The following is a 72,089-nucleotide window of genomic DNA, read 5'->3' on the forward strand; positions in this document are numbered from 1 at the left end:
TCCAAGGCATTCCTAAGATAATGTCACTGCCTTACAAAGGCATAACCAAGAAATTTCTACGCTCAACATAATCACACCAATTTTAATTTCTAAATCATGAACTTCTTGTGTACCATTGCATCTAGTGCCTAAGAATATAGCTTTTATGCGACAATGAGTTGGAACATTATGTAGATTTAATTCTTTGACCAATTTTGCAGAAATAAAATCATGTGTGCTCCCATCATCATGCAAAACAATCTTTTCTTTACCATGCACAAAACATTTCATCATTAATAATGAATGAGGATTTGGCATACTTAGTAAAGTATCTGAAGTAGTACCAATAATGTCATCGTCTTCCGTAAAATCTGGTATTTCTTCATGATCTTCATCTTCAGTCGCTCCCAAGTAGTTGATGTGAACACTTGGCTTTTTGGATTGACAATTCATAGCTAGCTATCCAAGTTGGTGACACTTGTAGCAAACTATATGCTTGGCTTTGGAAACATTATTGGTAATGGCTAGGAGTTTAGGTATATTGGGATTTGGTTGGAAAGATGGCTTAGGATTTGAATTTTTGTTTGATGGTAAAGCAAGGGGTTATATCCAGGATTTATGGAAAGAAAAAGAAACAAAGTGATTTTGATTGAATCTTCAAAAGTTAGAATTGAATTGCTTTGTACCGAAGTTACAGTTAGTTGGGAATTGTTGTGGTCGCTTCTCTCATTCTCGAATTTTGTCTTTAGCTTTATGGGCCAAAGAAATTGTATCCTCGAGAGTCGTTGGCTTGAACATGTTCACCTCCGCATAGAAGTAACCAAGCAGACTAGACATAAACTTGAGCTTGTGGATCGCCTCAGATACGTCTTCAAGCATTTGAAGTTGCAATAAGGCATTCCAGAAGCGCTCAGTATATTGCAAAATAGGCTCACGATCTCTTTGTTGCAGAAGATCCCACTGTTTGATTGCTTTTTCATGGAATTGAGGTGGAAGAAAATTCTACAAAATTTTCTTTTAAAAAGCCTCCCAAGTAGTAGGATAATCAATACTTTTGCGAATAACAATCCACCATAACGATGCTCTGTCCACTAAATGGTTAGTGACACTTAAGTTTGTCTTTTTCGACATACTATTCTTCATGGAAATAATCATCAAACTGACTTATAAAAGCGAGAACAATTTTTTCATCACACAATCCATTAAAAGTACGAAATTTGACATTTTTTTACTTATCTTGGCTTCTTTCCTGATAGATTGTGCTTCGAGTGTCACATTGATCATATGTCGTATAACATCTTCAGGTTGCGGTCCATCTTGATCGACATTAGATCGTTGAAGAGTAGCAAGTTGAGCTTGCAAAGCTTGACGTGCTCTTCGTTCCTCTTGAAGCTGCATCATAATTAGCTCCAATTTTTGCTTCATTGTCGGTTCCGGTAAATCACCTTTGGCCATAAAATCTTCCATATTTTGATCGGACATCCTGCAAAATTTCAAACAACCTCACACACTCAAAATCTTGTTAGTGGGATGAGCGTAGCTCAAGGTTGGGTTTACAAGGCTTGCTTTTTCTTTTAAATGGCTTTTTATGATCTTTCTTCTTTTGCGAGTACGGTAATTGATGAAGGTCTTCTTCCAAGCAGGAAATAGACTGTGTGTGTCAGTTTGATTGCTGGAAACTGTCTCTATCAAAGTGCAGGTACGAACAGGGGCTTGCTGGAGTTGTAAAATCGGTTCGAGGTTGGTTCAATGTGAACAGCCACTATGGGAAAGATTGAAATTTGGAATTTTAGCCTTAGTAAAGCTTATAAGCTTCAAGCTTTATGGAAAAAAGCTTATCAAATCGAAATTTCAGCAAGCAGGTCAAGAGGATATCGATGTCTGATTCGGTGACGATTAGTACGTCCTTTCGCATTGATTCATCAAATTTAGAAAAGCTTAAGCTTTGTAAAGCTTAAAGCTAATCTTAATGAAGTTTTTACTCTTTGTTAACTCTGAAAAGAAAACGTTTTTCAAAGAAACTTCCCGAATGGTCCTCCGTCGACAAAGAGTGGTTTTTTGCTATCTAATAACACAATAGGGAGTTCTTCACCTTCACAAGGCATGTATTTATAAATTTTATTCATCTCAAAGCTAAAAAATAGCCCAATTTTACAATTAGCATGCTTTAGCTTTTGTGTTTGCTTTTGTCCAAATAAAAAATAAAGCGGTTGGGTAGCCCAAAAGTTGGGTTGTGCCCAAATATAATGTCCCATAATGAAATATTTAAAATGTGTGCCCATGTGTATACAAAATAATAAATTTTTATCAAGCGCTTCAATAAATAAGTGTACCTAAATAAATATTAGCACCACGCCTTTAATAATAAGACGGCGCCCATTAAAAATGATAATTTTTTATAGGTAATTTGAATACACGCTATCGCCTAGTGCTTCCCAACGCCACTGCCGCCTGCTCTACACATCAACTGAAGTATTCACAATTGTTAGAAAATAATAAAATTAAACCACCAAAAGTGAATACCTAGCAGTCTTCAGCTACAAAATAAATAGATAGATTGGACCTCTATCCTAACCTTAATTTAATACGAGTACACTCTAAACTCATAAACGCCCATTAATTTAAATGTGTATTTTGCAGAATTACCCGCTATAGAGTCACCCACATGCACATTAGATTAATATGATGCCTGAAAAGGATAGACATCCCCAACTTCTCGCACAAGGAATCCACCTTGTGTATGAGCCCCGTCAAATAAATATAGTTTTACGGAATCTACCACAAAACCTTACGGAATCCACTATGGAATAAAAAACTCACGGAATCCACCGTGGTCTCACAGAATCCACCGTGGAATATGCCTCATAGCATCACAACTAAATCAAATGTCTTCTCATAATCTATACCATACATCTATGCATAGCCTTTCGCAACTAGCCTAGTATTATTCTTAATATTAGAACCATTTACATTAGGCTTTATTTTACCACTTACAACCAATAACTTTATTGCCCTTAAGAAAACAATGGTACTAGATTCCAAGTCATGTTGGCCTCAAATGCAGCCATCTCCTCATTCATTTCTACATCCCATAATGAACATGACCAACAGCTCCCTTAAAACAAGTGGACTTAATATCCTGAACTATCTTTGCTATATAAGTATAATGGTGAGCTGCATAGCCCTCAAACTAAAGCTTCTCATAGAATATCTTACCCTTTTAGACATGCATATCATTGGATCACTCAATGAATTATTTATATTACCATATGTTATTTGTACATTTGGTATCATGACTGAAGGAACACCAAGCTTATCATCCAAGCTCTCTGAGCCACTAGAGTCTCCATCAAGGACTATATGACTAGTAGATATATTATTATCATTTGACACTTTCTTCTTTCCTTTGTCATTATCTACAACACTAGTAGATATACCTGAAGATATGGAGTTACTCCTTAGTCTCCCAAACCAAGGATTGATTGTAGATCTATTACCAAATTATATATGTGGTCCACTAAGGGTTCGTCATTCTTACTTTTCTATCTGCACATGACTATCATGATCATCAAAATAATCCAATATATCCCTACTAGATATATACATTTACTCATCTTATAAAAAATAACATCCCTACTTACCCTAAACTCGCCACTATCAGGGTTATAACAATGATACCCTTTTTGCTTAGTAGAGTATTTAATGAGAATATATTTTTCAGCCTTGGGGTCCAATTTCTTCTTTAACTCATTAGGTACATGAATATATGCAAGATAATCAAATGCTTTCGAGTAGGATACATCATGTTTATTGTCTATAAAATTTTCTTCAAGAGCCATACCATGAACCTCAATCGTAGGAGACCTGCTTATCATATAGACAAAGACAACAGTATGAACAACCTCAGATAAAAAATGCTTGGGTATATTTTTGTCAGCCATCAATGTCTTTGTAACTTTTGCAATATGTCTATTTTTTCTTTCTACAACCCCATTTTGTTGTGGAACATACATACATATAAATTATCTCTTTATCCCATGAGACCTCAAAAAGTCAATGAACTTATCAAAGGAATATTCTTCCCCTCTATCTAATCTCAACCACTTAACTTTCAAGCCTGAATATGTTTTAACAATAGCCTTAAAAGTTTTAAAGTATTTCGACATTTTATCATTTCCTTTATGGAATATACCCAAAGTTTCTTAGAGCAATCATCGATGAATGTAACATAATATATACTGTCACCAAGAGACACATTCTAGATATCCCCATAAATATCTGTAATACACTATATCAGGTATATTCTTGCTTACATATTTGTCATGTAAAAATGATTGTCTTGCTTATTTTCCAATTGGGCATGCTTCACAAACTTTATGTAATTTTACAAATGTAAACCACTTAACTTTCAAGCTTGTTTTTATTTCAACCACAACCTTGAAAGTTTTGAAATGCTCAACCACAACCTTGAAAGTTTTGAAATGCTCAAACACTTTTCCTTTATAAAATATACCCCTTACAATGAAACTTTTTTCAATATGTAAAATCAGATGATATTAATCATCACCTATCTCTTCATAACCTAGACTTTGTAAAATTTTCTCTCTTCAAATCATTCAATATTGTTAGTCATGTGATTAGAATTAATATGTTATACATTATCACATGTCTTCTTTCTTATAACAGTAATCATCATATATTGCATAGCAATCAAACACTCATTTTTGTCATTATTCTGTCTTGAGAATGATACATAACTTTCTTATTACAACTTGCCATTGCGAATGTCATCCTTCTTATCAAAAGAATGGGCTTGAATTTGACCTATTCTTCCACAGTAATAGCAAGTAATACTAGAAATACTAGAACCTCTATTCTGTCGTTCACCTCTTCTTTTAGAGCTCTCTCTACCTCTAGAATTATGACAACCCCTTAAAATCTACATATCACCAAATCATTGATTTAACTTATTTTGTTGATTACTACCAGTATGTTCCATACTATGGCCTCTTGAAGAGGATCTATCATATCCCCTTCCTGAACTTAAGTAAAACACTTAGACTTGTTCACTACTTCATTAAGATGATACACCTTACATGTTAATCTCTCTAGTGATCATGAGAGAGACCAACTCATTAAAATCTAAAAATGGTCTTTATACATACACAAAATTAATAAAATATTTTCAAGTATTCTCATTAAGATCACCTAAATAGATAAGACCAAATTACCATCATTAAGCATTGCATCAAGCTACTAAGACATCTGGAATGTTTCTCACCTTCAAAATATTCTCATTTACATAGGTCTTCTCTTTCTTTAAAGTATTTAACTATTGCTTGAGTCAAAACTTCTATGTCTTTGTATTTATTGAAAACACAGTCTTGAAGGTTATCTAAGTTGTATATGAACTTTCTACATTTTTTCTATACCCTAGTTTAGTGTTATCAATGATTGTAAATAACCAATGCATTATCATTTTATCTTTTACATTCTATTTTTTCCACACCTTTAATTATTTTGTAGTCGCAAGATTACTTAGCTCTAGTTTCTTTTCTTCACCTGAAACAAACTCATAGAGATCTTTTCTAATAATGAAGTTTATCACACAAAACTTCCATGATAGATAATTGTTTTTGTCCATCTTTTTGATTATAGGATTTTCAATATTCTCAATCATTATCACACAACCAAGTACTAAATAACAAGCAAAACTTCTATCATCCTTCATAAAATATGCACAATAATAAACCAAACATCCTTTTTCATTAATTACTCAATAATGCATACTCTCTATAATATGTTTGTAGATAAACTGTGTTTGCTTCTTGACAAACACCTTAAAACTTATATATTTGAAATCCGTAATTTACGCAACAAAGAACCACCAACACAATCGAAATTATTATACGCCCTAAAATCATTGTCTATAATCCTACTGAGCTAAAATGAAGCCTTAAATGACCTCAAATGGCAAAAAATATAACGAATGAGCCCTTGTCTAAATAATCTACATTGTTATACTTGCACATCAAGTCTCATAGCAATCTGAGATTTTTGCTCTATCTTGGTTCTAGTGTCTTCAAAGCATTATCCAAGGAAAACAAACCAAAAAAGAAGGGAGAGATTTTGCCGATTACATGCTTGGTTGAATCCTTGCTCTTCTCCCTTCACTTCAATATTCAAAACAAACCGCTCAATGACACACCTCTAATACCATGTCACGAATTGTGTAACGAGCAAACTTGACTAAGCTGCTATGCTAAACGCACACCATACGTATGAGAGGAAGCTCACTCAAGAATACAAGAAGAGAAATGGAGACCAAAACATTTTCTTACTGGGTTTTTCTTCATTCTTTCTCTCACAATACGTACATGAAGTATAAATAAGATACAATATAAAGAAAAGTGGCGCGCTAAGTCAAACAATGCCTAACTAACTATACTAATCGATTGATGCTATAACTATGTTAGTTTTAGGTAGGTGTAATAAACCAAATATAATAAGTAATAAGTTAGTGATCATGTGAGGATCATAATAACCATCGACGTGCTAAGTGTAGACGTACAAACCCATCTTTCTGAGCGATCCATCATCAATGTCCGCACGTTTTAAGCTTGCCATCTCAATACAACTATCACATGTCTGCTAGGTCATACAAAGTGCGACTAATGGATGATACTCCATCAAGCTAGCAAATTAGTGAAGTGAAAATCTTAAAGTAAGGGTTAAATCCTTTAACACAAAACCTAGTAGTGAAGTGGACAGATCGAAATGAGACTTAATCCTTGAAGACTCCAAGCTATTACTAACTAGACTATAAACAAGCTTTGATTTACAAGTGTGTACAGGTTATTACATAGATGCTAATGGTTGGCTTTGATTTGAGTGTAGGTTGAGTTAGATGGATATGTGAGTTTAAACCCTAGGCTGTGCTTCTCTAGCACCATGATATAAACTTGATTTATGTCTATGATCTCCAACTCCGTCTTTCATGTGTGCCTTGACACTTCAACTATCAAATGTAAGGAGAAATTTCAAGTGTGAAGTGAAGCCAATGGAGGTTCCACTCACCATATAAGACGGGTCAAAGGGCTTGAGATCAATCAAGAGCCCCACGAGGGCTAGTAAAGGTCCTTTTAAAAGGGACAAAAAGGATCCTTTTAAAGGGAATTATGAAAGATTTGCATTGTTTTGAAACAATCCCTCGTGACGTCACACGTGCACTTGCATTACATTGCAGCAACGCTGGTTCTGTAAAGGGCAAGCATTACAAGGGTGGAATTATGACAAACTCGATTGAAGACACATGTTGTTGTTGCCCAATGTGGTGAGTACTGAGAGGCACAAGAAGTAAGGGCCGCATAAGCACAAAAACTTTGTAAGAGAGCTGCCAACCGGGATTAAATCCACGACAGACCCTGGTTAGATCTGTTCAAACGAACGGTAAGACCATTCCGCTCATCCTTGGAGAAGGAACGAGTGTTAGGATAGTTTGTATTTGTCAGACGCTAGGCTTTTGTGCAGTGGGTAAGATCATACCTCTAAAATGCTTTCTTCTCACATTTGCTTGGCCGATTGGTGATCATCTTGCTAGTTTGTCTTCCCTTTTCTTTATCCCGTATGCATAAAGAGAGCGCTCTAACATCTTCCTGCTGTCCACCTTTTTTGTATTGATTGCAGCACACCGGAAGGTTATGCCTTTGTCTTCATACTTATGTCAACCATGGATGGTGTCTTTGTAGATTCTCAAGTTCGGAGCACATTATGGGTATCAGGACACCACATACTCTTGGTTACTGTTTGTGGTGATTACAGTACATTACAAGGCTATGACTATGCCCTTACAGTTGAGTCAACTCTGGTGTCTTTGTAGTTTCTGTAGTATGGACCAATCACATACTTTTGGTTATATGAGCTGGCCATACGGACCATATATGCAGGGTTCCTGAGGCATGTTTGCTATGAAACGACATGCCCACCCCCCACCCGTAGGAGTACTGATTATTGGTAGACAGCAGTAGATCATTGCTATACTGGGCAAAGTGATGATACAATGCCTGGAGCAGTGGGACATTGTGCAAGTGGGCAATTGTCACTATTAGTTCCCCACCAGGTCAGCTGGATGTTGGAAAGCTGCAGAGTAAAGTACAATGCCACAGCCATAAACGCAAGGCCCGCATCGAGGGCAGCGGAGAGGATGTAATTGTAGCGCTGCCACCACAGTTTATGGTACTTGAACACGAAGTAGTTGAAGATTGTGCCCACAACCACCCAGGAAGTGAAGTTCACAGCGGTGGCAGGAAGCATGAAGGCACTTGCCCCAAGTAGCACTGGCATGTTGATGAGAGGAATCCACCACACTTTAGGGAATGCCTTGTGAAATGCCCACACAATCACTGGCCCAATGGCACCCCCCAGGAAGAACCAGTTTAGTGCAGAGTACACCCCCTCATTCCCAAATATCTTCCGTGGTCCCACAAGCCCCCATATGACAGAAGCATCAAAGAATACTGCATCGCCCGGGCATGTCCAAGGGCTGCTCTTTGGTAGGGCGTCTGTGTTGCATATATTCTCAATTGAGTTTAGAAGCCACCAAGCAACCCCCATGTTCACTATCCCAGCAACAATTGTGCCAATGACCTGCATCGTAATATAGAGTCTAGACACTTAAAACCTCTCTCTTTATAAAGAACATCCAACTAATTGACTCTTTCACATCTCTCTTTATAAACAACATCCAACTAATTGATACTTTCACATCTCTCTTTGTCAAAAACATCCTACTAATTGGACCCAGATCAGTGACACTTTTACAAAACCCACATGCATGGATGAGTGCATGAGTGCACATGCAAAAAGAGTTAGACCTTACATCCATGTAGACATGTGCGTTGTTGCACAGGATGAATATGCAGAATCTGCAAAGCATTTCAGGAAATGAACAGGATGGAGTTTGACATAGATTCAACCGAGCAATCACAGTTCTCACCTACCTGTTCTTCACTATAAATCGAATTGTATAGCTGTGAACCCCATAGCCAATGATCGATTCACTCAGCTTCAGTATTAATGCAGAGTAGACATTTAAAACAAAAGTAGTCATGAACACGATGCATGTGCTCGGGAGTAGCTGCAAACATGCGGGGCAAGCTGCTTTGCTTGAGAAAGCCAGTTCCTCACTCTAGATCAATTGTGCTGAATGGGCGGCATGCAGAGAACATTGTAATCATTTTAAGAGGTGCAAAGACTTTACTAACGAATTGACAGCGTGACGCCTGACTTTTTAAAACATATATTGATCAAGAGATTAAAAGTACAAAAGCAGTGCATCATAAGATGCAGCATGGCTTCATGCCACAGAGCTTAGCTTCTTGCAATTGAGTTTAAAGATCCACTGTTTTCACCTGACTCAGAGAGACCTAAGGACTGTGTTTAGTCAGCAATAAACAGGCCTATACGTTCAGGAGGGGTCTTCCTGGCAAGTTGCAACCCCACCAAAAATAACACCATTCCTACTAGACCATATGAATTTGAGAGTTATAGCACAACCTTATCACTTTCCAACTAGATTCATCCAAGGCATCCTAATCACCACAAAAGGCCACGGCCATGCCAAAATCATCCCTCAAGCTAGCGTCCTTAAGCGGCATGATGGCCATCCTCTTAGCCACCTGCGTGAGTTCAGCCTGAATGATGGCACTGACTTCCATACCCGCTGTAGGCGTCTTTTCCACATGACCATCTTGGCCAACACGAAGTCTTCTTGCCACTTCATCCAGGTATTCATGGCGACTATGGACGAGGGCCACTCCCTCGCTTACACAGCCAACGGGTCTTACCACCTAGGGCTTCCAAGGATTGGAGCACCGAAGTGGCTGCCAAGAGACGATGGAGGTGGGCTAATTTCATCTAATTTCAAGCAAAACTCCTTCCAACCAGACTTTCTTGCAGGAATCCAATGTCTTGCCATGACCTCATACCGCGCATATGAAGTGCCCCAGCCGTCTTGCTTTCTTTGTCCAAGAGCACCACAAAGGGGGTCGTATGCATGAGGATTAAGCCAAAGTCTCCGGCTCAAGGAGCCGTCTCCCAATCTACTCTCAATGGCCACCCACTTCGAGTCTGCATGAGTGCACGACAGAAGAAAACACAAACACAAAGAGTTCTAGGGAAGAGGGGCTGATATGAATGTAGAATATAGATGGAGAAACCTGCACTGATTTGAATATGCAATGCTGAAAATGATGTGGACTGATTAGTCTGTGGATATGGCCGGAAGCGTCAGTGAGGCCACCGGATTGGGTTGACGACGGACCAAGAAAGCCATAAAGGGACGTCCCTTACCTTCCTTCTTTGAATCCATCAAGCTGAATGAACTCTATATACTCTATCAATTAGACTTCACATTGGATGGCTATAAATCAAAGTTTGTAAGCCTCGAGAAGTACACCCCACCAATGATTTTCACACAATAATTCACAAGGTCGTGCCAAGGGATAAACCCTCAGCTTGACACATGTCTTGAGGCAATAAGGCACATAACATTGGAACATGCTCGCATTCGATCTAAACCTTGAGTGTGGAAAATTTCAAAAAATTCACGCCCTGGTGTACCCAATACCTACGGAAGGAACCATGTCCCTTGTGAAGGCCAAACAAAGAACAACGAGGCTAATGGACGAACCTTTATGGTGTGGCTGTCTAACAGCAAAGAAGCCTCCAAGTAAGATAGTCAAAACCGTGAAGCTTATCATCAATAGAGCAATAGAGAAGTGCCATTAGAGAGGATAGGGGGGAGAAGATGAGGCAAAGAAGAGATGCACAAAGGGAGAGAGAGAGCACAACCAAAACACATCACAAACGGTACTTATCAAGAGTTGACACACAATGTAGAAGACAATTCATCACAAAATGACTATTGCAAACAAAGAAATCAAAATAAATAAGAGAAACAAAGGGAAAATGCAACCAGAAAAGGATCAAATAGTGAGATTGCGACCTAGAAATATTGTTGCCTAGCTTACAGAGGGTTAGAAACCTGCAAACACAAATGTTGATGAATCAAAATGCAGGCAAAGACAAGTAGTATTAAATGTAATCTTATAGCCTAGAAACTGGTTGCCTCGGCAAAACATAGGGTGCTACAGTAAAAATGCAGGATTGTAGGGCAAGAAACTGGTCACAGTAGCTCAGGAAGATCAGTTACAACAATAATGGAAGAACGCAGCAAGCTTGCAACAACAGAAGATAGTACCACATGACTTAACACAAATGTTTGATACCATGTCACATAGGGTTCACACATGAAGTACTTTGGGATCAAAAAGGTAACTATGGTACTACCTTTATCTACGTGGCAGGCTTACTGAAGTGAAACCATGGGACTCCCGATAACCATGGGGAGATCTTGTGTTTCACTGTTCTTGGTTTAACTGGTGACGTGTTGGTTTAACAAGGACACACATCACAAGAAGATTTCTCGTACTCCTTTATGTTGAAACTCCAATAACTCTATGGTTGCTTCATGTGCACCAAACCTGAAAATAGTGCACCATATTTTCACTCAAAGTGAAACTGCTTCACCTTGCCCAGTACCTCATGTGCAGAGGGTAACAATAGGGTGCAACAATGGAAGCGTGTGAATTTGTTGTAACCTCATCGTATCTGGAAGAAATGTGCCCAACCACCGGGAATGCATAGACTTGCTCATGAACTAATGATCTTTACTATATTAAGCTGGGGTGGGGATGGGTGCCATGTTTGGTAGCCCCCCACAAAATCCAGCATTTGGTGCCCGTTGACCCCACCCACTTGCATCCTCGTCCACCCATCGGCCTGCTGACCCATTGGAGGGGGGTGTGGTATGGGTGTTTTTTGACGCCTTGAAAGTCGGGGCGGAAGGGAAGGGGGGATAGGTTGACACTCCTCACCTCCTTTGTGTTTAAAAAGAGAGCAAATGATGATGCCCACTAGCAGACGCTCTTGTGTCCCACATGCATAGTGAGGAGAGTGGAGAAAGGTCAGAGACTATAAAATGATGTACTTGGCTCATTTTTCAATACAATGTCATAGTACTTTTGTCCTTCAATCAAGTGTCCGTGTCATTGTCCTACACACAATATTGTTTTTATGAGCCCAAGTCTCAATCTTGGAACTTAATTCATTTGTGTGACAGTTGGTCATCTGTGTTTATGTCTACATGAGTCCTGTCTACATCTTCCATCCTCCATAGCTCATGCCATGCTCTAGATCTTGGACTCATAAAAACAATCCTGTGTGTAGGACAATGACACAGACACTTGATTGAATGACAAAAGTACTATGACATTGCATTGAAAAGTGAACCAAGTATATCATTATATAGTCTTTAACCTTTCTCCACTCTTCTCGCTATGCATGTGGGATACAAGAGCCTCTCTACTGGTGGGCATCATCATTTGCTTTCTTTTTCAACACCCCCCCTTAAATCATGAGTTTCTACACCTACTGGCATTTGCCCCCCCTACATATAGACATGGACCGAGAGACTTCCTCTTAAGCAACCTAAAGAACCAAGGTCCAAAGAGTGGAAAAAGATTAATAATAAGCTCTAGGTATTATTGCATGGGGATTTTCTGACGATGTATTGCACCATATCTATGGCATCAGAGATGCTAAAAAGGCTTGGGATGAGCTTGACAGGATCTTTGGAAGTCAAGCCAAAAACTCTAAGGTCAAGTTGTTAATGCAGTTTTATAAGCTTGACATAAAAGACAACACTTCGATGACTATACATATTAACAAATTCAAAAGTCTAAAAACTCAACTTGCCACTCTGAAGAAAACAATAGATAAAGATGAAGCCATTCCTGTACTCCTTGCTGATGTAAACCACGACCCTTATGAAAATCTTGTCTCTACTCTCCGCAATGTACCTAATTTGTCACAGAAAGATATTGAGCACTCTCTTCTTGATGAAGAGAATAAACAGAAGAACAAGAATGCAAAAGATGGTGTCCCATCATCTAGGGAACACCACTTATACACCAAAGGAGCTGCTGGACCTAAAGTAAGAGGTCAAGGATTCATCAACAACAACAACAAGGATCAGACTATATGTCACTATTGTGGTAAGACTGGCCATGTAGCCAGTGAATGTTTTCATAAGAAAAGAGCCCGACAAGTGCAAGATGATCACCACCAAAATTAGTTCATGAATGAAAGAGAAGAAGAAGAAGATGCTTCTGCTATCTACAACAACAACTCTGACAAATTGTTTTGATAAAAAGTTCTTTGTATTTTCGCATTGTGGATGTTATCTTATAAAAACCTACCAAAAATGTAAGGTTTCAAGCTTAATCTAACTAGGCTGCCTAAGAGCAAGTCTCCCAAGCCATGTCTACATGTAAGGGGGGCAAATGCCAACAGGTGTAGGAACTCATCATTTGAAGGGGGGTATTGAAAAAGAGAGCAAATGATGATGCCACTAGCAGAGGTTCTTGTATCCTACATGCATAGTGAGGAGAGTGGAGAAAGGTCAGAGACTGTATAATGATGTACTTAGTTCACTTTTCAATGCAATGTCATAGTACTTTTATCCTTCAATCAAGTGTCTATGTCATTGTCCTACACACAAGATTGTTTTTATGAGTCCAAGTCTCAATCTTGGAACCTAATTCACTTGTGTGATAATTGGTCTTGTCTATGTCTATGTCTACATCTTCCATCCTCCATAGCTTATGCCATGCTCTAGATCCACGTCTTTTGACACTTCGCCTTTGCTCACAACTAGCTTACTTGCATGTCATGTTACATCGGGCTCAACCTATCCCCCCTTCCCTTCCGCCCGGACTTTCAAGGTGTCAAAAAACACCCAAACCACACCCCCACCCAATGGGACTTTCAAAGCACGTATATACACACAACAAATTTGTATGATATGAATACACTCTCTCACTCACTCACACACACACACACGCGCACACACACACACACTCTCTCTCTTTGTGAAAGTGGTTATGTACAAGTATATAAAACATGTAAAAATGGTATTTTCAAAATGCCTTATGTTGAACCCACGTGATATATACATATATTTATGACAGACCTCCTCAGGCTTAGGACACAAGCAATGTTGCAAAGCACTAGGAGAAATGTGTTGACCAATAGTCACAACGGTGTGTCGAGAGGAAACTAGATGCAAAACACCTAGTATCTACTAATAAAAGGTTAAGTTTATAATTTGATTTTTGGAAGCCACTCTAAAGGAAGAACCAATCAATACACTGGTATCAAGCCCGAGAAGAGCTTGGTTCGGGCCATAGAGTACCTTCTACATGCAATATACACGTTTCTACTTTCTAGGCACACCAAAAGCCTAGAGGCTGATCTACATTACTATTCAATACAATGGCATCAACATCTACTTAATAAATAGGCCAATGATAGTGGGCTACAAGAGCTAAGATAGCTTGAATAGTAAACATGTGGGCCATCAGAGCAAAAGTCTCTAAGTAATCCAAGCTTGCCCTTTATGCAAAGTGCTTGGCAACAAGCCTGGCATTGTGCTTGTTTAAGGTGCCATCAACCAAGTATTTGGTCTTATAGAACCACTTCACACCGATCACTTTCCTCTTGCTTGGATAGAAAACTAACTTCCAAGTCTCACTACCCTTGATGGACTCGAGCTCCTCCTACATAGCATGGTGCCAAACATCCATGCCAAAGCCTCATTAAAGGTACTAGCCTCTAGGATCTCTATCCTCTAAGATATATGACATAAGGGCATAGTTCACATAAAGTGAACAACCTTGTTTTGCTTGTATCTTGGTTGATCTTCATGGGCCCACCAATGTCTCAAGAAACGAAGTGACTCTTGAATCCTACATAAGCTATTTGGACCACTATGGAATAAGAATGGGATGATCATGTGAGAAAGAAGACCTAGGGGCCTTTTGAAGTTGTATAGCACCTGTCTAGGAAAGAAACTCCCCCTCACTAAGGCTAAGGTTGCTTCCCCTCTTGGGTCAAAAAGACTCCCCCTTGACATCTCAAGACACATGAGGGGATGGAAATGGAGTAGGAATACTTGAAGGAGGAGCCAACAAGGATGGGGGTGGCATAAGGAGGAGGAAGAAAAAGAGGTGATAGGGAAGTAGAGGCAAAGGAGGAGGGAGTGGAGTCGAAGAAGATCCAATTGAAGAAAAAGCACCATAGGTGAGAGAGTTGAAGGTCACAACCTCATCAAATACAACATCATGACAACATCATGACTCACCACAATCTTACATTTCTTGGGTTCATAAAACCTATATCCTTTGGTCACTTGACTATGACCAATGAATACTTTTTTGACTTGGTACCGAGCTTGCCCTTGTGTTTCTTGTCCATATCAACATAGACATCACATGATGCATCCAAAATATGAAAATGGAAGATAGAAGGCTTCTTACCAAAAAAAGCTTGGCATGGAGTCATTTCTTCAAAGCCAATGTTGGAGACCTATTACAGATATGATTGCGATAGAGATCACTTCCCCTCAAAGGATGTGAAGAAGTCCTTGTTGATATTCTAGCATTGAACAGACCATGTCCGATTTGCTCACTCCACAACACTATTCTTGGACGGCGTGTTCAAATGGGAATACTCCATGTTGAACTCATGCTCCGTATAAAACAGGTCAAATACCTTGGAATAAAAATCTCCTCCATGGTTGACTCAAACCCCTCAAACCTATTAAAATTAAAAATCAACTTTTCGACAAACACCTTCCATTTGTAGAAGTTGAAAAAGACCTCGGACTTGTATTGTAAGAAATAGGGCCACATATATCTAGAAAAGTCGTCAATAACAAGCATTACCAAATAGACCTTCTCGAAAGAAAGGTTATTCTCATAGGCCGCGACTTAAGCCAATATGAAGCAACTTGAGCAGTGTGGAAGCCCACCTTGTGCCTTCCTTGGGAAAAGATTGTTGATGTTGTTTGCCTCTCAAACAACTAGGGCATATAGGTGCTCATAATAGGCATGCCAAAGTAACCTAAGAGCCAATGAACACTACATAGCAAGGGTTGTGAGCTTATGGAGTCCGCCCTCCTATGTACCCATCCAAAGCATAGTATTAGTGGGGATACATCTTTAACAATAACAATATATGCAATAGAATCACTAGATACATCTAACAACATCCTATGTGAAGACCACATGGATCCCTAGATGTGTTAATAGACAATAGATTAAAACACAAATTAGGAATATAAAGAGCTTGGATAGAAGAGTCTCTTCTTCTCCTTTCTCATCGTTGGACTCACACAATTAAGACATATCATTAAGACAATTTGAGGTTTGTAGAATTGGCTCACATAGTTTATCTTGTTATATTCAAATATGCAGATTGTCTTATAAGTACATAGCTTCTTTGAAATTCTATCATCTACAATGGTTTAGGGCTCTAAAGAGTATCCTCCACTCCATCTTGGCTTAAATTATTAAAAATGTCGAGATCTATATGTAGCTCTCCTCCTACAGAAAGCCCCAAATTTTCCTACTCATCTGTATAAGCAAGCTACCCTTGTTCATCCTTGTCCTAGTGAAGAGTTAGGTCATCAGTAGACTCTTGCTCAAGTTCTTAGAGAGCTGCCACCTCTTCATTTGCATCAAAGTATTGAACTTTGGAAGTGAATAAGCTTGTGCAAAAGACACCATACTTGGAAGATGAAATATGAGTCATGCACATCATAGCCATAACTTTGAATAATGTCTTCCTACTAAGGGATGCAAGCTCATCTCCTACTTCCTCTATTTTGTTAATATGATCTTTTATGGAAGGAATATTATCAAAAAATTAACCTTTAGAGTTTCTTCTCAAGGGTTATGTGGTGTGAAATGGACTTGACTTGATACAAGGAAGATAACTTGGAATAGACCTTTGTTGTAGGGTGGTTTTTGAATTGATCCTCCATTGGATGAGGAACAAAAATAGTATCAAAAGCCCATAGATCGAAGGTATGTCACAACTCTATAGAAACAGAATTTGTATCCTTTTTCATTAATTTATCTATATAATGATTTATTAAATTTATTTCCTTTGCACTAATTAGATATAAAGAAAAGTGCATTGGAGCTGGCCACTGATGAGTGGTCACAGGTTATGGTGGACCCACATGGTGGGTTAGAGAAAAGATAGTTCACACTTCCACCTATATGACCCGATTGGGCGCCTGTGATTAGAACTCACGCATATCAGGGTTAGACTCGCACACAGAAAGGATTGATGCCTTGAAGTGTAGGCTAGATCCACCAGAACAGACAGTTACAATCAACAAGATGGCATGATCATGAAATGCTTGTATAATGTGCATGTGTGGGCTGAAAGCTTGAAATGCACATTTCTTTGCATAGGAAAGTCACATGAAGATTCGGATACCATTTTTGTGATGTACACGGAAAAAGCTTTCATATGATACGCATATTGGGGGGGTCCCTAAATTCTAGGAGATCCCTAAATTTTAGGAGGTCCATAAATTTTAGGAGCCTCGAATTAGCCTAAAAATGCTAGTCCTAAAAAAATAGGGATGTCATTCTAAAAATAGTAAGTTCTGTACTCTGACTGTGCTTACTAAATTTGGTTGTTTCTATTCTTAACAGTGTTCAACCCAAAAAGGAAGGCCATAAAGAAGAGACAAGTGTCAAGACACTTGTCACACAAGTTTCCAAGTGTCCCACCACTTGTCACATCTCATGACATGTGGCTGGACACTTGTCTTGTGCTACTCCACTTTCCCCTTTTGTACTAGCTCTCCCCTCTCCTATAAATAAGAGCTCGTTTTTCTTCATTGAGCATCATTTTTCTTTGCTGTAAACTCATGTATAGCACCCACAGATAGCCAGAAACTGGCCCCATCCATCCCCATCATCATCCCCCACTTCTCCATTATCAAATTCCTCCATATTCCCTCTTCTATCACTGCTGTTTACAGGACAACAAGCCTGTAAATTCATCACAACACCTCCTTCTCGAGCTCTTTCTTCCATTTTAGCTACAAGAAGCGAGCCCTATCCATGTACTGCTGATCAACGATGGAGAAAGGCTGATTTTCCCTTTTTCTTCTTTCATACTGTAAAGAAATCAATTCTTATCATTGCATAATAGATAATGCATGTGTGTTTGTACATCTTTGCATGATCTTGTGAGAGTGAGAATTACTTCTTCTCACTCTCAGGTTTATTGTAACTGAGCTCTTCCCTAAGGGACTTGGGTTGAGCAGAAATACATTCCTTCGAGGGGGGTTGCCCATCTTCAACCCTCAATCTTGTCTCCATTACTTTTACATTTTTATGGCTGTAATTTTGTGAGTAATTTTCATTTTCAGCTTTAAGTGTTCATTCTCTTTTCTATTAAATCTCGAAAACAAGCAAATATCATAATTGTTAAGCATACTACGTTGTTCGGGGCGTTTATAGTGGTATCAGAGCTTTGGCTCGGTCCTCACCCCCAACACTGGTAGTGCTTACAACTATAAGTTTGTTTGTTTTCAGCCCTTGCATTGAGTGCGTGAGCATATTTTTTTTTTCTTTAGTCTCAATGGATCAATCGAGTGCTATCCTTCAAGCCATTCAAAGTCTTAGAGAGGAGAATCAGCAAATTCGTGAGCAACTTCTCAAACTAGAAAAAGTTGAGAATCCCAAAGAATTCAAGGAAAGAAGCCCATCTACTTCAAGGAGACAAAGCCATACCAATGAAAGGAGCCGATCAAGAAGTCCAACTACTTCTAAGAGGTAGTCCCATTCTACTTCAAGACAAAGAAAGAGATCGCGTCGAAGCTCATCCTCTTCTTCAAAGTCATCTGGCGCCTATTCTAATGGATCCTCTTCTAGTAATGAAGAGTCACACCCTTCTCGTGGAAGACCTCATCATCGTCAAAGGCGTCGACATTCTTCACCCTCGTCTCCATCTTCATCCCCATCAAGCACTTCATCATCTTCAACCTCAATATCCGAGCATGGACGAAGGCATAAGAAGAAGAAGAAGACTAAGTCACTATCTCAACTTGAAAAGAAGATCAATCTCAGGGAACTCATTGACCATGCTGAGACATGGGAAATGGAGCACAATGGCAACAAATCATTCCAAAAGAATGATAAGAAGAGAGTAGCTGATGATGAGGAGTATTCAGCCCCAAATGAAGGACAAAAACAGTGGCAAAAGCAGCCATCAAATCAAAAGAAGATGAAGCCCTATGCTCCTCCTAATGCTCCTCCTAATGCTCCTCAATTTCGCTCCAACCTATACCCACAAGCAAAGCAATTTTCCGAAGAAGAAAAGCAACACTTCATGAAAGAAGGAAAGTGCTTTAAATGTGGACAAACAGGCCACATAGCGAAGCAATGTCCAAACAAGGGACAAAGCAAGGTTTCTGACAACAAGCCTAAGTCGCCAGTGAAAATCAATGCTATCAGTGATGTAGTTGCAAATACAACTCACACTCCAGAGACGCGCAAATTATTAAAAGCTTGGGGACAGTTGCAAGGTAAGCAAGCACTATTCTTGATAGATCTTGGGGTGAATGAAAATATTATTTCCTTGCAATTAGCTAAAGAGCTTGGATTAAAGAATGAAGAGATGGACACTCTGGTAGAAGTTCGCCAAGCTTTAAATGTTGATGAAGGTGACACAATGAAGACTGTGATACCCTACATTGGCAAGCTCAAGTTTCAAATTCAAGGCTACAGTGACGAAGATACCTTCTGTATCGGAGACCTTGATGGTTGCGATGTGATTCTTGGCATGCCCTGGAATCATAGAATAGATTCAACCATCTTCTCGCAGAAAAAGAAGGTAGAACTCACCAACAAAGGCAAGAAGTACAAGATCCAAGCTGGAGTTTCTGGAGACACCATACCTATGGTAAGCCATATGCAAGTCTCTACAGCAATTAAGGATTGTGTTCAATGTTGTCTGCTTTATGTCACTGATGTAAAAGATAATATGAATGCTGAAAACCAAAAGCAACTTCAGCTCTTGGAAAAGTATAAAGATTGTTTTTTGGAAGATCTTTCTTATCAGCTTCCCCCAGAAAGGCCAGAAGACCATCATATTGATATTATTCCGGGTAGTTCTCCTCCTAATATAGCGCCATACCGTGTGAGCCGTCCTCAACAAGAAGAAATCAAAAAGCAAGTCGAAGACCTACTCAACCGTGGGCTAATTAGGCCAAGTAGCTCACCATTTTGTTCACCGGTTCTTCTTGTTCAAAAGAAAGATGGCACATTCAGGATGTGCATTGATTATCGAGCCCTCAACAAAATCACCGTGAAGAATCGGTTTCATATTCCCAGAATTGACGACATTTTGGATCGTCTAGGAGGCTCAAAGGTTTTCAGCCGCATTGATTTAAAGAGTGGTTATCATCAAATTAGGGTAATACCACAAGATGTACACAAAACTGCTTTCCGCACTTTATACGGTCTTTATGAATTCTTGGTGGTTCCTTTCGGATTAACCAATGCACCAGCCACCTTTAATCGAATGATGGAGCACATCTTTAGAGAGCATCGACAATATGTCGGTACTTTCTTTGATGATATTCTTGTCTTTAGCAAGAATGAAGAGGAGCATCATCAACACTTGGAAATTGTTCTACAATTACTACAACAAAATCAACTCTTGGTAAATGGTAAAAAGAGTGAATTTTTCATGCATAAAATAAATTACCTTGGGCATGTCATCTCTTTTGAAGGGATTCAGATGGATCCTGAAAAGATCAGGATAATCCAAGAATGGCCTCATCTTCGTGATATACATGAGGTGCGATCGTTTCTTGGCTTATGTTCTTATTACCGCCACTTCATCAAGCATTTTGCACATATGGCTTCTCCACTTCATGACCTTACAAAGAAGAAGATCTCTTTCCAATGGAAGGAAAAAGAGAAGGCGGCCTTCACAAGGCTGAAAACAGCTCTTACTTCTGGACCTGTTCTTATCATTCCAGATCTGGTAAAACCATTTGTGGTGGAAGCAGATGCTTGCGGTGATTGTATTGGTGCAGTGGTAAATCAAGAAGGCCATGCCGTAGCCTTTGAAAGCCGCCGTCTAAATGATGTGGAGAAAAGGTATGACATTTATGAAAAGGAGCTCTTAGCAGTGGTTCATGCTTTAAAGATATGGAAACATTATCTTTTAGGCAATGAATTCCTTATTAAAACTGATCATCAAAGCTTGAAGTATTTCAAGACTCAAAAGCATTTGCAGGAGAAACATGCAAGATGGGAAAATTTCTTGTCTATGTTTCATTTTCAAATTATGTACACTCCAGGGAAACAAAATGTAGTTGCTAATGCACTTTCTAGAGTGCCTCGCATTGCAACTATTACAGTGGCTCATCATGAAGATTTTCAAACGATGAAGAATACTTATGATGAAGATACTGATTTTGCAGCAATTTGGTCAAATTTACAGCAAGGAGGTTCTCATCCAGATTATTCCATCAAAGATGGTTACCTTCTCATGAACAATCGCCTTTGTGTCACTCTTCCTGTTCGACAAAAGGTGCTTAAAGAAAGTCATGAACCCCCTTATGCAGGGCATAGAGGGAGGGCAGCCACTCTAAGTGCAATTGAGCGCTACTTTTATTGGCCAACATTACGAAAAGATACACATAACTTCATTGAGGCTTGTCTGGTATGCCAAAAATCCAAATATGATAGGCAGAAGATTCCAGGATTGTTGCAACCTCTTCCAGTGCCCAAAGATCCATGGGAATCTATCACAATGGATTTCATCTCAGGTATTCCAAGAACACCTCAAGGTCATGATATGATTTGGGTCATAATTGATAGATTCAGCAAACAATCACATTTTATTCCATGTCATAAAACATTGAAATCCGCACAAGCTGCAAGACTTTTCATTCAACATATCTTCAGATTACATGGTATGCCTTCTGAGATCATTTCAGATAGAGACTCCAAATTCACAAGTAACTTTTGGCGTGCTTTATTTGAGAATTTGGGAACCACTTTAAAGTTCTCCTCAGCTTTTCATCCTCAAACTGATGGCCAAACAGAGGTGATGAATCTCACTCTTTTGGATATGTTGAAAGCTTATGTTAGTGAACATAAGTCACAATGGGAGAAATATCTTCCATTATTGGAGTTTGCTTACAACAATACAGTGCACTCATCCACAGGGAAAGCTCCAAATGAAATAGTACAGGGTAAAGTGATTCCTCCTCCAATTATTTGCACTAAAGATAAGATTTTTGCTGCTGATGAGTTTGCTTCAGATTTAAAAACAACAATGGACCAAGTTCGAGCCACTATCAAAGTTGCGCAAGAGCGACAAAAGAAGCAAGCAGATAAACGAAGAAGACCTTTGGCTTTTGAAAAAGGTCAATATGTCTTGCTAAAGTTTGATAAAAGCAGGCTCAAACAAGGTTCTGGTCAAAATTCATCTTTTCCAAAGCTCTCCAGTAGATACTTTGGACCCTTCAAAGTGATTGAGAAAATAAATGAAGTTTCTTATCGACTTGAGCTTCCTACTCATTGGAAAATACACAATGCTTTTCATGTAAGTTTGCTAAAACCTTACATAGGACCAGAACCAAAGGAACCCATTACTGAAGATCCCCCAGAAGTTGAAGAAACAGAGCAACTCTTGGAACCTGAAAAGATTTTGTTTCTCAAGGATCGAACCACGAGAAGTGGCCTTGTGACACGAAAATTCTTGCTAAAATTCAAGAATCTACCCACCACAGATGCACAGTGGGTAGATGAAAAATTCATGAAGGATTACCCAAATATTCTACAACAATATCAAGAAGATTTTCAGCTGAGGACAGCTGAATAAAAGCCAGAGGGCTGTCACAACTCTATAGAAACAGAATTTGTATCCTTTTTCATTAATTTATCTATATAATGATTTATTAAATTTATTTCCTTTGCACTAATTAGATATAAAGAAAAGTGCATTGGAGCTGGCCACTGATGAGTGGTCACAGGTTATGGTGGACCCACATGGTGGGTTAGAGAAAAGATAGTTCACACTTCCACCTATATGACCCGATTGGGCGCCTGTGATTAGAACTCACGCATATCAGGGTTAGACTCGCACACAGAAAGGATTGATGCCTTGAAGTGTAGGCTAGATCCACCAGAACAGACAGTTACAATCAACAAGATGGCATGATCATGAAATGCTTGTATAATGTGCATGTGTGGGCTGAAAGCTTGAAATGCACATTTCTTTGCATAGGAAAGTCACATGAAGATTCGGATACCATTTTTGTGATGTACACGAAAAAAGCTTTCATATGATACGCATATTGGGGGGGTCCCTAAATTCTAGGAGATCCCTAAATTTTAGGAGGTCCATAAATTTTAGGAGCCTCGAATTAGCCTAAAAATGCTAGTCCTAAAAAATAGGGATGTCATTCTAAAAATAGTAAGTTCTGTACTCTGACTGTGCTTACTAAATTTGGTTGTTTCTATTCTTGACAGTGTTCAACCCAAAAAGGAAGGCCATAAAGAAGAGACAAGTGTCAAGACACTTGTCACACAAGTTTCCAAGTGTCCCACCACTTGTCACATCTCATGACATGTGGCTGGACACTTGTCTTGTGCTACTCCACTTTCCCCTTTTGTACTAGCTCTCCCCTCTCCTATAAATAAGAGCTCGTTTTTCTTCATTGAGCATCATTTTTCTTTGCTGTAAACTCATGTACAGCACCCACAGATAGCCAGAAACTGGCCCCATCCATCCCCATCATCATCCCCCACTTCTCCATTATCAAATTCCTCCATATTCCCTCTTCTATCACTGTTGTTTACAGGACAGCAAGCCTGTAAATTCATCACAACACCTCCTTCTCGAGCTCTTTCTTCCATTTTAGCTATAAGAAGCGAGCCCTATCCATGTACTGCTGATCAACGATGGAGAAAGGCTGATTTTCCCTTTTTCTTCTTTCATACTGTAAAGAAATCAATTCTTATCATTGCACAATAGATAATGCATGTGTGTTTGTACATCTTTGCATGATCTTGTGAGAGTGAGAATTACTTCTTCTCACTCTCAGGTTTATTGTAACTGAGCTCTTCCCTAAGGGACTTGGGTTGAGCAGAAATACATTCCTTCGAGGGGGATTGCCCATCTTCAACCCTCAATCTTATCTCCATTACTTTTACATTTTTATGGCTGTAATTTTGTGAGTAATTTTCATTTTCAGCTTTAAGTGTTCATTCTCTTTTCTATTAAATCTCGAAAACAAGCAAATATCATAATTGTTAAGCATACTACGTTGTTCGGGGCGTTTATAAGGTATCTGAGAATGCACTCCACTTTGCAAGACCAAAGGAAGTAAGACGGTGTGGGAAGAATAGACACATGCACAAATGGTGCCACAATGGCTATATGGGGTTCTTTAATAGGAGCCAATGTAGAAACAAAGAGAGAAGGTGGAGGTGAATAAACCCAGTCCAATCTTCTCAACCTGTTTTTGTTGTGGAGCTTTCAAAGAATCTAACAAACACACAAGGAATCTATTGTTTTTGTTGTGGAGCTACCTGAATGGAGGAGCATTCAATCAATGTAGATGGTCCACCTGAAGGGAGGGGGGGGGGGGGGGTGGAGGGAGTGTTTATGAAAAACTAAGGTTTAATGTAAAGTAAATTGTAAAAATTTCAAAAAGAAAACTTTTAAAAATTAAAGAATATTTAAAACCTTGAACATTTGAAAACTTTTAGTTATAAAAATACATCTAATTTCATTTAAAAATCCCTTCAAAATTTTGAGTTAAAGGTTTTTATATTTGCTATCAAAAATGTTTTTTGTGAACATTGAGGGGGGGGGAAGAGTTGTACCCTTTAAGGTTCAAAGATGGGTTTAACTTGTTAAATAAAAAATATGCAAAAACATACACAAACACACACACACACACATACATACATGTGTGTGTGTGTGTGTGATTTTCTCCATCGGTGGTGGCTGATGTTTTTTATACACACACACATAGATACATATATGTGTGTGTAGGTCCTTGCGCATGTCGAGACTTTGCTAGACCCTACCATTTTCCAAGTGGTGCTAGATCACAAAAGGGCCATCTGAGGAGAGATCATAATTTTTAGAGGGAAGAGACCGCCATTATGAGAGAGAAAAAGGAGAGTGAATAAAAATTTGCCACCTCATGTTAACTCTAATTGATCATCCATTTAGCACCCAATTTAGGCATACCATGTCGACTCACTTTTACCCCTAAATTTGCAAAGTTTGAGTCAAGAGGACCTAGCCACATATTCTTAATCTCTACTTCCACAACTAACGCAAGTAAATGTTACTTGGGTCTGGCATGGCTCTCAAACTTTAAAATTTGGAAAGTATTCCACAACCATTCTACCCCCATATGTGTGTGTGGGAATATATATATATACATATATATATATATATATATATATATGTATATATATATATGTATATATATATATATATACATGTATATATATATATGTATATATATATATATACATGTATATATATATATGTATATATATATATACATGTATATATATATATGTATATATATATATATATACATATATATATATATATACATATATATATACATATATATATACATATATATATATACATATATATATATATATATATGTATATATATATATATATATATATATATATATATATATATATATATATATATGTATATATATGTATATATAAAGAGAGAGAGAGAGAGAGAGGACTTATGAGTGGGATACATGGGGCTTTGTACATAAGTGCTGGTAGCAATGTGGCGAATGCAAGATCCCTCAAGACTCAAAGATCTATTAGGAAACCCAAAAATTTTGTGAGCACATGAATCTACTAAACATGTGGAATAATTGTGTAATAATAAACAATCATTGTTGGATCCTAGATGTCCATTGATTATAAAAAGGTGTGCCAATCAACAAAACCAAGCCTAATTTTTGACGGCATCATGATGTACTACATGATAGGTAATCCTTAGTCCACTATATATGTATCTCACTACATCAATCTTGGGGCAGGGAGATCAAGAGAGAGTAATGGACATCAAGAGGGAGCTAAAGAGGAAGACAAAAAATATGCGTGTTCTAGCAAGGAAAAAGAGGGATAGGGAAAGAAGAGACAAGAGAAGAAATAAATGAAAGAGAGAGGGAGATAATAGGGTAAGGGGTCGATTAAATGATAGCCCGCTATTTTGTGTGTGACAACAGCTGTGACAAACGTGCATGAGTTTAAGCATGTCTTATTGGAAGGAGCATTTGACAACTAGCAAAAGTTTCCAATGGATTAATTATCAACATAGTGTTCTCAAACTTACGTATTGTGTCTAACAAATTAACAAGCGTTTTTTTGCTAAATTATTTATCCTTCATATCATCATACTACCTATATCATAGCATAGGGACGTGGGAATTTGTTTCTTTTGGCAAGATCAATCCCTTGTAAACATGGCTTTACCAACAATGGCACAAATTTTTCTTTGTGTGGTGTTTCTGATGAGGGGGCCAATATTTGTCACTAAATTGGCCCCTGTACCCTAAAGAGAGAGAGAGAGAGAGAGAGAGAGAGAGAGAGAGAGAGAGAGGGAACAACCCCCTCCTAACATTGAAATATCCTCCTTTTTTTAAATTTCCCTTCAACGGTTACAATGTCAAAGAACCAAATGGTAAGGTCTCTTAGTAAAACCATTCATGACTCCATTGGGACTACATTGCTAAAGAACCAAATTTTCAAGCACATCAAAATATGCAATAAATCGTTGAGCTCTACTTATGAGGATCAAGCTCCTATGTCTTTATGCCCAACTGAAGAAGAGATACAAACTATGCAAGCAACTAGTGTTCAAGTCAATTGACATCAAGTTAGATCATCCAAGTTCTTCTAAATATAGGCATATAAGTATTTCCGATTCATGTCATGTAGTAAATGAACTTAGAACTTATATCCCAAGTCTAAATGAGTAGATGATATGAAGTATAGATGTCTTAATGTCCAAATTTCCAAATAATTAGAGAAACATAAACATAACCCTTGGGTCAATACCCTAGAATCTTATAAATGATAAAGAATAATATAATTACTTTTAATAAGGAAACACAACTTGGCAAACAAACATAAGGACAATACCTTAGATTCTCACAAAGGAAAAAGAATAATATGTGTACTTTTAATCAAATAATTAATTTTAAAGAAAACTCAAGAGAAGTATCATTGGCAAACAAATTTCTACACTAATAGGACTTAACTGAGGGCAAAGATAGACATAGTCTTTCAAAAAGAAACTTAAAGAAGGTTAAAAAATTAGGACTATCTTGGTCATGAAGTAGCTCATCACTAGAGGATGCTTTTGAAAGATCACTTATATTATGTAAACAAATTGTTTCTAAAAGGGTTGATTACTACATCATGGAAATTACTATTTTTTATTTTGTGCTCGTGAAATTAAGGAATTTACCTTATTGCCACGTGAGAAAATTGAATATTTAAACAAAGGATGATATCTAGATCTACCCCAAGACTAAATGTCATTTACTGTGAGTAAAGGTAAAGCTCGTCATGGTAAAGGCACAGTTAGGCTACCAAGGGTGGTATCTTAAGCCAAGAGCTAAGAAGTGAAAATAATAGCCTAATATGATGCTACTAGATCCTAGAGGTGTATTCAAAAGCCTAGAGGGTCTCTTACATGATGCAACCACACATGTTTTTAACACAATTGAGCAAGCACTACTACCTCTAAAAAGAGGTAGGAACAACCATAATAACCTATTGTTGGCTATACAAAGTCTAGCGGAGCTAGATAAAGATCTTGTTATAAAGGAAGTAAACCCAATAAAAGAAATTGTTCTTCTTCAATGTTTAATTGATTGGTCCATATGCTATGACTTAAGGATGTAACTAGTCTTGTGTAAATTACATGACATAAAAACATGGTAGAGTAAACTACATACATAATTGAATCATGTGGATACATCATATGGAAAGCGGGTGAATTTGGTCTCAAAGGTTGCATTCAATAGATTGATGGATTTGATAAGTTTGATAGCATTCCAATATTCTAGCAACTATTAGATTTTGAGAGGATTTGAGCATTATAACCTTAAACATCTCATTTTAGGGGAAACGAAGTGATGAATACGCTTGACAAGTTTAGGTAGAAATACACCAATCTCCTTAAATGAAGTGTACAATTGGTTGGCTCAATATTGTACCACCAACCCTAAGGTTACAGTGTTCGTAGGGTTTAGATGTCCTTAGGATGACATTGAGAAGTTTAGGAAACCTCATGCTCAATCTAAGGGTTGAGAACTTGATCTTTGGCTGTTGTAATCTAGACTTGAAGATCATTCAAGCAGCTAGGTTTGTACATTGTATGGGGTCCAAATAGTGCCACTTATTGTTCGAACAACTATGCGAGTACCTTAGAGCCCCATCGTGCTAGCATCTACAAGGCCAACAAGGGAATAGGTGAGGGTTATCCCACCCCCATAAACATAGTGGTTGCACCATAGGTGCTATCATTTGCATGTGATATCCTAACTTTAATTTCAATCTTCCCGACTTCTCACAAAAAGGACTTGAAAAACCTTAAAAATTTTAAATAGAGAAGATCTCGAGCAAAAAGACCTGAGGATCATAACCCGACATTTTCTTAGATTGACAAGGACTATAGCCACTTATCACGGAAGTTATCGCGTGAATGAGAGTTATGAGCCATATTAATCATTAGTGTCAGTGTCTATAGTATGAATGGTCCAAAAATACTAGATTTTTGGACAAAAGTAGCATATTTTTAATATATTGGATATTATTTATTGTAAATATCTTAAAAAGCTATGGAAACTTCTAGAACAAGGTATCATGTAAAAAAAACAAGTAGCTTTTTCAGGCAATTTTGAAAAATTAATGCAAAAAGAAGGATTGGCGGAATCGTACGCGTTGCGATCGCAATTTACAGGTAGCAAATAGCACTCCGAACAGAGAGAAATGATCTGGAAGAAGTATTACCAAGGAATAGCTCAAACAGCACGTTACATTGTGTGTCTAGTAACTGTCAAGAAACGCTAGTGAGAAAGCTACTCATTGGCATATCAAGTTAAAAAGCCACATAAAATTTGCAACACACACTCTAGTGATCAATCAAATCCTTTCGAGAACCTTGACCCCACTAGTGCTCGATTAGCACCCCTATGGATGCGAGTAGGGAAAGGCTAGATTGAAGATAGCCTTGCTCCCCCCTAGATTACTAAGTGTGACTCCAAGGTTAGTAGAGAGAGTGGCATTTGACTCTCCTCACAAACCCTAGGTGTGACTGGGCTCTTACAATATCAATTAGGTGGTTAGCTACTTGTGATCATTCTTTAATTAAAAAGTATTGGCTGTTGACTTGTAATCAACTATAGCCTATGTAAAAAGTAATAACCCTTACATGATATCACACCATGATGTGACAAGAGCAAGAAAAGCTTTAAATATCCATGGATCCATGGTCCTAGATTTGGTTGGAGTAATGCAATGTCTTGGGATGTGCAATCTCCCAATGAATATTATGAATGATATAGCAACAAGGTAATAATGGTTTTAGTCACAATATTGATCTAATCTTCATAGTCACGTTACATGGCCATACTAGGCATAGTGATGTCCACTTCAACATGCATCTTACTACTATATTATTTTGGTTGTAGGTTCGGAAAGCCCCGAGTCTCCAAAGGGCTTCATAAACCTATCCCCTTACCAAACCTCCCCTTTTTAATGTTTATACATATATATATCTCACATGGATTAAACTATTTAACTTAATTTTTTCTCTCTTTTTTCTTTTTTTCTTAGTAATTAAATATTTTTAAAATATTTTTAAAAATATTTTTAAATAAACGTTTTTAAATGATTTTTTAAATTTAATATTTTTTAAACATAGTTTTTCACATACTTTGAGAGAGAGAGAGAGAGAGAGAGAGAGAGAGAGAGAAGGGAAGAGAAAAGGAAAAGAAAAGAGAAGAGAGAATTATAGAGAGAGAAAGAGAGAAAAGATAAAATTTAAAAGAGAGAATTAAAAATAGGAAGAGGAGAGAGATAAAGAGAAAAAAAAAGAGAAGAGAGAGAGAAGAAGAAAAGGGGAGATAGAGAAAAACAAAGACAAAACGTAGGAGAGAGAAAGAGAAGAAAAAGAGAGAATATAAACATGGAGAGAATTAGAGAGAGAGAGAAGATAAAATTTTAAAAAAAGAGTAAATAAAAAAAGAGAGAAAAAAAATGAAGAGAATAAGAGAGAGAGAGAGAGAGAAGAATAATAATAATAATAATAACAAGAAAAAAGAGGGAGAGAAGGAAAAGAGAGGAGATAGATAGAGAAGATAAGCGATGGATGAGAGAGAGAGAGAGAGAAGATAAGCGAGAGAAAATGAGAGAGAGTTTTATGTTTACTGAGAGAGAACAAGGAAATCAAAGAATATGAACTAAAATAAAAGACAAAGAGAGAGGGAAGAAGGGGAGGGAGAGAAGAAGAGTAAGAAAAAAAGAGAGAGAGGAGGGGGCAACATAGAGAAAAAAAAAATTTTAAAAAAAGAAAAAGAGAATTTAAATCTTTTTAAAAATCTTCTCTCCCTTTTTATTAAATATTTTTTAAAGATTTTTAATTTAAAATTTTTTAACATAGTTTTTTACATACTTTAAGAAAAAAAGAATGGAGAGAGAAGAAGAGGAGAGAGAGAGAGAGAGAGAGAGAATAAAAAAAGAAAAAAAGATAGGAGAGACAAAGAAGGAAAAAATAAGAGAGAGGAGGAAGAAGAAAAGGGAAGAGAAAAAAAAGAGAAGAAAAAAGAAGAAGAAGAAAGAATATGAACACAAAGAGAACTATAGAGAGAGAAAATATTAAATTTAAAAGAAAAAGAGAGAATAAAAAAGGAAAAAAGAAGAGAGAAAAAGAGAAGGATAAGAGGAGAGAGGGGGGAGAAAAAAAAGAGGGCAAATAGAGAAGAAAATGAGAGAGAGAGAGAGAGAGAAGAAGAGAGAGAATATGTATATTATCATTTAGTATTTTATAAATATAACATCCATTACGAAAAAAAGAATATGTATACACAAAGAGAGGAAATATAAAATTTAAAAGAGAAAAGAAAAGAATTTAAAGAGAATGAAGAGAGAGAGAGAGAATGAGAATATAGAAAAAAAAGAAAAAAGAGAGGGAGAGAAAAAGAAAGAATATAGAGAGAAGGGGAAGAGAGAGAGAAGAAAAGTGGAAAGAGAGAGGGGAGAGAAAAAGAAGAGAATATAGAGAGAAGGGGAAGAGAGAGAGAAAGAAGAGAAAATTTTGTGTTTGATGAGAGAGATAGAGGGGGGAGGGAGAACAAGGAGATAAGAGAAAATAAACTATAGTAAAAGGTAGAGAGAGGGGAGGGAAGGGAGAGAGAGGAGAAGAAGAAGAAGAAGAAGAGAGAGGGGAAACATAGAGAGAATTATAGGGAGGAAAGATAAAATTTAAAAGAAAGAAAATTAAAAAAAGAGGAGAGAGAGAGGGAAGGAAAAGAGAGGGGAGAGGAAGGAGAAAAAAACGGGAGAGAGAGAGAGAGGAAGAAGAAAAAAGAGAAAATATGAACAAAGAGAGAATTATAAACAAAGGAAATATAAAATTTAAAAGAGAACGAAAAGAACTTTTTTTTAGGGAGAATGAAGAGAGAAAAAGAGAAGGAGAAGAAGAAAAAAAGAGAGAAGGAAAAGAGAGGAGTGGGGAGAAGAAAAGGTTAACCCCTGCGCAAGAGCCTTTAGTAGTGGTTGCTATTAAACATGCTAGTATTTCACGGGGGGAGAGAGAGAAGAAAAGCACGGAGAATAATTTTACATTAGAAGGGAGAGAGAGAGAGAGACTATTGGAGCACTCGTCAATTGAGCACCCTTCCTTTTGGTACTCGTGGATTGAGCTGAGCACCCTTCCTTTTGGTGTGTCTCCTCCCCTGTTTTGGTTGCAAAGCTTTGAAGCAGCAATATCTTGTGTAGCAAAAACTGGTAAGCTTCACTAATCCCTCGCTAACTGGACAATCTATTATCTCATACAAAGCTCTGCCGCAGCATCTTGTGCAGCAATAACTGGTGAGTTTCACTAATCCCTCAGCAGCTTGTGCAGCAATAACTGGTAAGCTTCATTAATCCCTCGCTAAGGAAGAGCTCACGTGCACGGAACACTAGTTATTATAATACTATGCAAGACTCGGCAATCGCATGTAAAGCTCTGCGGCAGTATCTTGTGCAGCAATAACTGGTAAGCTTCACTAATCCCTCGCTTAGGAGGAGCTTTTGCTCTTGTTTACAAGTGAAATCCAAGCGAAAGGGTCTATTTTGCCTTCCTTTGTTTGTTTTCTTGCGGGGGGGGGGGGGGGGGTGTGCGGGTATGTGGATGGTCTTGCATCTCAGTCACAAATGACAGATATGTAAGCCTCGGGGCAGGTGACAGCCGTATCATTATGTGGTAGCAGCTTCCTGAGATTGATCTTTGCAATAAGACTAGTCATTCTCTGTCTGCAAACAGCATCCTGATGCTTCAAAGCTGGTCAATGATATCAGCGGTGAGACTTCCTTTTAACCCATAATTGCTTACATGATGTAGCACTCCATGTAAGGCTTCAAAGTCTCTGCCATATATGCAAATTTCAACCTTGCTCTTGATTTCTGGGCTGTAGACCAAACCATGCATTGTGGCTATCAGGGAAGCAGACAAGGAGCCCAGCCAAACGGTAAGATGCGCACTCATGACGTGGTTTATTAAGTGTTCTAGGGCTTCAGTCATGTATTATAGGTCAGGTTGAAATTGAATTTGCTTATGCCTTTGCAAGACCATGATATAAGGGCTGTAAGGGATATTAAAGCTTGACTAAAGCTTTAAGCTAGCCACTAGGCCATTAAGCATGTTTCTCTGGAACACCTCGTCCTAGCTTCCTTTGTTTTTGGCCATTGCTTTCCTAATTCCTTGTTACTTGCAAGTCTAATGGTGGCATGATATCCTAATCATAGTCCCTAGGTTTTAAGAACTCCATTCCCATGCAAAATCTCAAGTCTAGTAAGAAAGATTCATGACAGACACCATCAATTCACATTCCCTTGCAGGCCGTGCAGGGAGATACGCTGGTTAGAATAAAACCTGAACCATGAACATCGATCGTGGAGGAATTTTCATGTAGTGCCCAAGTTTGAAGTCCGACAGAAAAGCAATTGCTTGGCTCATACTCATGTAACCATACACCTTAAAGCAAACATTTGCAAGTGGCCTTCCAGGTAAAATGTAGCCCATAATGTATTCAGTAATAACATTCAAGCCTGGAGTCTGCAAAGACACAGTCACCATTGTTCGATCAATCCATGTGCTTGAAATCTAGTGCACAAGTTTGAAGATAGAAAACAAAAGCAATGTAGTCTGTGGTAGATGTACCTGATTTGTTGTTGCAGAGATGATGCCTATTGGCAGAGTAAATCCTGCTGCAAGTGCACATGCTAGTAGTAAACCCCACCATGGCAGCTGAACTTGCTCTTTGAAGGCCTCACAAACCACCAGAGACAGCCCAACCGAGCCAAAGAGCAGTATGCCCCACCACCATTGGGGTATATCGTCATAGTTCTTCATCAGCCTTGTGTGAACGTCCATTGGAGCTTTCATTGCAGCTACACTGCGTTGCCATATTTCCCTGTCAAAAACCAAGGCTATTATGTATGATGTGAAGTGTGTCACACTGTCAACAATGTATCAAAACTCCAGAAATCAGATTTAAAAAATCAGGATACCTACTGGATGAATGCTAAAAGAGCTTACAGAATTTAGCACACAGGTACATACTTGCTATAGAAGCATAGAACATGTGTGAGAGTTGCTGCGATCGTTGCAAAAGAAAGTCCATATACCAAAGCAAACACAAGGCTCAAATGGATTTGCCCTTGCTGCTCATATGCTGTAACATTCAAAGTAAAGTCTGGTTTTAAAATTTTGTGAATGTCATAGATGCTTCCATTGGCTGTAAACAAACGTGACGAAAATATAGGAAATGTCTTTGCATTGTACATATCACTCCAGTATGCTGCTGGAAGTATCACATAGATAAAGAGGAAAAATCCAACACCAATATTGAGTATTGCAAAGAATGGAGAGACCAATGGGCTGAGAAGGAATGATGAGATGCCCGCCCAGTCAAAACTGAAAGCACCCACACCAAGCCCTTTGAGGCCTGAGCCGATCTGTTGAGCTGTGATCGAGTGTGGAAACACCCAGCACAACCAAGAAAAGCATGTGAGGGTGCTGAACATATAGCCTGGCACTGCATAGTATGCAAAGCTTGCAATCATGAATATCAAGAAGAACCGGCCTCTCGGAAGGCCCTTGGATGTATCCTTCTCATGCATTGTTCTGCAGTAAATTCCATTAAACCGAGTCATTTAAATCAATCTTTAAGTTTTTGGAGAATCTATCTTTAGATTTAACTCTCACATATTGTACTATGGAAAATATTTGTGTCATGTCAGGGTCTTAGACTTGTTCTCATATTTTAAATCAACCTTTAAGTTTTTGGCGAATCTATCTTTAGATTTAACTCTCACATACTGTACTATGGAAAAGATTTGTGTCATGACAGGGTCTTAGACTTGTTCTCATATTTAGGTATGTTGCAGGTCAGTTACATGTGGTTATTACCACCTATGACTAAGAATTATAGTTGTTTACTGATATAGTCCAAAAACAACATTGCAAGTAATGCATGAAATTACCTGAATAATGAAACCTGAACAAGTGTACTTGGCCACCACATCTGAGCTGGGTTGACCAGATAGCTCCTGAAAAGGCCTGCCCATCCGTATCCCAACACCTGAAATTCGACAATTGTTTAGACAGGCAATAGGCTCAATACAGTAATATCTATAATATAGATCGGTTTGAACATTGTAACATGTCGAGTACACATCAAGGTTAGCTGGTGTTTACCAAGACATGAAAACTTTATCAGAAGACAAACATCTAAAGTGTTTCAGCATAATAGTGCCAGTCAAATAAGCAATTATTGCACTTAGATGAAATTCTTGAAAAGACAAACATCTATATAGCGATTTCTTCATAATTGTGCTAATAAAATAAGCAAATTGCATGGAAGCTGCATAATTTCCACAATTAATTATATTACTTATATCCAATGTGATCACCGATATGGGCCTGCACAGGTTGTAGAACAAGTGGGTACTTTCCATGCCAGAGGGCAAAGAGAGTGAATGCTACCTGTGTAGTCAAGATGATGAGCAAGCCTGTCCAGAAGGAGATGCTTCTCCCGTAGAAGGCCTTGACTATGTTGATAATGCCCACTGCATATGCATTGCCGTTACCAAAAGCACTGCCGGCATTGGCAAAGATAGTGATGAGGACATGCTCCTTGACATTGAAGGGCCCAGGGTTGAGGGAGAACTCCTGTCTAAGGAAGGGTATCTTGAAGGCTTGGGTTGGCAAGGCATAGGCCATGAACTGTCCAATTGGCAGAGCAGTGATCTGCACAGTGATGAGGGTGATGATGAGGGGCTCTGTGCGGTAGGAGAAGAACTGGTTGAGGAAAGAGAGAAGCACACACGAGAGCAAGCCGATGGTCCACATTCTGAAGGTCCATACTGGAAGAGAGGGGTCATCAGTGGTGGCTACTGTGAGGGCAACTTGCTCAATGGGAGACTGATCATCATTGGCATGATGATCAAGTGGTCTCTGAGTTGGAATGGTGGTATTTGTGGTGCCACCGTCAGCATGACAAAGTGCACTGCTCTGATCAGTGGCGGCATGTCCATCAGGAGCATCAAGTGCTTTCATTTGATCAGTGGTGGCATGTTCAGCATGTGAGCTCGGATTGCTGCTCATGGTGGGGGGTAATTGGGACTAAAACACACACACACACACACACACACACACTCTCTCTCTCTCTCTCTCTCTCTCAGATACAGACACTCTCCTTGTCTCTACACTCACTGATCACTCACAATTACATACAGAAACGCACTCTACCTCTCTCTACACGCGCACACACACACTCACCCACTCACACTTACATACAGACACACACACTCTCCCTCTCTCTACACGCACACATGCTCGCTCGGTCACTCACGGGGAAACACGCTCTCTCTTTTTAAAGACTCACAGACGGCGCACGGGTGGGGATGCAAAACCAAAAGTCTCTCTACCGAAGCGCTTTCTTCCAATAAAGCAAGCAGGCAGATGGAGGATTTGGCCGGCACAACGGGCTCCACTGGCAAGCGAATGACAAGATTATTGGTTAGCTTTCTGTCTTTTCTTGTGTTATGAGAACGTTGCAAACGAAGAACCACAGCTTGCTCTGTAGTACTGCTGAGTACTGGTGCGACTTCTTAATTGCCATCTCTCTTCGATTGTATCGACTTACTATTTCCTCCAATTACTGATGGGAGAAACATCTCTTGTCTTCCTTATGAGGACCTAAGGAGAGAAGCATTTCTTGTCTTTGTTATGAGAACACTCCAAATGGAACACCACTACAAGTCCAAATTTGTTCGGTGGCACTTATTACTAAGTGAGAGTTCTAAAGGATCTTAATTCTTGTATTACCATCTTATCTTTTGATTTATGGATTTAAAATTTGTTCAATTATAATGACTTTTAAGAGATGTTTATATTCTAAGGGATAGCTATACATTCAACATCACACCCTGTAAATTGTCTTGTCACTTTTGAGACCTTGCATTGTGGTAGAAAAGATTGATTTTAAAACAGAGTGAGTGAGTGAGTGAGTGAGAGTGAGAGAGAGAGTGTGTGTGTGTGTGTGAGCTCACACCTATGTGTGTGCATGTGTGTTACAATTGGAAGTGGAGCCTTCCAAACTTTTTGGAAGTCCATCCCTTCACACCGCATGATGTCATGAACCACATTCACACCAAGTGTAAGGTTAACATTAGGGAAAATGTTGGCATTACTTACAAGTCTTTTGTGGTTCAAAAATGGTATGTGTGTCTACATGAGGGTCTATCCATGTTTCCAATCAACATTCTCACTTTTGCCTTGATCACTCAATTTTCATTATTCGGTCTCTGATCCCTTCTAAACGAATTATTATGCTAGGTAGAATCGACAATGAAATGGTGATAAAGTTTGTTGAAGGGCATTCCTAGATCTTGATGCTTATTTCATTTGATCAAAAAATAGTCCTAGTCATTAACTACTATGATTCACCTTTCCCACCTTTTTCAATCTCTATGCAAGAAAAAAGTTGAGATTCCAATGGATAGCACATGATAAAGGTGTCTTCCTAAAACTAAAATTCTTGAAGCATCAAAAGTAAAGAATCTCTCACATGTTCCGATCTACTCTTTTATAACTCTCTATATGACAAAGTTGAGTGCTTTGTACAAACAAATAAGAGTCGAGGAAAGTTGTCCCTTAGAAATAGTTAAATATCCTCCTTTTTAATGTGTTTCAAGCCTTAATGTCAATTTTTTTCCTCTTTCTCCTAGGAGATAATAACGATTATTTCACACAAATCACTAGCCTATGGCTTGAGATCCTTGTGTTTTTTTCATTTTTGCTAGTGGCTTTACACATGATGTTAGTAATAATTGCATTTACATTTTTTAATGATGTAAGGGTTTAATGCATACTTAGTAGATTCAAATTAAGCTCGCAATAATTAAACAGGAAATGCCTTTATAAGTCATACAATATGTGATATTGACAACTTGTTATTTAGGTGGTTTGAAATAATGACTATACTTGACTTTAGAACTCATGTCTACAACTTGTGTCCATAGCCCATGTCCATAGCATGTCCATAGCCCAAGCATGTTGAATGAGTTTGTGGTACAATGATTATTTTGTTTCAAACAATATAAATTCTATATAAACTTCATTGTAGACCAAAAACCTATGTTTGGACCACCAATGTGCCCCACACCTTGCCTAGCTATCTATTGTTTAATGCATTAAAGTTGTGTGTTAAAGAGAAAAGAGCTTGTAAATTGAGACAAACAATCTCTACTAGCGTTGCAGCCAATTCATAGCAATTTCCATGCTGTAACTCTATGATCCATTTCTTCTCTTTCTCTCTTCTATTCTCCCTTTATGATTATAATTTGTTTCTACTCTCTCTCTCTCCCCCCCCAATTCTCTGTCCAAATTTTCTTCTCTTAGCTTTTTGTTTTAATGTATTTTTTCTCATCTCCTTGCTCTCTCTCTCTCTCATTTTTCTTATCCCTTGATTTTTTTAAATTTTGCTCCCTTTTCATATTTTTCTCTCTCTCTCTCTCTCTCTCTCAAGTCTTTTCCTCTTGCTATCTCTCTTCTCATCTCTCTCTTTTATTCATTTCTCTGTCACTCTCTCTATTTCAATTCTTCTCACTTCTCTTTCGCCTCCTCTCTCTCTCTCTCTTCTTTTTTCTTGCTCTCTCTTCCCTCATTTTTCTCTCTCTTCTTTTGCCTCCCCTCTCTCACTCTCTTTTTTCTTTGCCTTTCTCTCCTCTCTTTCCCCTTTCTCTCCCCCCTCTTTTTTTCTTCTCTCTCCCCTACTTTTTTCTTCTCTCTCTCTCTCTCTCTCTCTCTCTCTCTCTCTCTCTTTACTTGCCTCCCAAATCTCACACTCTCTCTTTAAATTTTTTTCACTTTTTTCTATTCTCATCCCTCTCTCTCAATCTTTTTTCTCCCTCCCTCTCTCCTCTTTTTTCTCTCTCCTCTTTCCCCCCCTCTCTCTTCACTTTTTTCTTTTCTTCTTGTCTTTCTCTCCACCCTCTTTTTTCTTTTATTATTATTATTATTATTCTCTCTCTCTCTCTCTCTCTCTCTCTCTCTCTCTCCCTCCCTTATTATTATTATTATTATTCTTTTTTTCTCTCCGCTTTCTTTTTTATTTTCTCTCTCCTCCTTTCCCTCCCCCTCTCTATCCTCTTTTTTCTATCTTTTTCTCCTCCCTTTCCCTTTCTCTCTCCCTCTTTTTACTTTTTTCTCTCTCCTACATTTTCCTTCTCTTTTCTATTTTTCTCTCTCTATTTTTTCCTTGCCCTCCAAATCTCTCTCTAAATTATTATTATTTTTTTCTCATATTTTTCCCTCTCCCTATTTTTACTTTTCTCTCTTATATTTTCCTTCTCTTTGCTATTTCTCTCTCTCCCCCCAAAATTTTATCTATTTTTCTTCTCTCTCTCATATTTTTTTTCTCCCTCTCTCTCTCTTCCTTCTTTTGTCTCTACTCTTCCTCCCCTTCTCTCTCTCCAAAAATTTTCTCTCTTTTGTCTCTCCTATTCCCCCCCTCTCTCTCTCTTCCCTCTTTTGTCTCTACTCTTACCCCCTCTCTCTCTTCCCTTTCTTTTATTTTCTTCTTCTTCTCTCTCTCTCTCTCTTTCTCCCCCTTATTCTTCTCTCCTCTCTCCCCTTGCTTTTTTAATTTTTTGTTCCCTCCCCCTCTCTCTCTCTTCTCTTTTTTCTTTGTCTTTCTCTCCTCTCCTCCCCTTCCCTTTCTCTCCCCCCTCTTTTGACTCTTTTTCTTTTCTTTCTCCTATATTTTCCTTCTCTCATTGCTATTTCTCTCTCTCCAAATTTGTATCATTTTTTCTCTCCTTATCCCCTCTCTCTATCTTTTTTCTCCCTTTCTCTTCCCTCTTTTCTCTCTCCTCTTTTTCCCTCCCTCTCTCCTTTTTTTCTTTTCTTTGTCTCTCTCTCCCCCTCTTTTTTCTTCTCTCTCCTCTCCTTTTCTTTTCTTTTCTTCTTCTTCTTCTTCTCTCTCTCTCTCTCTCTCTCATATTTTTCTCCCTCTCTTTCCTCTTTTTTCTCTCCCCTTTTCTTCTCTCCCCCTCTCTCCATGCTTTTTTATTTTCTCTCTCCCCTTTCTTAATTGTTTTTCCCTCTTCTCTCTTTTCCTTCTCCCCCTCTTTTGTCTCTCCCTCAAAGTATACATACATACATACATACATACATATACATATACATATATATATATACATACATATATATATATATATATATAAAGTCAAAAACTATGCCAAAAAATTATCTAAATTTAAAAAATACTTTTTTATTTCCTACCTTTTTCCCTCTCTCCCTCTTTCTTCTTTTTTTTCTTCTTATCACATGTGTTCAATGTCTATTTATTAATATATTTATTTGTGAGTTTTTAAAATAAAATAAATATTTTTAATTAAATTTATAAGTAACTCATTTATATGGGACCCTTTTATAAGTAAAAAAAGTGTAAAAATAGTATTTTAAAAATCCTTTATGTTGAACCCATGTGGTATATACATATATTTATGACTTACCTACCTGGGCTCTCTCTCCCCTTTTCTTCTCTCCCCTCTCTCATTGCTTCTCTCTCTCTCTCTCTTCCAACTTTTATCTTTCCTCTCTCTATAATTCTCTTTGTGTGAGTGTTCATATTTTCTCTTCTTCTTTTTCTTCTCTCTCTCTCTCTCTCTCTCTCTCTCTCTCTCTCTCTCTCTTAAATTTTAACCTTCCTCTCTCTATAATTCTCTCTTTCTCTATGCATATTCTCTCTCTTCTCATTCTTATTTTCTTTCTCCCTCATCTCTCTCAAAAAATTAAAAATATTCAATTAAAAGAGGAAAGAAAAGATAAAAGGAGCAAAGTTTACATTTAAAACTTTAATTTAATTGCACTTTAGAAACTAAGTTCTTACAAATGGGTATGAGAATGATTATAGTTGCTTTCTCTAATCATAAACAATGAAAGAATGGTCATATAAGTGTTGATCTATTGGTAGAAGGCACAACATAACTCTCTCACTATATTAAAAGTGAAAGAGTTCAAAAATTCTAAGTGAGGATTCATATGATTCATCTATCTACTAAAGTGCAATTCTCAATGGGACTCATGACCCTCCTCTTGGTTTTCTCTCATAAATGATTGCTTTAGTCCTTTATGTGTCACAAGGGTTTTATTGATTACCATATATAAGTTTGGACATGGCATTAACAGTGTCCTAATTGCTAAAGCATGTGGTTCCACACTGTATCTTTTCTTTTATTTATTCTATAAATTATTTAGAGCTTTACCTTATAGATTTTGAACTAATTAAAAGGCTCCCTAGCCTATTGGCATTAGGAAAAGAAGTTTGTTATTCAAGAAATATATTTTCTATCTTTTATGTGTGTGTGTGTAATACAAGTGCATGCAAGCACTCTCTCCTTCTCTCTTTCTCTTTTTTAATTGAACTTAGAACATGATCATTGAAAGGGGAAAGGTCAAGGTGGATTCACAACGAAAGAAAAAAAGAAAAAGGGAGTCATCCAATGTGTGTATTTTCCATTCAAAGGGAAAATTTTTCTTTTAGCCAAGAAAACTTTGGATATTGAAAAATGTGTTACTTTACACATGAAATTTTTGATCCAACAAAAATTGTGTACAAATTTTTCTATTTGGTTTCCTTTAAAGAATAAGAAGTATATTTCTATACACTTCTATTACTTGTCTGAACACCCATGGTATATCTACATCTAGATTTCTAAAACTTCCACCACCATAATATGAACCTAGAGTCTTTGAAAAGTTGTATGTGGTACTCTAATTTCTTTTTTTCATTAGATATATGAAGTGACAAGATATTTTAATGGTTGAACATGTGCATGCAATGTGTGTATACTCTAAAAACATTCACAAATGCACATACAATTAAAAATAGTTGAATTTTTTAATTGCACATATATGTGTATATATACTCTAAAAACATCCACAAATGTACATATAATTTAAAAAAAGTTGAATTTTTTAATTGCACATGTAGGATAATATAATAATTTTAATAGTTGGACATGCTCATGCAATGCTCTAAAGCCACACACCAATTGCACATACACTGTAAAAACACATGAACAATACATGTACACATGCATATGTACATGTGCACACATATATGCAAATCCACACACACGTGTATGCATATATAAACACATGTATCCATGCTCATATACACTTAAACTTATGAGTGAGAAAAAACATAGAGAGAAAGAGAGAGGACACATGGCCACAAGAACACCCAAATAGGTACATATACATATTAAAAATTCATATATATATATATATATATATATATATATATATATATATTATATATATATATATATACATACATACATACATACACATATTATAGGAAAAACAAGAAGAGATAAAAAGGTAAAAATGTGTGTGTGTATCATTCATATGAGAGAGAGAGAGAGAGAGAGAGAGAGAGAGAGAGAGAGAGAGAGAGAGAGAGAGAGAGAGAGAGAGAGAGAGAGAGAGAGAGAGAGAGAGTAGATGAGAAAAAATGGATGCATGCTTATAAAATATGCACTTACAAACATGTACGCACCCACATATACAGATATATACGTCCACACAAAAGTATGTGCATGTACATATATAGACACATCCACACACACACACACATGTACACACCCACATATACAGATATATACGTCCACACAAAAGTATGTGCATGTACACACACACACACACACACACACACACACACACACACACACACACACACACACACACACACACACACACACACACACACACACACACACACACACACACACACACACACACATGTATATATACATACAATATATACATAGATAACGTGTATATACACATGCATATGCAACATGCATATGTATGAGATAAAGAAAAATGGCAAATAGAAGGAGAAAAAAAAGGAGAGAAAATAAAAATGATGAGAGTGTGAGAGAGGACACATATTTATGAGACCACACAAATAGACACACATGTATTAAACATACTTATACATGTGTATACACATACACAAACACCAAAAACATGGGCTGGAGTAGTAGCACATACTCCCCCAAATGGAGACATGCATATACTTCATGTAGAGGGTGGTGACGCATTGGTAGATGATGTGGATGTACATGACTATAACGAAAGAGAAAAGCGGGCCCAAAACTTGGTTATTTGGGGATTGCCCGAAACAGATGATGAGATTGCACTGTCTCTTACTACGAAAGTCATGGAGTTTTTTGGTAAGCATTTTGCCATGGCAGATGTACTTGTCTTTGGTGCTCGACATATGGGCAAGAAGAAAGACGATGGGAAGGCAAGAGCCATTGTATGCACTCTATTGGATGCATGTAAGAGAACTATACTTTTAGATAGTAGTCGAGTATACCTCAAGGGAATAGATTTTTATGTAAATGAGGATCGCACCCCCATGCAACAGGAGGAACATCGAAAGGAATACAATAAGTGAAATAAATCTAGTGATAACACCTCAAAGGATGCATAGGGATGTGTGACCCATGGGAGTTGCGTGCTTGTGAAGGTGTTGTTTTGGAATTGTAGACAGTTTCCATGGCATAAAGGTGAAAGCATTAATGCTATGGTTGGTGATGTTGACATTGTGTTCCTCACTGAGACATGGGAGTAGGAGACATGTAGCATTCCGGATATCCCAGGGTACATAATTCATAGCGCATATTAGCCACATGTAGGAAAAAGAGGGCAAGAAGGAGTTGTATGCATACACAAATATCATTTGGAAGGAATGATTGATGTACGTAAAGTAGACCAACATAAGCGGCACATATGGATTATGCCAAAGCACACTACACCGATGTACATTGCAGGATGCTACATTCCACATAAGGAGTCCCCCTTCTATGCACAACATGAAGTGGATTCGCATAAACCTTTTGAAGATTTGAGTATGGATGCATGCACATATATGCAACAAGAACATGTGATGATCTTAGGTGACTTAAATGCGCATATTGGACGTATGCAATTTCTGCCCATAGCGCATGATGAGCTAGACAAGGAAGAGGTTGTGGATGTAGATGCATGTTGGTGTAGACAGTTTGAGGATACGGACATTAATGCTCATGGGCGTGCTTTGATGGATATGGTTAATGGTTTGCACTTGCTGATATTGAATGGTATGAATTGTTTCCTCAATATTTAAGGATACACGTACTACTCAACTAGTGGAGGTTCCAGTGTGGTAGACTATGCAATGGTACACATGAATGATTTATGCATGATCAGAGAGTTCTGGTTAGGTGAAAAGCATCAAGAATCGGATCATATAGCTTTGGGATTGACACTTGATATTTTCCACCATGTAGGACATGTAGGGGACATAGTAGGTACTGGTGCATTCCATATTGATGTAGACAAGAAACAAGCATATGTGGGTTACCTAGATAGTCTTATGAGCATTCTTACTAGGAGCACATGGGCTGATCTGAGAGATGCAAGATTAAATATGGCTATAGAGGTTTTTGGGAAACCAAAGAGCAATCACAAACATGTGAAAGGATTGCCGTGCAAGAAATGGTTTGATGATGAATGTAAGCCTATATGTAGAAAGTTGAAAATCCTCCCTAAGGGACAAGAACGAAATGAGGCGGAAAAATGATATAATGCTCTCATGAGTAAAAAGTGATGACGATATGTAGTGGCCAAAGAAAGTGAGGATGCTAGGGAGTTTGAGAAATTTCCAAGGCAAGCATGGAGAAAATCGCAAACCAAACGATCAAATGTTATGGGGGATTTTACAAATGCTGGCATGCTATCATATGTTACAGAACTTTACACGCATAAAGGGATACAACCCATCAAATGTGATGTACATACGCAGCCATTTAGTGATTTGCTCACTTTAGAAACATTGGAGGTAGCCCTCAACAAGATGGCTAATGGAAAAACATGTGATACTTTGCAGTTGAAAGCGAAGATGTTGAAATGGACAACAAAGGAGATGAGACTATTTATGTTGCATGTGATACATCATGCTTTTGCATATCGTTTTCCCCAAGAATGGCAGGAGAATTGGATACGACCGTTGTATAAGGGAGGAGATTGCAATTTGCTGACAAACTACCACACGATTATGGTGAGTTCAACCATGGCAAAGCTATTCAGCACTATCTTGGAAATGCAATTGAGTAAATGGACAGAAAGTAATAACAAACAAGCTTATAGACAAGCAGGTTTTCGCCTTGGTCATAACACCATAGCCATTTGGTTACTTTACGTGTGCTTATGGATGAGAGTCGGCTTGAGGGAGCAACCTTGTATTGTTGTTTTTTGGATTTTAAGAAGGCTTTTGACACTGTACCAAGGGTTGGCTTATGGCAACAAATGTAAGAATTAGGGGTCCCAAATGATCTATACATGGGAATTTACAAGATATATCAATGAGTGGTGTGCCACCTCAAAGGTCGCAATGGGCTGTCACAAGTATTTGAGAGTAATATGGGAGTCAAAAAAGGTTGTCCACTCTCCCCTACATTATTTGTTTATGCATGGATAAGCTAGAGGAAATACTTCTCATGGCTATGAACGAAGAGGAAGTCAAAAGCCTGCATATTGGTATGTTTGCCATCTTGCTCCTGCTTTATGCAGATGATGTGGTCTTCTTTACATATACTAGGGAACGTATGTAGCAATTCATGGGGATTCTTGAACAGTTTTGTCAAGATAGTGGTTTGATAGTGAATGTATACAAAACAAAGCTAATGGTTATGCGCACTGAGCAATCAAAGACCCCACCAAAATTATATTACGCAGGACAGTCTATCGAGGTAGTATCTACTTTCAAATACTTGGGGATTGAGATACCTGCAGACCACAAATGGCATACATGTGTGGAGCGCCCGATTAGCGGTAGGAAAAAGCAAGTATTATCACTTTGAAAATGACTGCAACTGTATAGATATTAAATGTTGAAAAATACATTGTATGATTTTTGATGCATATGTTCTACATACGGTATTATATGGAGTGGAAGTGTGGGGGGTAAGCATCTCCTAATCTGCATGATGGAACGACATTGAGAAGCTGCAAAAATATTTTATTTGTAGACATTTGGGCATCAAAAGCACCACACCATATGTGCTTATGCTTTTGGAAACTGGCCATCGGCCAATTGAGGTGCATGCTATGATCCGATACTAAGATATGCCACCCGAGTACGTCAAATGGATGACAATAGGCTTCCCAAACGGGCATGGGATGCTAGCACACGCCTATAGAAAACATGGAAAAGTAAAGTGCTTTCAACAGGATAGGTGTTGGATATGCAAAAATAGTTTAAAAGCTGGGGAGTGGATAGATATCTAGATATGGCATTCGAAGACATATGCATGGACACATTTCAATCAGACCTCTTACGAGCATATCAAGCAAAACATCAAAGCAAGGGAGTAAATGACAAACTTGCTTATTACAGTATGCATATCTATCCTTCATGTTGGGAATCCTACATGTAGGCAGAGGCACACACGTAGCCATACATAGCCAACCCGCTCTCAGTGGTATTTAGACGGAGTATTGCATGACTTCAAACTCGATCACACACTTAATTGATCGAGACAGGTGCATGGAGTGGACAGGCAAGAGAGATGAGGTTATGCAGCTGTGTGGACTACATAGTGTAGAATTAGAGGAGCACGTGATTATGACATGCCCAGCATATGCGCACATATGGGCTGACTTTGATATCCCTTTACAGGGGCCACTTCACCAGTTTCTAACCACTACTCCTATATCGAAGTTAGGGTCTCTCATCACCCGCATGTTACACTTTCGGGAGAACCACGTTGCATAGATCGTTCTTTCACTGTAGCTACTCTTTCCTACCATGGGGGAGGAGAATCATTGTATATCTGGAAATGTCCTATGGGTCATAATTTGGCCTGTTGTGGACAATAATAAACTACTCTACTCTCTCTACTCTCTCTCTCTCTCTCTCTCTCTCTCTCTCTCTCGCACACCAAGGAAACATATAATTGTTATAATAAAATTTTATCATGTAAATTATAAGTTGCCTATGATATATATATATATATATATATATATATATATATATATATAATAAATATTAGTACTTAATTATTATGTATAATTATCATTAATTTATTATTTATAATTACAATATGCATATTATAACAACAACAATAACAATACATATGATATAATTGTATATTAATTCAATAATATATGTATTAGTTATATTCAGTAATATGTTAACATAATTGATTATACATTAATCATTAAATATTAATGTATTAATTAAATGTTCGTAAGATATGTGTAACATATATGCATATAATAATTTATATATATATATATAAATATTATGCATTATATAATGCTAGTATATATCTATAATCTAAAATAATAATTTTTGTATTATTATTTTAACTAATTATTATGTACAATTATCTTTCATGTATTACATGAATGTTTGTATAATAATTAATATGCATAGTATAATGATAATATAATTGATTAGGTATTAATTATTAATTATTAATATATCAATTAACTATTGATAAAATATATATACTTATAATAAAATGAATATATTATACATATAATTAAATATATATGGTATAAATGATTAATTTTGTGAGAGGAAAAGATAGAGAGAGAAGAGAAGGAGAAGAAGAAGTCATTCTCAATATAGTTTATAGGTTGTCAATTTTATGTAATGTTGATAGTATGCATACCATGATTGTTATGTAATGACAACCTGGGACCGTAGGTATAGACAATAGGACTTGATAGGATATGAAGGATCCCACAACCCGAGACCGTAGGTATGGTTACAATATACTAGAATTACAAGATCTCCCTTAACAGGGATGATAAGATACAATACAATACAAGATAATCAATGGGCTCAATATGATTAGGATCTCTAGCTTGCCCCCTAGGGGATCTTTGTTCAAGGGCTCCATGATTTGGTATTCTTGCTAGTAAGAAAATGCTTAATGATCAGGCATTATTTTTGTAATGCGATTGATTTATTAAATCACACCATGACTTGGTATTATTGCCAAGAGGAAATTGCATACATATGAAAAGATAAACTCTTCATTAAAGAATGTGATGTCATCCTTGCCGCACCCCAACCCCCACCCCCGGCCCCAAAACAAATTATCAACTTTTTGCTTTGTGTTCCATTAGGGCATTAAGCCTCACAGCAATGTTAGATCACATATTATAGATTTTATAGTAAATGTGATTTTCAATATGTGGTATTAATAGGGATAGATGAATAAGTGGGTTGGTCACCAACCTTCGCAATTTGAGTGAGTGAGGAGCCTCCATGTGAAATTGTGATGGTGGATGGGTTCAAGATTTTCCAATAGGATTGATTGGTACTCTCATGATGGGATATGAATTCTCATGAGAGGCTTATGTAAAAATATGGAAAAACCACAGTAAATTGAGAGATTTATAATTGTATGTGTTGCAAAAAGGTGTATTGAGATAATAGTAAGTAAAATACAAATTGAAGATTTAAAAGGGTGAGTAGTTGGTCACAAAACTTCATAGTTCTAAGTGAGTGAAGAAGAGTTTCATGTGAAATCGTTATGTTAAGGTTGGTTTTGAGATTGCATAACACGATTGGTTCTCATGACAAAATATGCATTCTCACATTCTCACTTGATTGGTATACTATGCCAAAAGCAATGGATGTCCACAAATGCATGCACAAATCTAGGCACAACTATAAGAACTAGATTGTAAATCAATAGCCTAAAAGGAGGATGTCCACACATGCATGTACAAATGTAGGTACCACTACAAGCATTAGACTATAAAACAATAGCCTAATGATATGTTAAGACCCAAAAATCTTTCACCTTGAGATCCAAGCTTTGTTCTTCCTCTTCTTACATAATATTTGCATGCTTAGAGATTAAAGCTTTGTTCTTAGATCCATTTGCATATTCAACATTCTTATGTAGAATGTGCTCAAACAATGGGAACATGAATTATTGACGCTTATTGGATTCATACACATATGGTGCAAGAGAGGTAGGGTAGACTTGGAAACTATAAAAAAAAAGAGCACATCAAGTTGAAGGTAATTGCTCTCGAGAAGAGGGTTCAAGAAGTTATGAGGAAATTTGGAGAGTTGGCAAAGTAGGGAAATATTTAGACCTCCAATTCCAAAAAATAATAAGAAAATGCAAACAATTAGTTATTACTAATTTTGGGTCATTGAATGTAACGTGCCCGCTGGTCCAGGCATGTATTTAGTGGTCCATCGAGAGATAAGTCTAAGCAATGCCATCCGGCACTCCATGGAATGTCACGGGGTTTGTCACCTAGGGTTTCTCAAGTTCACCGCCTTGCAACAGAATGTTTGCGACCGCGAACCACTAGGATCGACCTTAAATCTAGGTTCCTAGTGGTCAAGATCTCCTCATAGCATTCTAGTGTCCTGGACATCCTACTTTATGGAGAGATACCCAAGCCGAAGTAGATCCATGTCGCACTTAGTTCAAAGAGAATGGAAAACGAGAGGGATGTGCCGCTCAACCTCTCTGCGTGTAGGGCATAGTCCCATTCCGGTCCCCTAAAAGGGCATGAATCAGGGTTCTAACCTAACAATACCTAAAGGTCGAACGTCGGCAAAACCTTGTGAGAAGCTTCCTAGTTCTCTGGGACCACCTTGCCGTAGGATGAACCCGTCGGGGTTACCACCCACCTGCTTCCCTTGATAGCTTTAGTTTTCTAATTAGGTCACATCACATTTATGTGTGACATTCAAAATCAGCTTCCCTAATTAGGTCTTTTTAGGGAACGAGGTTCGTTTACGTAATTTATGGCATAGACATGAATACAGAGGAAATAGTCTTTTTGACAAGCAAGTTCCTTAACTTATCTTCAAGTTAATCTTTGTCTCCTAACCATACATGAGAAATTATATATTCCCTTCTGCCCAGTAGAAGTACCCGTTCCAAATCACATGGAACCATAATTTCAATCCTTTATCTAGAATAAGATCTTCCAATGTCACAGATGTTGGGCTCATGGCAGTCTTCAACTCTGTTCCAGATGTGGGCAAGGGGTGTCGGGAGCTCCACTTGACCCCAAGCAGCCTAAGAGTGAAACACAATTTACGTGGTTGGCCTTTTCACCACTCGATCTTCCATCCGCGGTGAAAAATATCATTTCCTTAATTGATTCATATGAGAATCAAGCACAAACAAGGCATTTTGCCCAATATCATTTTTCAAGAAAACATTTCTTTATTTCCATGGCAACTTGTCATCACAGACCCTTGCCATGCATTTATCATCAATCAAAAGCCCTTGGAATAATCATCCAAACCATAATCCAACAATCAGTTGATACAAAAGCATTTAGGACATTGTTTGGTCAACCAACAAAAGCAATGGTATTCTTTTCCAAACACTGCAAGAATAATTGCCATAAACTTTCCATCAAATATTTGTTGTGCCCCTTGAGATCAAAGAGTGATACTAAGCATAATTTTAACTTGTCTTTATCTTCCTTTCCCTTAAAGAATGCGAGACAATTTGTAACGATGCAAGACTATCTTCCAATGTGAAATAACCCTTGAATAATTGTGCATGTTGTAATCAACTCATGGTTTGGCATCACAAGATAAGTCCTTAATCGTTATTTTATGTGAACCTTTCGTAGGATTGGATGCAAGATCATTTCATGCACCATTGATGTATGTTTCATATAATCTTTCCCCATGCATGTACTGACTATGCACATCTGCGAACCTTAAACAATATTGTCCTAGGTAAAAACTAGTTGAAGACTTATCGATGCTTGATACTTTAGAATCTTATATGCTACTTATGCTATGCATATATTTTAACGCATAGCAACATGAAGCAATCTACTCCTCTTGATGCATGTGCTTCGCAAACTCCCTATTTCAAATACTTGAGATGAAATTTATCCCTTTTAACGTCCTATTCTTGTGTGACATAGTACGGTTTAATGCATCTCGAGCGAAAATCAAAGCAAGCAATCCTTTAATTTGGAAATACATTACTTATGATTGGTATTGTAGTTGGATTGGCAGTGATGCCCTTGCCCGAATCTCCATTGCTCGTTGAGGGATTGCCATCTGCACGCGAAAATTTCTGCTTGGCGGCCATCCCTGGTCTTCTTATCTTTTAGACGCACTTCGCACAAGACTTCTGCGTCTTGTGCTTGATTAGCAAGGGCCAATTGGGGAGAGAATTGAGCTTGCAGGTGGAGGATAATCTCTTGGGAAAAGGTATAGATTTGCGGGGAAAGGGGAAAGAAAGAATGCATATGGACACACTCTAGTCGGTGCACTCAAAGGTGGAGTGTTGCTTGTAGTTACACTCTTGTTTCCAATCGTTTCCAATGACCATAGCCATGGCTCTCTCTTTGACAATCTTGGTAGCCTAATAATAGCCCTTTGAAAGGGGCTTGAAACTCCGCAAGAGAAGAGCTTCAACTAGGAAGAAGGGCTCATACATGGAAGAGGTGCTTCATGCAGATGAAAGGAGAATGAAGAGAGGTGGTAGGCCTTTGGTCACAATGATCCCCTTCTCCTTCTTGCCTTCACATATTTTTAACTCTCTCTCTCTCCCTTTTTGCAGTAGCATCTCCCTCTCTTTCTCACTTTCTCTATCACCCTCTTTCTCTCTCTCTCTCTCTCTTTCTCTCTCTCCCTCTCCCTCTCTCTTTCTCTCTCTCTATCTCTGCCCATACCGGGGCATCAAGGTCTTCCCCTCTGTCTTCTTATGATTAGGGAGAGGGGGGTGGAGAGGTGGGTATTATTCCACCTCCACCTAGTAGGCGGCCAGGAATGCCCTGTTGCCATGCACTCGACCGGGGGGAAGAAGGAGATAGAGGGGGGGGGGAGAGGTAGCACATGTGTGCTCCTTCTCCCTATCAACTTCATCAGCATCGTCATCTCTGCCTTCGACGTCATATCCACGAGTCGTCGTGATCTGCGTCATCTCCATCGTCATCTTCTTTCCCATGTCGTCATCATCAATCACACCATCTTCTTCCTCTTTTCCCCTTGCCACCTGTTGGCGACGATAGGGGGAGACATGATTTAAAAATTTCATTTTTTCTTTAATTAAAAAGGGGAGGGGAAAGAGGATGATATTACATCCTCTTTTCCTTAGAGAACTCGAGATGTCCTCATCTGGAAGAAACTGGGGAAGAAAAACATTAATGGGGCTTAGGGTCTGGGGGTGGTTCCTACGCGGTCGAGGAGGGATATTACATCTTCTTTCCCTTAGAGAACTCGAGATGTCCTCATCTGGAAGAAACTAGGGAAGAAAAACATTAATGGGGCTTAGGGTCAGGGATTAGGACCCACCATGCGTCTGCTGCGCTACTCTTAATGACTTAAGTAGTGCAACTCATATTATTGCAATTAATCGTAGGTACAAGAGTAGGACTTATTCCCAACATAAGTTGTATTACATGTCGATAGAATTTCTAGGATTTCTAATCATTTTGAAAAGGTGTAGTGGTATCTAGGTCTTTGTCTTCATCAGATTCCTCTATATATCCATAGACCGCGCTTTTGTAGATTCGTTTTCTTAGAGGCTTAAGGTCTTCTGGACTTAGGTCAGGGAAATCTGCTTGGACGTGTCCTAGCTCATTGTAGTAGAAGCATTGATGGTAGGGACGTATCCTGTGGATGTGCCCTATTTCTTCGCATGTGTGGCATATCTTACCCTGATCTCGGGAATCATCTTTGTCACAATTACCCAGCTTAAGTTCTTGCATGATTGGCTTTGCTTGAAGTAATGCATCTTGCAAGTACATTGGATGCATTGATTCAAGACGGTGCTTTAGAAGAGTGTTCACGCCATGACAAAACTTGAATACTTGCTGCATAATATCCATAGGTGGTGCGTATTTTAGTAGGGTTACAAACTTTGAGTAGTAGGCTTCCAAGGTTAATTCGAGTTGCCTTAGCTTGAAGAATTCATTCATCCTCAAAGTTTGGTAGGTTGGCGCAAGGTATCGTTTGGGTACAACATCTTTCACCTGAGCCCAAGTGATAGCAGCTTTAGAAACACCTCAGTCTTTGCACCATTGCTTCCACCATATTCAAGTTTGGCCAACTAGCTTAAGTTTGGCTATCATTGCTTGATTGGTAGAGGCAGTTCCCGAAGCAGAGAAATAATCATCCATTGACTCAATCCATATCTCCGCCTTTGCTGCAACGTTTATCCCTTCTCCATCAAACTCGGGTGCCTTAATTTGCTTAAGAAGGAATTTCTTCTCTTGCATGTGAGCATTCATGGGTGCAAAAGGTGCGTGATACCCAAGCCATACCACTTCAACTATATTGTTTAGGATATGTCTATGAACCATACATTAATCAATCATAGCAGTACAAAGTTTTGCTTTGATACACCAACTATAACGTGCCCACTGTCCAGGCACATTTTTAGCGGCCCATCCAGAGATGAGTCTAAGCGATGTTACCTGGCACTCCCATGGAATGTCATAGGGCTTGTCGCCTAGGGTTTCTCGAGTCTACCTTGCAATAGAACATTCGTGGCTGAACCCACTAGGATCCACATGAAATCTAGGTTCCTAGTGGTCAAGATCTCCTGATAGCATTCTAGTGTCCTGGGCATCCTACTTTACGGAGAGATACTGTTACTGTGTTCCCGTAGCACAAAGGAGCGGAAAATGGAAAAAAATGGAAATAGCAAAAAAGGCGCAGGATAAAAGCAAAAAAAGGCACCTTGACCGGGAGCCAGTTCGTGAAAAATTCAAATGTTCGAGCACGACCCTTAGAAAGCTTCGGTGTCGGCCCGAGGCAACAAAAGAATTAAAATGCGAAAGCGCCTCCGAATCTTTGTAAAAGAGTGCCAGGCTCGCTCCTGTGCAAAGTGTACACATTAGTTGGGAATAGGATAAATTAGAATGGTGGAAAATGGGAAAAAGGGCCTAGGCTATGGCTAGCCATGTAAAAGAGGGAAAAGGGGATGACCGCCCAAAAAGGATTTAGGGCTTTGTATCTAAAGTTGAAAAGTGAATGAGAAGCTCATTCTTTGGTGTGTGGCAAAAAGAGTCTTCTTCTTCATCTCTTCTTCTCTCCTTCTTGCTTGTGTGTGCTCTTGAGAGAGGGAGTGTGAGAGTGTGAGGGAGTGAGTGTGTGTGAGAGTGAGGGATCAAGAGGGTGAAGCTCTTCACCATCTCCTCTTCTCTTCTTCTCTTCTCTTCTCTTCTCTTCTCTTGCGCACGTGGCTATGGAGGATGGAGCTTGGAGATGGAGGAGGCTTGAGGATGCTTGAGCTGGCATCAAGAATCTGGAGCTACTGGAGTGCAAGAGAGAGGAGGGTACTCAATCGATCATCAAGGTAAGCTCACTACACTCGTAGGATCGACGGCGTGCCGGCTAGGTGAGAGATAGCCATTAGAGCTCACTTGGAATGCTTGAAACAATAAGCGGTCCGTGGGTCTTGGCGGTTGAGCGAAAGCTCCCACATTTTGGTTTTGTTGCCGGGACCAATGGATTCAAGCTTGAGCACTTGCGCGCCTCGTATCAAGCATTGAAGTAGGGTACTCATCCCTGAAACAGAGCTTGAGATAGGTAGGAAGCTAGGTGTTTTTAATATTCAAAACAAGTATGTATTTTGGGATATTTTGGTTGTTTGATGATTGGAAAGCATGGAGGATCTATTTCAATTTTTTGCCTTCGATCTTCGTTGCATTTAGCGTAGGTTAGAGTTAGGAAATCGAACCGAAAAAGGGTAGGGTTTACTGTTTCAAAACAGGGCAAAATAGGGAAAAATCGTGTAAAATGCACAAAATACTCGCTAATGAGGCCTAAGATCGACAAGAGAGTGATTGGGGGTGTCAACGTCACATTTGGGAAGGCATATGAGAGCCAGGAGGCCAAAAGAGAGCTCATTTGTGCCATTTCAGTGAGAGAGAGAGAGAGGGAGAGAGCTAGAGAGCCCCAGCCCGTGTGATTCGATCGCATCATCGACGCACTTACCAACCCGTTCAGGTATACAAACCTCTCCCTCTACTTCCCTAGATAGGATCTAGAAGTGCATGACCATGGCGTCGGCCTACATTGGGTGAAACGATCGAAATCACATTCGCACAGGTTACGTGCGCCGCGTTCGGCCCGTTCGAGTGGCCTCTCCTGGGCCGAGTCCCAGAGTCGGCCCTCGGCCCACTTGGCCAAAACCCTAGTCGGCCCTCGGACCTCCGTCCGAGGCAACTGTCCGAGTCAACCTACTCGACTGTTTGAGTCAAAGCTCTTTGCCACGTAGCACATCCGGCCTCGGCCCGTCCGAACGACCTGTCCGAGTCTCAAATTCGGCACTCGACCACACCCGTAATTTGGCTCTCGACCAAGCGCCGTTCGGCCCGTCCAAATTACCATGTCTGAACCTACCATTCGGCCCGTTCGAATAAAAATCGTCCGAGTCAAACCCAAAAATTTGGCCCTCGACCTCGTGCCTCGACCCGTCCGAGTGACCTACTTGGACCCTGCAATTTGGACCAATTGGTCCGAGTGTAACTTTTTGTCAAATCTGTCAGAAATTTGACCTGACCCGGAAAATACGCATTAGCGCAACTTGTCGAAACCCTTCAGGCGCTTAGAACTTGATTTTGGCACACGTGATAAGAGAAATTGAAGTACATAGCCGCTTAGTGGTTGGCAATAGATAGTTGAGGAACCCAAGGACTTGGACGCGAGCCACTGAACTGTAAAACCTGATTGACCGGAAGCGAACAAGGCAACATACAAGGAAACCCTAAACCTTGACTAAACGGCCGGAAAATGGAACTACAAGCCTATCAAGCCCGAAACGAGCGAGAGTGAGTAAGACACCGATGAATTGCTTGTGGCACTCACATTGAATTTCCGCACTTGAAGTACACTTAAGAAAGCCGAAAGCCTGATTGGGCACAAGTGCACGAGAAAGAACACACTCACCGAGTGACCATAAATGGAGGTTTGTATTCAATAATCAAAGGAACTCACTGAGATAAATTGCTTAAGGAACCCACTAGTAGGAGAAGACCCCAAGACTTAGACAGGTGCCTGAGTGCCATACTAGTAGGACTTGGAGAAGACACGAAGACACGGGAAGCAACAAGATAGAGGATTGGACACTGCCGGAGCTGCTTGGATATATTGACAACCTCGTGGAGCTGGAAGCAGAAACAATGTCGGGATCAAGAGTCGAACAAGGAGAGGACCAATTAGGCTTAGGAGAAGTTCCAACCTCAGTCCAGGAACTGGTCCACAACTACGATCTACTCACTAGGACCGTGATCCAGGGCAGACCTGTACAGGAAATGGTAGCAAACCTAGAAGAAGAGAGAAGAGCAATCAAGAGAGCGCTAGAATGCATAATTACCTACAACCATGAGCAAAGGGCTAGAAGGCTACATCAAGATGTAGATATGTACGAGGCTAGATGAGTGCTAGACCTAGCTGGAGCGACCAAACTTGGATTGAATGTAGAGAGGGAACGGGCAGCAGAGGCTGACATGACATTGAGCGAACTGGTAGCAAAGTGACTCTTGGACAACACGTCCGTTGAACAGAGCGCTACTGCTCTAGCCACCGCGCTACTATCGAGATTGGGAGTCATGCAAGGGGCTAAAGGGCAGGCTAGAATCCCCATCGTAGCAAAACAACTAGCTAGATACGAACCTAGCAGTGACCCGTACAGCTTCATGGAGCAGTTTGAGCAAGTATGTGAGGCAAACGGTCTTACTGACCTTGCGCAGTGAGCTCAAGCTTTCGGCCTGTGCTTAGGCGATAAGGGGAGGACCTGGTATTCTAGTCTAGATGACGTAGAACGTACAAACTTTGCTCGCCATAAGGGCCTCTTCATCAAGAGGTTTTTGGAGGCAGGGTATTCGGATAACCTCATCGTTAGGTTGATGAATATCAGTCAAAGGGAGAAGGAGGACGTTAGGGATTACGTCACTTAGGTGCATAGCCTCTACAAGAGAATCCTTGCCAATGAGTGACCTACCGAGAGGGCAGTGTCTACAGTGTTCATGAATGGGATTCGGAGTGAGGAGCTCTATAAGGCTTTGGCCAGTAACTCCACCTTGCAACGGACGTGCTAGCTAGAGTTTTCGAGGAGGCAATACGAGATGATCAACTCACGGAACGTAGCATGAGGACTACTAACCGAGAAAGTGCAAGCCAGAGGGACCCTGAGAGATCAACTACTTCGAGGGAAAAAGCAACTGCTAGTGTGCAGGATAAGGGAAAGAGTGTAGATCACGACCAGGGGATGGCATAAATGAGAATGGAGATTGCATGGTTGCAAGAGCTCGTGAGGAAGCTTGTGAGATCGCATGTACAATGTATATATTGCGGCGGCAATCACCTCCTAGTTGAGTGCCAAGATCCTAGATCTCGGCCGTGCTCAAATTGCGGTAGATTCGGACATGATGCAGTGCATTGCAGAATGCCGAGGAGATTCCCATACGCACAGCAATACAACCCTCCATACTTAGGTAATAGGCCACCTAATTTCTTTGGGAGGGGAGCCCAGTTAGCCCTTCCAGCACCGACTGACTCAAGACCTGCCGTGCCTAGGCTAGAGATGAACCCAACTGGTATACCCAGACCACCAGGGCCTTTTGTAACCCACCCATCTAGCGATGCTCCTGTTCACTTTGTGGAGGAGCCTAATGAGGAAGAAACATATGTCAACCCGTACATATCCTATGACAAGGAGGGCAACCCAGTCCTGATGGACTATCGGCCGGTGCCGGTGATGGCTATAGGAAGAGGAAAAGGCAGAGGCTTTGGAGGCAAGCCAAGATCCAGTCACATGTTGGAATTGCGGCCACCGAGGCCACATTTCATCACATTGCCCAGAACAGGAACAAGCTAACAAGGACAAAGCGGATCTCCGATGCACATAATGTGGAATCACACATCTGTTTCCTGACTGTCCTAGGCGGAAACCATCAACCAGCTCTGCCAACATGCCATCGGTGCCTTTGGGGCTCTTTGGAGTGGAAACCTTTGGTAGTGAGGATACGCCCATCCCACTAGATGTTATGACATGAGCTCAAACAAAACAGGCAGGCATCTCCTTGCCAGGGCCAAGTAACCTTGACGCAACCTCAATAGGAAAGAAAAGCCAGAGGAGACGGAAAAAGAGAACCGATGCAAAGATAACTCTTAAAACTGAGGAAGCGACTACGTTAGTGACGGGAAAGAAGGTCAGAGATGCAGAATCGGAGACCTCAGCTCCTAAGATAACCGAGCGAGGGAGTGCCAAGGTAGGGGAATATCCCCATCCCAAACGGCAACTTGAGGCTATAGCTAAGGTCAAGGAGTGGGTCAGGGATGCCCAAAAGCACCTCAAGGATGTTGAACCCATATTAGAAGATCCTATTAACGATTTCTCTGTTAGAAATGCGGGATCTAGAGCATGACATAACCGAAAGCTATGGAGGATGGAAGGAGAAGTGTAGACTCATGATGGAATGGACACTGTTTGTTACACAAGTGAATTAGGTTCCAAGATTGAGACTTGGACTCATAAACAAAATCTTGTGTATGTGGACAATGACATTGACACTTTACTGAAATGAAAAGAGTACTATCATTGCATTAAGAAAGGAAGCAAGTACAATGCTTTATAGGAAAGTAGGAAATTGCAGTAGGCACTATTGTGCATATGGGATAAGTTAGCCTGCATATCCTTGACCCTGAGATTCCATACAAAGAGGCTGTTTGAGTGTGATTGCTGATTCTCAACACCCCTCCTCAATCACAACTAGGAAAGGCACAAAGTGTGTAGAGGCTGTAATGAGAACCACCTGCAAAGTGTGGGCATACCACAGACATGGCAGAACACCAGAGGCTGTTGCAGAAAAAGCTAAGTGTGGGTACCATAAACATGGTGGACATCCAGAGGCTGTAACAGGGGCCTCACAAAGTGTACAGGGACTGTAATGCCAAGTTACATAAGGAGTTTACAAAGCTTATGGCAGGAAACATTAGGGCAAGGAAAATACAAGGCTATTAAAACAGTCTATCAGAATTATGAGAGTACAAGGACTGATGAGTCTTGTCCTTCCGATCCTGGTGGTCTTCATCTTCATCTTCCTTTGCTTCATTTTCTTCTTCTTCTTTGACTGCGACTAGATAGGCCTTTTGGGATCTCTTTCTTGCGTGGCAGAACTTCTCGGTGTGTCCGGTCCTTTTGTAGAAGTCACAAAAGAGCTGATCTTTCTTGCCTTTGTACTTGTTGCCAACATATAATGCATGCTCATCTCTAGAGGTACTTGGTTCTTCTTTAGTTTTTAGCTTCTTTTCTTCTTCTAACAGTGATGCCTGGATATCAACAAGTTCAGGATTTGGCATGTTGATTAAAGTTGTTGATACATTATTATATTCAGGAGGCAAGCTCTTAAGTAGAACACCGATGCAAACATCTTCATCCATTTTAATGTTGATTCCTGCAAGTTCGGTTAGGAGTCCTTCCATGTAATTAAGATGTGTGGCAAGTGATGTGCTGGACTTCATTTCAAGCCTGAAGAATTCAATTAGGAGACCATACTTTGATGATTTAGATTGTGCACCGAACAGGGTGTCAAGTCTTTTCCATGTATCCTGTGAGGTCTCACAGTTATCCACATGATGGATATAACTGTCATCTAGCTCCAATTTGATAATGGCCTGGGCTCTGTCATCATTCTTTTGCCAAGTAGTTGCAAGGTCCGCGTCCCGAGGTTTCTTCTCTTTGCCATTTGTGATGGCCCAGAGACCCTTCTTCATCAGGATGAGCTTGATGCGGGTTTGCCAAGTGTGGAATCCGACTCCTTTGAATCGAGCATTTGGCGAGTCTTTGCCCATGTTAGATTTACGGGAACAGTAGCAAATCAACTTCAGACTTTATTAGATTTGAGCAACAGAAGAATTGATTGAGAGACACAAGTGCTAAAAAGCACTAACTGAGTGTCAATGAATACCAAATCTGCAAAAGTCTTTTACTCCAAGTGATCTTCCCCTTCTTGATTTGATGCTGATGTCGTCAGATCTGAGTGACAGTACTTTAACGAACTTCAGAGAGTATTGCTCAGTGATTAAAATCACTGTTGATAACTTCAGTGAGAGAAACAGTGAAAAATGTCAAGATTTTGAAGCTTTTGGCTATGGTGGATTTAGGGTTTCTGAGACAGGGGCCTGGTTTTTTGCTTATTGCAGGAGCTACAGTGCATCATTTTTAAAACTTTTTACATATCTAGGAAGCTTATGTCATGGGCTACCAAAGCCCCATGAAGATTGTGCAGATCGTGGTCAGTATAAGGCGCGCAGGTGCCACGATCAGATTCGGCGCAGATCTGGACAGCGTGGTCGAATTTCTGCAATGCTGGAGCCAGGGAGCATCAATGTCATTGATTGTTGTGCCAAGATGAAACGCCTTGAGCAGAGGAACAACTCTCCAGAAGAAATCGTGGGCTGAAATGGCCTGGTTGAAGAGTTATGGAAGCTCCAAGCAAGGTAGGTCCTGTCTGGCTATGGCAGACACAGAACAGAGATTTGGGATTTTCACAATGCTGAGCTCCAGATGGTCCAATGTCCTGGATTGATGTGATACAGAGAAGCTTTGTGAGTTGGGGAATACTTTTCCAGAAGGAAGCTGTAAGAGATTTGACCTGTGGAGTGAGATATAAGCAGTTCAATCTGATAGGGTGCTGCTGGCTATGGCTGCCATGGAAGCTTCAGTGAGAGTAGAGTTGGGAGATGAAGGTTCAGAAGAATCAAGAGAGGCTAGAGAAGCAATGCCATGCCCAACTGGGCTCTGATACCATGTTAGAAATGCGGGATCTAGAGCATGACATAACCGAAAGCTATGGAGGATGGAAGGAGAAGTGTAGACTCATGATGGAATGGACACTGTTTGTTACACAAGTGAATTAGGTTCCAAGATTGAGACTTGGACTCATAAACACAATCTTGTGTATGTGGACAATGACATTGACACTTTACTGAAATGAAAAGAGTACTATCATTGCATTAAGAAAGGAAGCAAGTACAATGCTTTATAGGAAAGTAGGAAACTGCAGTAGGCACTATTGTGCATATGGGATAAGTTAGCCTGCATATCCTTGACCCTGAGATTCCATACAAAGAGGCTGTTTGAGTGTGATTGCTGATTCTCAACATTCTCTAGCGTGAGCACACAGGCCTCACCTTCAAGACCATAAGCTGCGAGCATACTTGCACCACTGGGGGCAACTCAGTAGCAAGGCCAGGGGGAAACTTGCCAGGGCAGACAGAACGCATGGCCTAGAAATGCTAGCCTCAGGGGAAGATAAGAGCCCAGTAGTATTCTCGCAACCTTGTTGTCTACTCCAGTAACTCTAAGCTTGGAAGATCTGCTTAGACAAAATCATTCCTTGTGGCAGGAGTTAAAAGACTCGATGGAGGGACACACAGGACTTGCGGGTGCTGATCCGCAAGATCATGATGCAATTACACAGATCCCAAGTCTAGCTGTACACTCAAATCCTAAGTCTTTGCACATCAATGCTTTTTGGGAAGGCACTGAAATGCATGCAGTTTTACCCATCCTAGCCTTAGGAGATATGACACGAAAAGGAATTGTAGACACATGTGCATATGTTAGTCTACTAAGCCATGCAATCTTAGAGGCATGGGGAAACCCTCCTGTGGAGACTGCCAGGTTTAATGTCACGTTAGCAAATGGGTTGAAGGTAAGACCATACGGGGTCTTAAAGAATTGGCCAATAAAGATTACCGGTGTGCAGCTTTTCGTAAACTTCATTGTCATGAAGGGAGTGGATTATGACATACTATTAGGCCGACCTTGGATGAGGAATGCGTGTGCCATTGAGGACTGGGGCGATGGTTTGATTTTCCTAGGGAACAGAAGTAGTGCATTGAGGGTAGAGATGGACACTTGGAAGACGACCCCTATTGACCTGGATGCCATCTCAGCTATGCTGAAAGGCGATACTCAAACGACCAAACCCTATGGATGACTCACTAAATATATTCCTTGCCTTGAGGATGAGAGGGATTAGATGCACGTTTTGGCAACCATTGACCTATCATTCTCGGATGAGGAAGAACTATATCGGCAGGCTGCTAAAGCCGCAACCATGCCAAGTGAGGAGCCACTTGTTCCACTCTGCATGATGGCAGGAAGCTCACTCAACCCACGCAAACCAGTCTCGTTCCATATCCCCAGCAACAAAATAGAGCTTCAGGAAATCGTAGAGTATCTAACCAATAAACTAAAAGGCAACTTGGTTGCTAACTTAAAACCTCTACGTGATCTATTAGCTAAGCCAGAATGAAAATGGACCAAGGTCCACGACCTGAATTTGTTATATAACTGGGCTTTAGTTATTACTGATGACACGGAGACTGGAAAGGAAAGATTAGGTGATGATGAGCAATCAAAAGGACAGGACTCTGATGATGAGGAGTATGAGGACTATCGCTCTACGGGAGAGGAGAGTGAAGAAGAGATAGATACAATAGAGTATGACACGGAAGGAAAATCGATAGAACAAATCAGGGCAGACTCGAGGCCTAGGAGAGGAAGGATCAATCAGAATGAAAAAGGAGTCATGCGAATGGAGTGTGACAGATCCTGGCTAGAACACATAGGAGCCGTGGATTACGAGCAAGCTGGAGTGGCACGACCATGGGTAATCCCAGTGCTCAAGATGGACGCATCTACTACTGAACTACGACCCCCTGGGGAAATACCTTCCTCAAGTGAGGGGTGCAAGTTTAACTCAGAGTCGGAAGTCAGCGCTGAGAGTGATCCCGAGATACCACAACCTTCTAAAGTCAAATGCACCAAGGGAGACTTTCTAATCCACCTAAGGTGTAGGAGACTAAAGGAGGAGGCCAGGAAGTAAGCAAAGGACTCAGAAGCAGAAAGGCAAAAGAAACCGCAGGATCTACCCAAACGGTTTACAAAATTTAAAAAGGGTGACAGAGTGGTGATTTTGCTAGGTGCGAAAAGACAAGGCCAAACTAGTGAACCAATTGAGGGACCCGCCAAAGTCAAGGAAGTTAACATGGATGGGGAAGGTGAAAAGCCAAGACCTGTATTCATTGCTGATGACTTGACGGAGTATGAGGAGACCCAACTTGTTGCACTCTTGCAAGAGTACATTGACGTATTTGCCTGGACATTGGATGAACTTAAGGGAGTCGACCCTAGGGTTGTGACTCATAATATCCCAATGGTCACTGATGCAGTGCCAACGAAACAACGACGTTACCCCCATGAATCCCAAACATGCCCATGCAGTAAAAGAGGAGATTGATAAACTCATGAGGGCAGGATTCATATATGAGATCGAGCACAAGGACTGGGTATCACCTATCGTGATTGTCATGAAGAAAAATGAAAAAATCCGAGTGTGCGTGAACTACAAAAAAGTAAATGCCGCTACAAAGAGGGATAACTATCCTTTACCTTACACCGAGCACATGCTTGAGAGGGTAGCAGGTAAAGAAGCCTACAGTTTTCTAGATGGTTTCTCGGGCTATAATCAAGTGCAAGTGCACCCCGACGATAGGCACAAGACTGCCTTTGCCACGGAATGGGGTGTATTCGTCTACATTATCATGCCTTTTGGGCTAATGAATGCACCTGCGACTTTTCAACACCTAATGTGCACTATCTTTAAGGACATGCTTAGGCGCGAACTGGAAGTGTTCATAGACGACTTGTGCTTACACTCTAGTTGGGCCGACCACTTAGAGAAATTGAGAGCTGTCTTTGAAAGGTGTAGGTTGTACCACCTCTTGTTGAACCCCTTAAAGTGCCAGTTCTGGGTGAAACACAGATGCATTTTAGGGCACGTAGTATCAAGGAACGGCATTGCCATTGACTTTTCTAAAGTCAGAGTCATTGTTGACTTACCGCCACCCGATAACTACAAGCGAGTTCAGTGCTTCTTAGGACACACTGGATATTATCGACGCTTTGTACTAAATTACACACTAATTGCTAGACCATTGTACAAGCTATTGATAGTGTTCGAGTGGACTGAGGAATGCCAGCGTGCATATGAGGAGTTGAAAAAGGCTCTTACGATTGCACCAATCTTACGAGCCCCAGACTGGAACATAACGTTTCATGTACACATAGACGCCTCTAAGTTCGCTATTGGAGCTGTGCTATGCCATCCTGGTGAACATAACTTAGATTACCCGGTCAGTTTTGCTAGTAGGCAGCTCACAGAGACCGAGATGAACTATGCCACGATAGAAAGGGAGGGGTTGGCCATGGTATTTGCGGTAAAGAAATTTAGGCATTACCTATTGGTCACTCCCTTTGTCTTCTTTGTTGACCATCAAGCCTTGCTATATCTTGTGAACAAGCCTTGCGCTACGGGATGCATAGCTAGATGGTTACTTCTTCTATTGGAGTTTGACTTCTCTGTGGTTGTACGCAAAGGAAAGCAGCATTACATGGCTGACCACATGTCCCGCATACCCACAAGAGAAGCCGCTGGACAAGGCATACCTGATGATTTACCGGATGCTCATCTCTTTAACCTGTCTAGCGAAAGAGAACTGCTTAAAGCTAATCTGACGCCATACTGGGCCGAGGATATAGTGCAAGTGCTAGAGAGTGGACTACCTGAGAGACCCATTGAGAAGGCCAGGCTGAGAAGACTTATCCTGAAAATTCAGCCATACCAACTGATAGTCAGCCAACTCTACAAGTTGAGACAAGACGGTTTATTGCACAGATGTGTATGTGAGCACGAGATGCATGATGCATTGAAAGAAGCACATGGCGGAATCGCCAAAGGACACTTTAGCGAGGACACAACAACCCGAAATGTGCTACAATCCCAACTATGGTGGCCCACCCTTTTCCGCGATGCAGCTAAATTCGTAAAGCACTGCGATGAGTGCCAAAGGACCAAAGTGCCTGTGCGGAAAGACAAGATGGAGTTGACCCCTGTCATAGCCCGACAACCCTTTGAAAAATGGGGCATAGATTTTATTGGACCTATCAGTCCTGTGGCACAATATTCCCAAGCTTGCTACATCATAGTGGCAACCGATTATCTAACGAAGTGGGCAGATGCACGAGCAACGAGGAAGAATGATGCTAGGACCACTGCAAAGTTCTTATGGGAGCAGGTCATTTCATGGTTTGGCTGTCCAATCGAACTTGTAAGCGACCAAGGCATGCACTTCGTTAATGAGGTGATTTCCCACCTACTCTCTAACTTCCTAATAATTCATCGAAATCCTCTCCCTATTACCCTCAAGCTAATGGCCAAGCCGAATCCACGACTAAAATCTTAGTCAACGTGCTTACAAAGGTAGTGTCTACTTCAAGAAGTGACTGGGACAACAAGCTAATGGCGGCCATGTGGGCCTATCACACGGCTTATAAAACAGCTGTAGGACAGATGCCTTTTAGGTTGACGTACAGAACTGAAGCCATTTTACCCTTAGAATTCTTCATCCCTAGCTTAAGGATAGCAGTCTAGGAGCATTGGGAGGGAAGAGAGGCTTGGACCACTCGCTTAGTGGAGCTAGAGTGCCTAACGGAGACCCGCGACTCCTCGCCACTCATTCTCTGATTTGTGAGAAGGCTCAACGAAAGATGTGGTTTGACAAGCACGTCAAACAACAAGACTTTGAACAAGGGGACCTTGTTCTGCTATACTCTGTAAAAGGACATAAACAGATGATGAAGTTTCGGGGGCTAGGGCCTTTCAGAGTGTCAGGATTGTGGGAGAGAAGGAAGGAGTCTCACTTGTAGCTTTCTTGCTTACACAATGGGGGAATACACACAAGGGTGGAGGCTAAAAACAGTTTTCCTCTTCTTAGTTGTGTAAGCCAAAAGGAACTCTAGTACATAGAAATAGAAGAACCCTATATATGGGTCTCAAACCAAACTCAACTAACTAAGGTGGCATACTAACTGAGCCACAAACTAGAGTAGATAAGGATAACTGTCATCTAGCTATTATTCATGGGCGGTATACCAACCGCATGTGCAACTGACAAGTCGGTGACATAAATGCACAACGATCACCCTGGCATATCACGAGTGGAGCTCGATATCTCAACACTCCCCCTCGAGCTCAATCCCAATTCCTGCACACCAAGCAGGTCTCTGAACTTGCGCAGCTTCTCTACACCCAATGCCTTCGTGAATATGTCAGCTACCTAATCCTCTGTGCTGACATAAACTAGATCAATAAGACCTAGTAAAACCCTCTCCCGCACATAGTGATAATGCACCTCAATGTGCTTTGTTCTAGCATGATAGACTGGGTTATTTGCCAAGTGTATACTACTCATGTTGTCACAATAAATGACAATTGGCCCATCTGTAGGCTGATGCATATAATAAAGTAGCTTATGCAACCAAGCTACCTCACATGTAGCCATTGCTGCACCCCTGTACTCAGCCTTTGTGCTCGAGAAGGCAACTGTAGGCTGTTTCTTGCTGCTCCAAGTGACTGCAACACTCCCAAAAGAGAACACATATCCACTGGTAGATCGTCTATCAGAAATACTACCAGCCCAATCAGCATCAGTGTATCCATGAAACTGTATCTGAACCCCAGTCTCATAAAATAGTCCATACTGCAATGTGGACTTCACATATCTGAGTATGCGTCTAGCCGCATCCAAATGTGGTTTCCTTGGAGCCTACATAAACTAACTTACCAATCCAACAACATAGCTCAAATCTGGCCTGGTAATAGTCATATAAATCAAACTTCCTACTATGCGTCTGTACATAGTAGTATCTTCGAGAAGCTCACCTGCATCTGCGCTCAACTTCACATTCAGCTCCAAAGGAACTAAAATAGGCTTACAGCCTGTCATCCCATATTTGGACAGCATGTCCAATCCATACTGCCTCTGCAAGAGCCATATCCCACTTGGTGATCTAATCACCTGAATGCCCAAGAAATAACGCAGCTCTTCCAAATCCTTCATCTCAAAATTTTGCTTCAATAGCATTTTCACATGAAGGATATCTTCATCACTATCACCTGTGATAATCAAATCATCAACATAAATGACAAGCAACATAATGCCTTTCTCTGTTTTTCTCACATAAAGTGAGAAATCTGCCTTGGAAATCTGAAAGCCAATAGTGACAAGATACTGTCCTATCTTGTCAGACCATGCTCTAGGTGCTTGCTTCAAGCCATACAAGGCTTTCTTCAACCTGCAAACAAACTCAGGATGAACAGCATGCACATAACCTGGTGGCTGCTCCATATAGACCTCTTCTTGCAAATCACCATGCAAGAAGGAATTCTTTACATCCACCTGATGTAAAGACCATCCCTTTGATGTAGCTATAGCAATGACTACTCTTTCAGTTGCCATCCTTGCAACTGGACTGAATGTTTCTTCATAGTCAATGCCATATGTTTGTGCATAGCCCTTGACTACTAATCTTGCCTTGTATCTATTCACAGAACCATCTGTGTTGTGCTTCACCTTATAAACCCACTTACAGCCAATTGCATTCTTATCTTTAGGCAAAGGTACCAACTCCCATGTAGCATTTGCTTCCAAGGCATCCATTTCTTCATCCATGGCTTTCTCCCATTTTTCTTTTCCCATGGCTTGCTCAAAAGAAGTGGGTTCTGGTTCCTATATCACTTTGACTATATATGCATAGTGAATGGTTGTAAATCCATCATATTTCAGCCTATCCACAGGATACCTAGCTCTGGTAGACCTACGCAAAGTAGGCTCACTTCCAAGTGCGCTCAAAACATCCCTGGTCTTCCTTACTCTAGGTGTAACAATAGAAAGAATACCCAACTCATCATCAATTCTCTGTTCTGAGCCACTGGATTCACCATCCACATAAGAGTGACCTGCATTCACATCAAACAAGGGCTGATCTACCTTCTCTTTTCCTTTTCATGATACCTGCATACCACTATTTGCATTGCTTTGAGAAGATTCTCCTGATCTCAATTTGGCTGTCCATGGCAAAGAATGTGAGCCACTACTAGAGGACGCTCCAGGTCCACTAATATCTTGTGACTGCTACTGTGAATTCTGTGTAGCATTACCATTTTGTGCATCTACATTATCAATCACATTTACTGGTTTATACCAGCTACTCATCTCATAAAAAACATCTCAGCTCATTGTAAACTTACGAGTAGAAGGGTTATAGCATCTATACCCTTTCTGCTGCAAAGAGTAACCAATAAAGATGCACTTCTCAGCTTTTGGATCCAACTTGGATCTCAACTCATCTAGCACATGAACATAGGCAATGCAACCAAAAATTTTCAAATGAGAAATATCTGGTTTCCTACCAGTATACCTCTCCTCTCGAGTCATCCCATGTATTGCTGCAGTGGGAGTCCTGTTCATTATATAGACTGCTGTAGCAACTGCCTCAGCCCAAAAAAAATCCGGCATGTCTTTTTGATTGAGCATGGCACGAGATACCTCTCCAATATGCCTGTTTTTCCTTTCTGCAATTCCATTTTGTTGTGGGGTATGACTGCATGAATATTGCTGCTTTATGCCATGCTCCTGCAGGAACCTTGCAAACTCATTTGAGAGGTACTCTCCCCCTCCATCTGACCTTAGGCATTTTATTTGCAGGCCTGTTTCTTTTTCAACCATAGCTTTAAGAGTTTTGAAATGCCCAAAAACTTCACTTTTCTTTTTCATAAAATACACCCAAACTTTTCTGCTATAGTCATTAATAAAAGTGACAAAATAATGACAGCCTCCAAGAGATGCAGCTTTAGTAGTCCACACATCAGAGTGGATTAATTCCAATGGCTTCTTACTCTCTTGAACATGTCTAGGAAATGGTTTCCTTGCCTGTTTTCCAAACTGATAGGCTTCACATACCTTATGAATTTTTGCAACCTTGAATTTAGGCAATCTTGCAACAATATTTTGGGCCTGCATTGATTTAAGTCGTTGTACATTAACATGACCAATGCGTTTATGCCAGATATCAATATCTACAACTACACAGGTCCCATGTGGAAACATTGCTACACTCAATTCAGGCATGTCTGCATCCAATGTAAACATTCTGTCCTTCTTTTTTCCTTTTGCTATCAAGCAACCTTTATTTTTCATATCCTCAACAAAGCATCCATGAGGATTAAAACTGACCTGCAAGCCCTGCTCAACCATTTGACCAATAGAAACCAGATTCTTGGTGATATTCGGGACATGAAATACATCTGACAGGTATTTCTTTTTCCCATCCTGCATAGACAAATGAAATTTTCCAATCTGCACAATAGGATGTGCAGTATTATCACCAGTCTCCACAAATCTTGGTTTTTCCATTTTTCTTGCATCCTGCATCCATTCTGAATGACTTGTCATGTGATTTGATGCACTTGAGTCAACATACCACACTTCGTTGCTTTCTTCTGCACTTGTCACAGAATTGTTCATGTGCTGCACCATAAACAAATGCTCATTTCTGTCATCACCCTGTCTACTAGAAGATGCATAATTTCCTTGTTGCAATTTCCCATTCATGATATCATTCTGCTTTTTATAGTAGTCTTTAGCCATATGACCCATTTTATCACAGTAGTAGCATTCAATATTGCTATTTGCATTTTGGCATATTTGCTATCCACCATGACCTCTTTGGCTCCCCCTGCCTCTAGAGTTACCACGTCCTCCTCCATAAGACTGGTTTTCTTGAGTCTACTGCATATTCTGATTTCTATCATGGCCTCCAGATCGGCCTCCTCTACCTTTGCCTCTACCTCTTCCAGCATTTGAGTAGAAGACATTTTCTTTTGAAGTTCCTCCTGAAGAAGATGCACCACCATTTCTCTGCTCCTCAGAAATTAGAAGAGCAATCAACTCCTCAAAATCAGGAAATCTTTCACAAACTGAAATGGATGTCCGAAACTGTGCATAATCCTTTCCTAGACCATTCAAGGTCACAGAAACTAAATTATCATCTTCCACTGGAAACCCAATGGAAGCAAGTGCATCTGCAATCTTCTACACCTTCATGTGGTAGTCATTGATGCTCATACTTTCTCTTTGCACATTATGCAACTCTTGCTTGAGCTGCATTTTCCTAGCTTGCGTATTTGTGCTATACATTTTTGAAAAGTATCCCATGCCTCCTTTGGCGTACTTGCATCCTAAATATGCACAATCATAGAGTCTGAAATACTGACAGATAGCCAGTACATAACTTTCCTGGCTCTCTCATGGCATACTTTAAATGCCTACATTTGCTGTTGATTGGGAACATCAGGAAGAACTGGTTCTTCTTCATTTCCTGCAACAAATTCCCAATATTCTTTTCCCATAAGGAAATTTGTCATTCTAAACTTCCATGCTTGGAAGTTGTTCTTGTCAAGCTTTTCAGTTTACAATCTGTGAAAGAGAATCAGAAGCCATTACAGAACACTTCAAAAAATTCTGTCACTGCAAAAAAACACAGCTTCACCCTCACAAGGGCAAATCTGCAAAACTGGCAAAAGTGGTATTTGACCACACAGTTACTTCCTAGTGACGATTTTGCATAAACAAGAACCAAGGATGATTCTTAACTCCCAATGTCTCTGCACACAAGCATACGATGCAATTTCTGCGGTAACTTTTCACCGACTTGTAGAATAGTGGTCGCACAACATAAAACAGGGCCTTTTCCTGAGTGCGTGCAGAAAACTTCCGCCTCTAAAACAGGCCCCGAAATGGCCTCAAATAAAAAAAACAGAGCAATCAAGGGCTAAAGCCCTTACCCGCAGCATATACTGCCCTCTTGCTACACCACGAAGGGTGTCTCAATCTGAGACAATGCACTCTTGCACTTTCCGGCTGTGCTACTTGTAGAGACTTACTCCCAAAACAAAAAAATGAAAGCAACACTGGTCCTCTTACCAGAACACCGCGAACTTGGCTTGCTTTCTTGAGCTCCTTACCATGAACAAGGCTCTGATACCATGTCAGGATTGTGGGAGAGAAGGAAGGAGTCTCACTTGTAGCTTTCTTGCTTGCACAATGGGGGAATACACACAAGGGTGGAGGCTGAAAACAATTTTCCTCTTCTTAGTTGTGTAAGCCAAAAGGAACTCTAGTACATAGAAATAGAAGAACCCTATATATGGGTCTCAAACCAAACTCAACTAACTAAGGTGGCATACTAATTGAGCCACGAACTAGAGTAGATAAGGATAGCTGTCATCTAGCTATTATTCATGGGCCGTGTACCAATCACATCTGCAAACCAACTGACAAGTCGGTGACATAAATGCACAACGGTCACCCTGGCATATCACGAGTGGAGCTCGATATCTCAACATAGAGTACGCATGATTGGTAGAACAGGGAATGTTGAGTTAGAGACACTTGAGGGCGAAGCAATAGGCTTTTTTAATGGCAACCCCATAAAGAAGTACTATCCTCCTTCCCATCCATTACATGAGCCACCCATGCTAGAACCCCTAATGAACATCTGCATGGCTACTATAATCGACCTTACAGATCAGGACGAAGAAGCAGTGGCACCGGTGTATCTACGAATCACAGTCGCAGTAGGAGCAAACGAACTGTAATGTGGATTACAACCTAAACTGCATTCATCTTGCTATAGGCAATGTGCGTATAGTGATGACTTTCAGCAAGGGCTGTCCTAATTCCTCCACCATTACGAAGCCACTGGTAGAAACCCCTACGACCACGCTCCAGCCCAAGTCTAAACAGAAGAAAACTACGGCCTCATGCCAGGCTCTCGACCCTAGGCCCAAACCCACCAAGAGTGCTCACAAGGCCAAGGAGTCCAAGCTTATATGGGTGCCAAAACAACAAAAACCACATCCAGGTAGGCCACCCAAACGTGATCCTAAACGCCAAAATAATTAGCCATCACACCCTAAGAGGCAGTCTAGACGCTATCGACGTAGACACATAACCATGCCGTGATGGATCCCCAAAGATCTCTTGCGAGCACAAGGATACTACGAGGAGGGCAACCCCTGGATTTTGGTGCCTAAAAATGGCTAGTTAAAAAGCTCATCTACAAGCAATCTCGCTCCAGTGAGGGAGGCTTGCACACGTGGTGCTCAGGGCATAGTCAGCAAACCATTGGCCACTGTGGCTAGTAAGCCCCAACTCATCTATTGACCAAAGCAAACACCACAAGCCTTAAATTTACCTAATCTAGAGAACTTAAAAACCCTCATGACTGCTCACTCAGAACCTAGCACAACTCCCATGTCCCCAGAGCTTCCTACAGCACCTCAAAGTGCTTCGAAGTGCAAAGCCCAACCTGTG

The 72,089-nt window shown here is 39.9% G+C and overlaps 1 protein-coding gene across 2 annotated transcripts; it reads right to left on the reverse strand.

The window, feature by feature from the left end:
- Nucleotides 1-6,752: 6,752 nt before the first annotated feature.
- LOC148036947 (oligopeptide transporter 4-like) lies at nucleotides 6,753-36,529 on the reverse strand. Of its 2 annotated transcripts, none has more exons than XM_087675870.1 (6): nucleotides 35,252-36,527; nucleotides 34,750-34,847; nucleotides 33,827-34,390; nucleotides 33,425-33,677; nucleotides 33,137-33,319; nucleotides 6,753-8,625 (listed from the first exon to the last, which is right to left on the reverse strand). In XM_087675870.1, exons 1-6 carry the CDS (start codon nucleotides 35,870-35,872, stop codon nucleotides 8,014-8,016), a joined length of 2,331 nt encoding a protein of 776 aa, XP_087531996.1. In that variant the 5' UTR covers nucleotides 35,873-36,527; the 3' UTR covers nucleotides 6,753-8,013. The 2 variants fall into 2 exon arrangements, with proteins under 2 accessions (XP_087531996.1, XP_087531997.1); XM_087675871.1 differs by lacking the exon at nucleotides 6,753-8,625 and adding an exon at nucleotides 26,505-28,447 and having other exon boundaries at nucleotides 35,252-36,529.
- Between the last annotated feature and the right edge of the window lie 35,560 nt (nucleotides 36,530-72,089).

This window comes from Lygodium microphyllum, chromosome 4, assembly GCF_053477565.2.
Source record: "Lygodium microphyllum isolate KBCC chromosome 4, Lygodium_microphyllum_v1.1.10, whole genome shotgun sequence".
Taxonomy (NCBI): Eukaryota; Viridiplantae; Streptophyta; class Polypodiopsida; order Schizaeales; family Lygodiaceae; genus Lygodium; species Lygodium microphyllum.

Coding starts and splice junctions, on each gene's coding strand:
- LOC148036947 (XM_087675870.1), bottom strand. CDS start 35,872: ATGAGCAGCAATCCGAGCTCACATGCTGAACATGCCACCACTGATCAA. Junction 34,848..35,251: donor TCATCATCTTGACTACACAG/GTAGCATTCACT, acceptor GTCGAATTTCAG/GTGTTGGGATACGGATGGGC. Junction 34,391..34,749: donor GTTCAGGTTTCATTATTCAG/GTAATTTCATGC, acceptor AATTTACTGCAG/AACAATGCATGAGAAGGATA.